The 72,089-nt window shown below is 36.9% G+C and overlaps 4 protein-coding genes across 5 annotated transcripts; 2 read left to right on the top strand and 2 right to left on the bottom strand.

Annotated features, from left to right (window-relative positions):
• The first annotated feature begins 17,715 nt into the window (after nucleotides 1–17,715).
• On the top strand, nucleotides 17,716–23,224 carry LOC105032688 (mediator of RNA polymerase II transcription subunit 30). 2 transcript variants are annotated; one of them, XM_010907196.3, is made up of 3 exons: nucleotides 17,716–18,133; nucleotides 18,667–18,744; nucleotides 22,911–23,224. In XM_010907196.3, exons 1-3 carry the CDS (start codon nucleotides 17,819–17,821, stop codon nucleotides 23,007–23,009), a joined length of 492 nt encoding a protein of 163 aa, XP_010905498.1. In that variant the 5' UTR covers nucleotides 17,716–17,818; the 3' UTR covers nucleotides 23,010–23,224. The 2 variants fall into 2 exon arrangements, with proteins under 2 accessions (XP_010905498.1, XP_019701954.1); XM_019846395.3 differs by having other exon boundaries at nucleotides 22,895–23,224.
• Nucleotides 23,225–29,858: 6,634 nt separating this feature from the next.
• Nucleotides 29,859–34,031, top strand: LOC105032687 (nuclear transport factor 2B). The gene is made up of 2 exons (XM_010907195.3): nucleotides 29,859–30,297; nucleotides 33,761–34,031. Exons 1-2 carry the CDS (start codon nucleotides 30,001–30,003, stop codon nucleotides 33,833–33,835), a joined length of 372 nt encoding a protein of 123 aa, XP_010905497.1. The 5' UTR covers nucleotides 29,859–30,000; the 3' UTR covers nucleotides 33,836–34,031.
• A 2,689-nt stretch (nucleotides 34,032–36,720) lies between these two features.
• Nucleotides 36,721–41,054, bottom strand: LOC105032686 (non-specific phospholipase C6). The gene is made up of 3 exons (XM_010907194.4): nucleotides 39,875–41,054; nucleotides 38,735–38,911; nucleotides 36,721–37,183 (listed from the first exon to the last, which is right to left on the bottom strand). Exons 1-3 carry the CDS (start codon nucleotides 40,962–40,964, stop codon nucleotides 36,888–36,890), a joined length of 1,563 nt encoding a protein of 520 aa, XP_010905496.1. The 5' UTR covers nucleotides 40,965–41,054; the 3' UTR covers nucleotides 36,721–36,887.
• Nucleotides 41,055–60,446: 19,392 nt separating this feature from the next.
• Nucleotides 60,447–62,193, bottom strand: LOC105032685 (uncharacterized). Its single transcript, XM_010907193.3, has 2 exons — nucleotides 61,998–62,193; nucleotides 60,447–61,059 (listed from the first exon to the last, which is right to left on the bottom strand). The coding sequence occupies exons 1-2, from the start codon at nucleotides 62,136–62,138 to the stop codon at nucleotides 60,619–60,621; spliced, it is 582 nt and encodes a 193-aa protein (XP_010905495.1). The 5' UTR covers nucleotides 62,139–62,193; the 3' UTR covers nucleotides 60,447–60,618.
• Between the last annotated feature and the right edge of the window lie 9,896 nt (nucleotides 62,194–72,089).

The raw sequence follows: 72,089 nt of genomic DNA, 5'->3' as shown, positions 1-72,089 counted from the left end.
ATGTGAGCTAGTGCTCCTGAGATGATGGATCAGCATAGAACTTCGAGTGGATCATCTATAGAGATCGGATACTCTGTGCAGCTGTGAGCAACTAACAAGATCATGATTTTTAGATGTGGAGATCTACTACCCATGCTAAGGTATCGAGTTCTGAACTCGTGCTTACTATACAAAGGATGTATCGTGTAGATATGATCTACAGATGCTTGTTTTAATGTGATCATACATGCAGAACTTTGTTTTTCAGATCATATACATGCATCATAACATGTTATAGATCCTAGGGTAGGCTTTAAGATGAGATCTCAAGCATGTAGTATAAATTAAATTATTTAATTTGATTTTTTACTATATAAATTTTTTTTAAAATATATGCTATGCGTCTGTTGATTTTTCAACAGTGGTATCAGAGCCTAGGTTCCATTATAATATGTATATGTATGCATGTAGCATTAAACTTTGATTTTGATTATAGTATGATCTGATTGAGATAAGATCTGACATGATTTAGATTAGATCTAAATTTTTTTATATGTGATATAATTAGATTTGATGCCTAGTAGTCAAGTAATTGGATTGAACATTCATGGCTGTCCAGTCATAGGAGAAAGTAGAATTTTATGATCCTCACCTCTTATTCCATGGGGATCTCTTATGGCATGTTGGGGTGCTGTTTATTCATGAAGATGAAGTGCGAAAGATTTAAAACTTATTTTTCTGTAAAACTCTAATTTTTGAAATCCTAGATTTTGGTTGTATATAATACAAAATATATGAAGAGTGAACCATCTAATATAAAGGATTAAAAATTATTTTAATCAAGAGAATAAAATTTGGAATCATAAAAGATTTGGATATGATCTAAAAACTGATTTATGATTGATTTTGTTTCGATTTGTACAAAATTTTTATTTGCTGAAACTCTAAAAAAATTGTTGGCACGCTAACTTAGTTGGCTCAGTTTTGACTGAGCGATCAAGTTCCCTATTCTAGTCGACTCAGTTATGAAGTGAGTCGACTAAGTTGCCATAGATCGAATAGTAACAGTTATTGTTCACCTACAGTTAGTCGACCAAGTGTCAGACTTGGTCGACCCATTGTTGTTAGCCGACTCAGTCTTGGACTGAGTTGACCTAATTTTTAAAGATAAAAATTTTGCATGTATTCGAATAAAAAATTTACAAAATTAAAATTATTTCAAAATTTAATCTAAATTCATATTAATTTTAAACTTAATTAAGAATTAAGTATTGAACTAATTAGATCTAGAATTATAAATTAAAGATCTAATGACTCTTTCATAAAATATGAGGGTCACATGGGTTAGCTTGATCTGATTCTCTTAATTGGATTAGACCTAACATTAGAATCAAATCGAACATAAATTAATTAGAAAAATTGATTAAATCTAATCAAAAATTAAATTAGATTAAATTAGAATTTCTCTATAACCATTACAATAGTTATAGTTGGTCAATATCCATATCTTTGATTTAATCAAGATGGACCTCGATTATGACTTAGTGGTCGAGCCCGAATCTTTAGGCAAATCAAATTGAATCTGATGAACTAATTGGTGTCTAAGATAAGTTTGACAGTTTTGATCGGTGGTCATTAATTAGGAGCTACTCGCATAGTTTAGGTCTATGATAAGTAAATGGCATATCCCTCCCATCGATCTCACTTACCTAGCTAATATAGTAAATCAGCTTTTGCTTCGGTTGCTCATTGATTCGTGCTAAAATCATGTTGCATAAGTTGATTAGTATGACTAATTTAGATGCCATGACCGGTTTGAATCTAATCTAATCTTCTTTGATCTGACTTGGTGAAGTTAGTGGGAGGATTGTGATTAGCTAGTCAAGTTCAATCTCTTCTCTTTTATATGTCAATCAAATCTTCAAAATTATTAGGTCCATAAAATGAGCTAGTTATGAGGATGAGTAGATCATAGTCTCCCATTAAGTTGGATGATAATGGTTCTATTAGTTGGATCATCATTGGACGGTCTAAAGGCCTGGTGCTTATCTACTATTGAAATTATCATTCATAATATGATAACTCAATCGAGTCTCTCTTATGGATGGTCAGGATGGCCGATCAAAATTGGGCTTGATCATTTGTTAGTTAGATTTTTGAGTATGATCATGTTAATGGTTGGACCTAACCAGACCTTTCAGTGGAGGTCAAAGCCTACTATTAGGAATCTGAGATAAAATTAATTACTAAAAATTATTTAATAAAATAATTGATTAAGAATCTACCCATAGATGCACATGGATGAGCCGACCAAAGTCAGTCTCATGTGCAGTCTATGTGGATTCTAGTATTCGCTAAGAAATTAGGACAATTCTTCGAGTTGGAAGTAGAGACTACTATTTCGTACAAAATAGTGAAAGAACCTTTAGACTAAAGTTCATGTCTTTAGGCTTAATTAACTCATATACTAATTAAATTTTTGATTTTTCTTTTGTATAGTTATGGCCACCAACTTATTGCTCCGATCACTGCTGGACAGTGATAAACTGACAGGGACCAAATTTTGATAGCTGGTATCAAAAACTGAAGATAGTCTTGGAGCACGGACAGATCTTATACGTGCTGACAGATCCGACACCTAAGGAGTCCGCTTCGAATGCTCATAGTGCGGTTCAAAATACTTACCTGAAGTGGCTCAACGATCATACCATCGTGCGTTATATCATGCGAGCAGCCATGAACAATGAGTTCAGCTACAAATTTGAGAAAGCTTAGTCAGAAGACATGCTCAAGGTATTGGATGAGTCTTTTGGCACTCTCAACGATGTAGAACGGCATAAGACCAGTTGTACTGTTTTCAACATTCGGATGAAAGATGAAGCATCGATCACTGAACATGTATTATACATGATTGAACAGATCAAGTGCCTGAGTATGCTCGGCTTTTTCTTGCTCGAGCAACTTGAAAAGGATGCGATTCTGAATTTTTCACCGAAGTCCTATCTACCGTTTCTCAGTCATTATCAAATAATGAAGCCTATAGTGAACTACCATAGTCTATTGGGATTGCTATAGATTTTTGAGAAAGATCACCAGCTCCACAAAGAGATGGTGAATGTAGTGGGAGGATCATCTTTAGATGGATGTCGTCCCTTTAAGAAAGAGAAAAAAAAAGATAAAAAGGTGCCAAGTGCTAGGGGTCAGATCAGAAAGTTCAAGTCCAAGTCCGATCAGAGTCAGACAGAGTGCTTCTACTGTAAGAAGCAGGGTCATTAAAAGAGAAACTATCCTCAATACATAGCTTTCTTTGATCCAAATAGGCCAAAGAAGAAGAAACAATCAGTTGCTGGATAAGATAATTATATGATAATACCTTACAACTTCTCTATTTGTGATATAATGATCTAGATATTAGATACTAGTAGTCCTATTAACATTTGCAATTTGTTACAGAAACTTTAGGTCAGTAAGAGATTTGAAGACGGAGAGAGATTCCTGAACATTGGAAATGAAAAATCAGTTTCAGTTCTAGCTTTAAGAATTATCAAACTTGTATTCAATTCTCATATTATTGTTCTTAGTGATCATCATTTTTATCCTAGTTTCTTATTGAATATAATTTTTGTAGGCCTATTGGCCAAAAAAAATTATGATATTTCAATAAAAAAAATTTTGTGATATCATTTTGAATGGTATTATTATAATGCATGGACAATTCAATAATAGAATTTATGTTGTATCATGGCCTAGTATAATGTACACGTTGAAAAAATATCTTAGGATAAATGATGCCTCAAATGTCTATCTTTGGCATTGTAGGCTAGGTCATATTAACAAGAATAGGATGAATATGTTAAAATGAAAGAAGATCCTCAAAGACAATGATGGTGAATCATTATCAATCTGTGAGTCTTATCTACTTGAAAAGATGACCAAGTCACCTTTTATTGAAAAAAGTGAGTGAGCCAGTAATGTTCTAGGTCTTGTACATACTGACGTATGTGGATCTATGAGCATAAGTGTCAAAAGTGGTATAGTACTTCATTACGTTTACTGACGATCTATCTAGATATGGGTATATCTACTTGATGAAATATAAGTCTGAATCGTTTGAAATATTCAAACGGTTCAGTAGTGAGGTAGAGAAACAAACTGAAAAGAGCATTAAAATTCTTCAATTTGATCGAGAGGTTGAATATCTTTTCGGTGAATTTTTAACATATCTAGAAGAGAATGAAATTCTCTCGCAATGGACCCCTCCCAAAATGCCACAACACAATGACGTCTCAGAAAGGATGAAAAGAACTCTGTTGGGCATGGTTCGATCCATGATGGGCCTTTCTAGTCTACCGATCTCTTTTTGGGGATATGCACTTGAGTCGGCTTGCTATGTACTTAATAATATTTTGAGTAAGTTTATAAATAAAATACTATATAAGATATGGACTGGACATAAATCAATACTCTCACATCTTAGGGTTTGGGAATGTTCGGTTTATGTCAGACGCTTAAAAAAGACAAGCTCGGACCTAGGTCTAACAAGTATATTTTTATAGGATATCTGAAAAAATTAAGAAATATTATTTCTATCTTGCTGGTGAACAGAATGTGTTCGTCAACAATAAGGCATACTTTTGAGAAAAAAATTTCTTAGTGAAGGAATTAGTGTCTCTAAAATTGAGCTTAATGAAGTTCGACAAGTAGAAGAACCGATATAATCTAGTGAACTCACAAAATCAAATTTGATTGGATCAAACTTGAAGCTTGTTGTAGATGCACCATTAAAGAGATTCGATAGAGTATCACGCCAACCAAATAGATACTACGGTTTCTTGGTCCGGGATGAAAATTCTGTAGAACTCGATGAAAATAATGAGGATCCGATCACCTATATGGATGTAATGCAGAGGTCCAACTCTGATAAATGGCTTAAAATCATGAAGTTCGAAATAGAATTTGTGAAGGTCAATAATGTATGGACATTAGTTGATCTGTCTGAAGGGATAAAATCTATAGGGTGTAAGTGGATCTTCAAAAGGAAGAGGGGCACAAATAAAAAAGTAAAGACCTATAAAGTCCGTCTGATTATCAAGAAGTATCGTCAATATTATGATATTGATTATGACGAGACATTCTCTCCTGTAGTAATGCTCAAGTCTATTCGGATCATGCTTGCGATAGCAGCACATCTGGATTATGAAATTTGACAGATGGATGTAAAAACTACTTTTCTGAATGGTGAGCTAGGAGGAAAGATGTATATAATACAATCTGAAGATTTCACATCCACAGACGAGTTTAAAGTGTGCAAGCTTCAGAGATCCATTTATGGATTGAAGCAAACAAACAGGAGTTGGAATATGCATTTTGATAAAGTAATCAGAATGTATGGCTTCGTTAGGAACAGAGAATAACCTTTTATTTATAAATAGATTAACAATTATATGGTGGTATTTTCTATTTTATATGTGGATGACATTCTTTTAATCGAGAATGACGTCCCTGCATTATAGGCAGTAAAAATTTAGCTATCATTTTAATTCTCTATGAAGGACTTAAGAGAAGCATCCTACATCCCGAAGATGAAGATTTATAAAGATAGATCGAAGAGGATGCTGGGATTATCTCAATTCACATACATCGATACCATGCTGAAGCAGTTCAGTGTGAAAAATTTCAAGAAAGACTATATTCCGATAGGCCATGAAATTTCTCTCTCAAAGAGAGATTGTCCGACAACTTCTCAAGAGAGAAAACATATGAGTAGAATTTCATATGCTTCAACAATGGGTTCTATAATATACACCATGATATGTACAAGATCTGACATGACATACTCATTAGGGGTAGTGAGCAAATACCAGTTAGATTCGGAAAAGAATCACTGAAAGGTTGTAAAGATCATCCTTAAGTATTTAAGAAATATTAAAGACTAGTGGCTCATTTATGGAGAATCTGACTTGAAACATATGAGATTTATAAACTCCAACTTTCAGTCAGACCATGATGATAGTAAGAGTATATCAAATTTTGTGTTTATCTTGAATGGTGGAGCAATCTGCTAAAAAAATTTTAAATAGCACACCATGGCCGACTCAATGTGCGAGGCAACGTACATCGTGATATCTGATGCTATGAAAGAAGCTATGTGATTGCAGAAGTTCATAGGCGAGCTCAGAGTGACACTCTCTCTTGATGGTACAATCCTGTTATACTGTGACAGTACTGGCGCCATTGCTCAAGCAACAAAACTGAAGTCCCACCAGCGCACCAAGCACATAATGCGCCGCTATCACCTGGTTCGAGAGATTGTGGATTGAGATGACGTCGATATTTAGAAGATCGATGAAAAAAAAAATCCAGCCAATCCATTTACTAAAGTCCTCAGTGTTAAGGGTTCTAAGACCATAAAATGAAGATGGTATATGATACTGTACTGATTGACTTTAGTCTAAGTGAAAGTTGTTGGAAATTGTATCCCAAAGACAATCGTCAGTTTGTTGACGGTTATGCTCATTTGTACTTATATATAAATTATTAAATAATAAAAATTATTAAACTTTTTTATCATAAATATTTACATCTTTAATATGAACTCCTGGGTTGTGATGAAGTCCTTAAAACTAATTTAAATAGAAGATTTAGTCCTTAAACTTGATCGCGAGTAAATGATACGTTATTACTAGGATAATAATGATATCAAGTGTAGTTCATTGTATGCCATAAGGGTTGATTGTCCTCTTAACCAAAAAGTATAGAAACACTCGTATGGCATGCAGTGGAGCGTAGAAGTTCATTCGCACCGAACATGACCAACTACAGAGTACTCTACTATTAAGATAAGTTCACGAAGGATATAGGTATAAGTATCCCTCCGATCTGAGATCACCATGGTGACTTGCAAGCATCTCACTGTACATTGATATTGGACAATCTGAATTTTTAATTCAGTGATGAAAGATTTTTGAATACAGTCAAGTACTTGTTAAGTCGGTTCGTGAGTCAAGACATGATTGACCCCTCCGAATAAGTAGGAGTTAATGTATTAGTATATTTTAATTTAGTAAAATTTTGATCAAAATAATCTATATAATGGATTTAAAAAGTTGAAATATAATATGGTTGATTTTTCTAGGATTGGCAGTTAAATCCTAGATCATCTTGAGCATTAAGGTCATAGAAATAAATATACGGTAACTATATACCAGTAGGTTCTTGAATGTTGCTTTGCAATTACTCGGCCTATCCGGATGTCGGGTCCTATTGCTAGATGGTTACATCGATTAGTTCAGAAGGTTATTGCTGTGCTATCAGCTTAGATTCAAATCTATGGGATCACACTCATAAGAAGCTACTAACTGATCGCATGGCTGATTAACGATTGAGAATCATTCAAGGGTCTAATCGCTAATTCGATTGGTGGTTGGCCTTATGCAAAAGTTACAATCAATTATAGGAGGATTAACTAGTAATTAAATTATTGATTAGTTCAATTAGATTGAGCAATGTGATTTGGTTCAAAACTAATTGAATTGGATTCAATTTAGTTTGATACGATTGGATCAAATCTTAGAGTCCAAAATAGCTTGGACTTCTACCCTAGCCGACCATCCTTGTGCGCACGCCCTTCCAAATGCCAATTTTAGATTGGCATGATGGAACTTCATGCCCACACTCTCATGTCGCCCACTCTTGATAGGGATCAAGAGTTTGGATCAATTGATTGATCCAATCGAGTTCAAATTTAATTTGAATTCAAGTGCAGATGAGAAATCTATTCTCAACCAAACACCTCCATGCCATATCTATATAAACCCTTGATTTTTATGGGATAATAATCAGATTATTGAGATCATTGAGAGATCTTTGAAGCTAGGATTTTTGGACATGAGGTCTTGGGGTTGGGTGGCCTCTAGTAGGCATGTGATCTAGAGGAGTTTCTTCTCCTTTTGGGTGAGCATCCTAGAAATCTGTTCTAGAATTTTTGGGGTGAGGTAAAATCAAAGAGAAGAGAGTTCTCCTTCCTCTATTTCAAAGTCAAATCCTCCATAAGTTTCTTCTTCAGATTTGAAGAAGTCTTGGATGTCTGAAGATAGAAGATAGATCAGCCATCCAGAGATTGTTACGCGAGCTAGCACTCTCGAGACGACGGATCAGCATAGAACTTTGAGTGGATCACCTGTAGAGGTCGGACACCTTATGCAACTGTAAGCAACTAACAAAATCATGATTTTTCAGATGTAGAGATCTGCTATCCGTGCTAAGATATCGAGTTCTGAACTCGTTCTTACTACACATATGATGTATTATGTAGATATGATCTATAGATGCTTGTTTTGATGTGACTATGCATGCAAAATTTTATTTTTCAAATCATATACATGCATCATAACATGTTATAGATCTTAGGATAGGCGTTAAGATTAGTTCTTAAGCATGCAGTATGGATTTAGTTGTTTAATCTGATTTTTTGCTATATAAAAATTTTTTAAAATACAGACTATGCACCTATCGATTTTTCAATATGCTTGTCTTCTCCATCTTTTATCTCTATCAACACCACTTCTGTCTAGACCGTCTAATACCACTTGTCCATGGTAACCAGACTCTAATATCACTTGTTGAGGTATATCCCTTAATTGCGGAACACGGATCATCCGTCCAAGATCACAACAACATCTGAGAAGCAGATATTGATACCACATAAAAAAAAAATAGAATAAAGAATAACAAACAAACACAATAAAAATACATGGATTGGCCTCAAGCCTACCTTCACAGGACATGCGAGCTTCACTATAAGAGAAATAAAATCAAAGAATACAAGAGAAACTCATCACTCAATCTTTGTACAAGAATCTCTCAGCAAAAAATTCCAAAACCCTCACAAAAACTTTCTAAAATCTCTTAAAAAGTCTCTCTACATGATCAGAAATGGTTAGTCAATAGGAGTTATATAGCCTCCAAAAATTCTAAAACAATGTTTCACTAGGAGATCGAGTCTAAATCAATTCTGATCATCCAATCGTGATCGACTCGAATCAGAGCCATCCGATCGCACAAACTATTTTTAGATCATATCTGAATTCGATCTGGACTGTTCGATCCCCATCGACTATGACATAAGCTGTCGCATCGCGCCTTTGATCCACATGCGGCCCTATGAGCCGTGATATCCCGCACGATCCATGGTGGACCGTGATACCCAAGCAGGCTTGGGTGCTCGTGCGGCCCGCATGCATGCGTTTGCGCCTATCTAGGTAGGCCCAGCACGATGCTGGCCCACACGCCAGCGCACTGCTGGGCCTGACCTGTGCTGCCACCAGCCTGTGTTGGCCTGTGGACTCCTCCAATGACCCATGTGCTATACCAACTACTCTCGACCTTCTCTCGTACATATCTTTTCTGTCTGGACTCTGTTTGGACTGTTCTTAGGCTCGTTGAATTTTTTTCATCATCTTGGACCTTGTCCTAGACTTATTATAAATCAAATCTCGAGATATTTTTCTCAACATGAAGAACTACCGGAGATGTGCTATATTTGTGAGTGGTTGGGATGCACAGCTAAAGAGGGGGAATGTCATGCAATCACATCTACAAATAGTAAACCAGTTTATGCATCCTGAATCCAAGCATCTAGGGTTCTAGTTCTTAACTCTTAATCCTCAATGGGTGGGAGACCCATAATTTCATCACCTTTGGCCAACCAACAGTCTAGTGGATGGATAATCCAAAGAGGGTATCTAAATTGTCTCCACCCAAGGTGCATTCTAGTACAAAGGCTTCATCTCAAAGATGTCGAGGTTAATGTTTGCCCCATTAGAGGAGGACCATACGAAGGAAGGCATGTTCCCATAGAGGAGGACAACATCTCCCTGATAGATGGTCGGGTCAAGAGTGGAGCTAGGGTACTCTTGAAGTTGATCAAAGGCAATCTAAACTTAGTCATCCATTGAAAGTCTTTGATCTACTTCGGGACCTTGAAAAAGAGCAAGCACTTCTCTGCTGACCTTGTCACAAACCTACTTAGTGCAACCACCTATCTTGTGAGGCACTGTACTTCCTTCGAAGTCTTTGATAGTGACATCTCGAAGAGAGCTCAAATTTTTTCTAGATTTACCTTGATCCCACATTGGATAACCATAAAATTGAGGAATTTTTTTTAGACCATGCCAAAGGTGTATGTACTCGGATTGAGCTTCATGTGATACTTTCTTAGGGTCTTGAAGGTTTCCTCAAGATCCACCATATGCTACTCTATCTGATAGCTTTTCACCAGCATGTCATCAACTTAGATTTCCATATTGTGACCCACCTAATCCTTTAAGATCTTATTGATAAGGCACTGGTAGGTGGCTCTTACATTCTTCAGGTTGAAGGGCATAATCTTGTCATTATATAACTCTTGATCTATGATGAAGGATATCTTTTTCTCATCCTCGAATGACATCTAAATTTGGTTATATCTAGAGAAGACATCCATAAAGCTGAGCATTTGGTGTCCCATGATGGCATTGATGAGTTGGTTTATCTCAGACAAAGAAAAACTATCTTTCGGATAAGCTTTATTTAAATTAGTAAAGTCCATGTATACCCATCATTTGTTGGTTGCCTTCTTGATGAGGATCATATTTGCCAACCACTCGGGGCACTCCACCTCATAGATGAAGCCTGCCACTAGGAGCTTATCCATCTCTTGCTTGATGGCTTGCTGGAGCTCAGGGGTGAAGCTTTGCTTCTTTTGTCGCATCGATCGATGCAATGGATTGGTACATAGATGATGCACCATGACCTTTGGATCAACATTGGATATGTCTACGGTGACCATGCAAAGACATCGACATTGGTCTGCAGGAAGTCCAGGAGTCTGATTTAGGAGGCTTCATCATGCTACAATTCGATTTGGACCGTTCTACTCAATTCAAATTCATGCAAGGAAATTGAGATGAACTATTCAATCGACTCCTTGTGCAACTACTTTCACTTATCACAAGTGTCGGAGCTTTTGATAGTCAGGGCTCCTTTGGCTTCTTGCCTTTGAGAGTGGCAATATAGCAGTGTTTGGCTAGAGCTTGATCGCCCCAAATGTTGCCCACTCCTTGGGTGGTAGGCAACCTCATTAACAGATGGTAAGTTGAGACAGTAGCTCGGAGAGTGTTCAAATCGGACCTTCCCAAAATCACATTGTAAATCAAGGCTATCTTCACCACCAAGAAGTCAAGCATGATCATGGCTTGCCTTAGAGCTTGCCCTATGGTCATAGGTAGGGTTATGATACCTTCTATGAGGATGGTATCTCTAGAAAACCAATCAAAGAAAAATTAGTCTTCCAGAGTCGGTCCAAGGTAGATTCATCTTACAAAAGACATCATAAAATAAGATGTCTACAGAGCTTCCATCATCCATCAAATTCTTTTGATATTATAGTTTGCAATAGTCATAGAAATAGCTACAGTATCATCATGGGAGGTCTGGATGCCTTCAACATCGATGTCAAAGAAAGAGATGGTCTCATCTAACCTCTGTCTCTTTGGTATAGGAGCATCCACCTGGGCCGCACGGGCATAAGCCATCCTCGAGGATGAGCTTGCACCTCCAGTTGTGGATCCTCTTGTGATGGTGTGGATGACTCCAATGATGGGTTTATTGTCGATCAAAGGCTTGGGCTAGGCTAGAGCTTATGGTCCGAAGCCTCAATGTTCTTCAGTCGATTGATATAGACCCACAGATAATCTCGTTGGATAAGGGCTTCAATTTTCTTCTTCAAGAAGAAATAATCCTTAGTATCATGCCCATGATCCTAATAGAAGTGGTAGTACTTCTTCAAGTCACGTACGTCGGAGCCACCGACTCATCTTTCTAGACCAACAAACTATATCCTAATTCTTTATTTCCATCAGAATCTGCCTCTAAGAACCATTCAAAGGCACGAAGTTCTTAAAACATTGAGGGCTCCAACATTGATGGGGAGGTCTCCCATCGCCCTTTTGCTTCTTCAACTGAAGAGCATGGGTGGGGAGTAGGGTTATCCTCTCTAGCCCTTTTTGTCTCCACCATCTCCTTCCACTTCTTTGTCATTCCCTCCTCAGTATTGATATACTTATTGGCATGGGTGAGGAGCTCGGTGGAGTCATCAGGGAACCACTTCACCAAAAAGAAGTAAAAATAATTCGCTTTCAACCCTTTCTTAAGGGCTGACATCACAACCAAGTGGTCCAGGTTGTAAACTTACAACATGGCTATTTTGAAGTGACTCATGTAGCTTTGGAGACTCCATCCTCCTACTAGATAGAGAAGATGGTCTTAATATCTCTTCTTGGATTCTTATTACTCTGAAATTGAGCGGCGAATAAGCGACCAAACTTCTCAAAGGAATGGATGGAGTTTGATTGGAGTCGAGTGTACCAGACCCAATCAACACCCTGAAGAGTGGCACGGAAGGGCTTAGACAATAAGGCATCCGAGGCCCCTTGCAGTATTATAAGGACTTTGAAGCTCTCTAGGTGGTTGTAGGAGTCGGTGGTGCCATCATAGACCCCCATCGATGGTGCTTTAAAGCAGTGAGGGATTGATTCCCTTATGATCTACTCCATGAAAGGAGTAGTGAACAAGGGCTCTCCTCCTAGAGCCAATTGATGCTGGTAGAGGACTTCAAGATAGCAGTCCACCTCTTAAAGCTTCTAGTCTAGCTCATCTCACCATCTAGGTCCCCTTCTAGGCTGGCGATGTATAGATCCGCTCATAGAAGAGTTCTAAGAAGAAGAGGAGGGTGAAAGAGAAGGAGTGGGTTTGCGCTCCTTATCTTATTCATTACTCCTCGAGCAAGATCGAGAGCTATGGGTCGTCTTCTTTGAACCGGATGGTTGAGGGTGATGATGAAGGGAAGCTTGCTCTGGGCTCTGATATGTAGATCGAGAAATCCGGTAAGCTTCTTCTAGGCTAGCGGGGTGGGACTGGTTGCTCCGCTTTAAGCTACTCTAAAGAGTAGGGAGATTAGGGCGCATTGGGACTAGGTGATTACTTGATGCTGGAGCTAGCTAACGACCCACCTGCTGCAGAGCTTGCACTACATTATAGGAGCTGTTGAAACTACTTGACTGTGATGGCCGGGATAGTCAGTACCCCTGGGATATTTTGTTCTTGATGATCTTGACCAGAGTCAGCAGATGATAAGTGATATATTTTTATATTTATTATAGATATTTTTGATAATTTATGATGCTAACATCTTCTTAAAAATCTAATTTTATAAATAAATTAAATTTTTTTATAAAATTAAATAATTTTAAAAAAATATAAAATTAGAGCATATTTATGAAAAATAGATGTTAATTTAATTGAGTAATTTAAGTACCAAAATGATGAAAAATTTTTAAAAAATTTAATGCATATTTTTTTTATTTTTCAGATAAAAATCAGAGCAAAAATAGAGCTAAAATATCCTAAAAAATAAAGAAAATAGCCTTCGATGCACAGTGGATCGGTCAGTCGGTCCACAGAGCTAAGGTGCGATCCACAAAAAACTTCACGCGGTCCACAGGCACGATCTACGGGCAGCGAAAGCTATTTTGCACGATGCAATAGCTGAAATTCATCCCGATCCAGATCCGACGGTCAGCATCCATTGTTGGTTTATAAAGAGAAATTTTTGCATGATTGGATGGCCGAAAATGAATCCATCATGAGATCCGACTGCTGAGGATGCTTCTGACTGAGAATAAGAGATTATTAGCACGATCCGACGGTCCAGAATCAATTCCAGGCATGATCGGACGGCTGTGATTCGATCCGACTTTGATGAGGATTAAAATTATGGATTTTGGACAAATCTGGGCGGTTCAAGCTCCATCCAACAATCAGAAAAATTTTTAAGAACTTTTATATGATTTCTAAGGCTTTTAGAACTCCTTTTCCTATCAAAAAATTATGAAAAATTTATCTATAAATAGAAGGTTCAGGAATAATCTTGGAGAGTAAAAAAATTGAGTAGAAAGTGTAGAAAAAAATAAAAAAAAAATTAAATAGCTTTAGAGACCCAAGAAAAAGAAGAAGAGAAGTCAGTTCACTCTACAGAGTATAATGGAAGATGGAAAGATCATTAACCATCTTTCCGATGAGGCTTGGCTGATCAACTTCAGATCCTTGTTACAGTTTTATTTTATTTTATTATTCTTTTTAAATTTTTTATATTAAAATTTTAATTTTAATTAATAAAAAATTTATTTTCTTGCACTTTAAATTTTTGTCTTTTATTTTTCGCAAGTAGATGCTAGGATCTAGTTAGTAGATCTTAGTATCCGATTTATTTTATATTTTTTAAAATTTTTATTATTTATTTTTATTACAAGTAGATGCTAGGATCTAGTTAGTAGATCTTAGTATTTGATTTATTTTTCATACTTTTAATTTTTATTTTCTGACTTAAATTGCTTTCTCCAAAATTTTATTTTCTTTTTGTAAAATCAAAGATTTCAAGTCAAAATCCTGTCTTCTCTGTGGATTCGACCCGACTCACTATTTTTTACATATTTTTAATTTTTATTAAAATCAAAATTTGATTAATAATCACGGTGTCCTAACGACAGCATCTTGACCCTATCAGCAAATTCTATAGAGATCTCTATGAGAGTGACAGGTGGCACTACTGGGATCTTCTTGTTCTTCATACTCAGACAATGAGAGGGGATAAGCTCAAGACTCAAATATGGGGTGAGATACTTCATCTAGTGCAATCTGTTGCCATCAGAAAGTCGAGCTAGCTTAGGCCACTAAGCTAGAGTCGAAAAAGGATGGCAGTCATCGAATAGTCGATTGAGATCTTCGGAATTGAGCGTAGGTATCGGATTCTTGATCCATCCCTCAAGCTAGTCCTACAAAATCACCAAAGATAGGAAAGTCCTCACACTGAGGATTCTCTGATGGTAGATCTTCTAATACCTAAGTCAGTCTCTCATGGAAGCAAATAGGAGCATTGGGTGGAGAGAAGTGATGGTGTCGAGTACGAAGCATAGAAGGTCGGTAATGATGGATGGATAGAGAAAGATGAAAAATGAAGAGTGGAAGGTGGAAAATAGAGAATGAAAGGTGGAGAATGAAGGACTCAGAGGGTGAAACGCTTAGAGCTCTACGGAGGAGCCGGATTCTAGTGTGTGTAGAGTCCTTCTCCGAAAGAGGGCATGTGAGGTAGGTGTTCACTTACCTAAGGGGTTCCGAGAAAAAAGATCTTATAGATGAAGATGGATACCTATCACATTCGAAAACGTGTGTCATCCGCTAGAGAGTAGTGGCTTTGGAGACATATTCTGGCTATCAGAGAATAACAACTCGTATATCCTAAAGTTACTGAGATCACGGATCTTGCTTAATGGAGGAGGGAGTGGAGTGAGTGGCTAAGCCACTTGTCATCTTGTGGATAGAAAGTTCTGAAACTCCTCCAGCATGATTGTAAAAGATCAAGTGGCAGAGACTGGATAATCACTCCATCATCCTCTATTAAGGACACATGTTGGGTTGTTATTGGACTGTCAGCATCATGGTAAATGGTCTACCTTAAAGTGCCTTAGTTACTATACCAATGATTAACCATTGTGGGTAGTTATTATACCCATGATGATAGATTTATTATCCCAAGATTGTGTAAATAAAGGAAACGTTACTAGCCAAGAAAGTTCTAGCAAGACCATTAATACACATGTTGTTGGCATATGTCCAAACTTAAGATAAGTAACAATCAGAGGAAGGCTAAGTATGTGATTCAAGGAGACAGATTGATAAACAATCGAGGTCAAAGAACTTTCATATTGTCGTTAACACTTCCAAATGAACAGGTATCTAATGGTAACAACTTCTCTTTGAAGATCCATTTGGTTGGGGTATGTCAAATTACGAGATAATTTAATGATTCTTGAGAATCATTTATCTAAAAAAATAATTACAAAAAAAAATATTTTTTACTATATTTAGTTGGTGAAAAAAAATTATTTTAAAAAAATAATATTGAAAAAAGATTACTACATTTAGTTAGACATAATTCTATATAGAAATATGACTAAATTTATAAATATGCCTATTAATATAAAATAATTTTTTAATATGAAGATATTATTGTTATCTTCAATTAATTTTTATATAATGACTATAATCACATATTTCTTTGAATAATATCATCTGTATCTTATTTTTTTATAAAAACTCTTTATTAAATAAATTAAAAAATTACTAAAATAAATTTAATGATTATATATATATTCTATTTTTTGAGCATTATCTTTCTTGGTATTTTCATTGTTAATATCTTATTAATAAGAATATTTTTGTTAAATATGGATTACTATCATTTAGAAACTTACTATATAGCAACCCCCCATAGTATTTATTTTATCTTTCAAAAAATAAATATGGGATCCATCATTTTTTTTACCATTTCTCTCTTTTATTTTTCACACCAAACATGATGATTTGATATAGGATTTATTTTTCTATATTAGATTAACCCTAATCAAATAGATCCTAAGGGTCTGTTTGGTTGGAGTGTGTGGGATAATCTGAGAATCATTATATGAAAAATGATTGTAGAAGAAAATAATTTTTACTATGTTTAGTTAGTAGAAAAATTACTTTGCAAGATAATACCATAATATGGTAAGATTTACAAATATACTCTTCAATATAAAATATTTTTTTTAGTACCAGAATAACATTATCATCTCCAACCAGTTTGTGTATAATGACTATAATCATATAGTTATTTTTATAATACCATCAATACCTTAATTTTTTTGTAAAAACTCTTTATTGAATGAACGTTGGAAGGCATTGATCAAAATAAATTTAATGATTACATATACAATTTTTTTGAAAGTATTTTTATAAAATACAGATTATCACCATTCGAGAAGTTATTAAATACCAATTCTCTATAGTATTTATCTTATTTTTTTTAAATAAATATAAAATCTATCAATTTTTTTTTAATTTTTATATCAAATATAAAAATTTGATATAAGATTTATTTTTTATATCAGATTAACTCTAGCCAAATGGGAAGGAATCTGCTTATAAAATATTGGATAAACTTCTTGACGTCCTGATACTCCTTCATGATCTTATAGGTAACATGATTCTCCAAAAAGAGACGGTTTAAAAAGTAGAGCCAACGTAGGGGGAAGGATAGGGCTAGCAAAATATGATTCGATCTGTCAATCCGATCCGTATTCGATCCGTCGTAAATAGATTTGGATTTAGGCTAAATGGATTCGGATCATAAATGAATCGATCCGTTTAATTCATTTAATAATTAGGTTGGATATGAATTTTAGATATCTGATCTATTTAATCCATTTAATACTTAGGTTGGATTGAGTCAGATAACTCATTTAACCAGTTTAATCTGTTTAATCAATTTCTGATCCATTTAATTCAATCTGTTTAACCTATTTCTGACATATTTAATTTGATCTATTTAATCTGTTTAAAACTTATTTAACCTGTTTCTTATCTATTTAACTTGATTCATTTAATCTGTTTAATCCGTTTAATCTAATTTAATTTATTTAATAAATAAATTAAATAGATCGAATCGAATTATCTATTTAATAAATAGATTAAATTTAAATTTAAATTTTTAATTTATTTAATGAACAGATTAACGATCAGATCCGTTTACGACCTACCCGATCCATTTGCCACCCGCGAGGCATATTAACGGCTCTTCCCGCTTTACTTGGAATTAGTGTTTCCTGGGAGAAAATTAGGGATTTGAGATGGAAACAGGGTGCTGAGAGAGAGAGGAGGGGGGAGAAGGACTAGGGTTTGGGAGATTGGAGCTCTCTCGAGCCTAATGGCGGCGAAGAGTAGGCAGGAGCTTGGAATTGAAGGCCAGAGGCACCTGGAGGAGACCATCAACGCGGCGTTCCAGATCCTCTCCTCCATGAACGATGAGCTTTGCAACCCCGCCCTCTGGTCCACATCCCCCGCCGCCACCCACCCGCCGGCCAGCGGCGACGGCTCCTCCGACTCCTCCCACCCCTCGGAGGCGTCCGCCGGCGGAGCAGGTGGAGGTGGCGGGGGAGCGCTTGATGAGGCCCGCCTCCGCTACAAGTCCGCCATCGCGAACCTGCGTGCTGTCATTGCCGCCGTTCCAAGCTCCCCCCAGGTATATATTGGTTCAAATGTCCTGTTTTGAATCTTTGATGGTAAAAATTAGATGTTGGAACGGATCACTTATTATAAAAAAGAGATTTTTGATTAATTTAATTTAAAGTTGTCTTTGTGTTGTGGATGGTTGCTGTTTGGGTAATTGAGAACTTATAATGTTACAATCTTTCGATGTTGTGAACCATAATTTTGTGGAAATCAAAGAAAAGAGTGAATTTTCTTTTTGATTGATTAAAAGAGTGAATTTTTTTTTTTGATAGAAGAAAAGAGTGAATTTAGGAAAGATATTTGAGAAACATAATATCCTTATTGAATCAGATGACCAATTTTTCTTTGACATGATATTACGTCCGTTGAGCAGATCAGTTGACTACAGGGCTACAGGAAAGCCTTTGTTTTCTTATTTTAGATTTTGTAACTACTGAGCTTGATGTATCTTATCCTTGTAAGCTACAAGTTCAATGCTGCCAGAAACTTTTATGCATGTTCGCAATTGAGGATTAACTATAATTTAACTCTGTAAAATAACAGGAGACAGGTGCATTGGATGCCAAAGCAGATCCAGCTGAAATAGAAAGATTAGAAGAGCGTGTTTCTGCTCTAAGAAAGGTAATTTCTGGTAATTTTCCATCAAGTTTCCTAATCCATTACTGTTATTCAGCAAAAGGTCTGGAGACGCCCATTAAATGTGCTATATCGGTTTCTGTATAAGGTTTTGAATTTTTACCATGATGGTTATGTGGGCTTGGAGTAGTCCTTCACTCTTCACTTTGCAACATTTAGATTCTGTGCTGTCAGTTTTTTTTTTCACTTCATTTCGTTCCTCTCATTCATTAGGCACTCATCTAACGTTGTGGGGCACCTTGACATGATCGTGTCAAATACATAGTAGTCCTCTGTCATAGCCTTGCATGCATACGAACCAATGAGTATAAAGCCCCATACTAGAAAAACTCAAGTTTCCTGGATTTCAGAATTCACATTTTTTTTTTCACCTTAAGGCAATTGACCTTATCCAAACCCGAGAATTGTGTTGGTTGAGGCTAATTTATTGCTTCTTTGTGTACATTAGATGACATGATGTCGCTGTAAGTTTACGGTTGACTGCTCTGGTTCTTATGGTAATTTTGTATTTGACACTAATGAAACTATTAATGAGAATGTTTAATGATAATTTAGTTTTCCATAATTATGTTGAGTATGATTCTAATGGTATTTTACCGACACATGTTTGGCTTGCCTAAACAACATTCAATGAGGTTCAATATGCCTTTCTTTCCTCTTGTTTTTACACCACATAAACTTTAGCGACTTTTGAACTGGGGCCTCTTGCTCGTGTCTTTCACAATTCTAGAGGATGGTGGATGTACAGGTAATTAGCATAACAATTCCTTGGATATGTTCCAAATATATTCTGGGGGAATGCTGGCATCAAAAAATTGGTAAGCTTTAAGTTCCCTTCGTAGCTAGCAAAACTAGGGGATTTGATTGGTATCATGCCACTTGAAGAGTAGTTAGGCATTCTTAGGGTCAAATTGTAAACTTTTTCGCATTTAGAGATTAATCCTAGGGAGTAGTTGTCTTATCCATACATCTTTTGTATATCTCATGAGAATTCAAGATTCATGTCTCAAAGTTTGCTAGTTTAATATGCTTCCAGAGTCATTTGTTTATTAGGGGTGTTATAGATTCATGGGGTAGAAAAGGTTTGCACCTTGTGAAGTAAGGAGGGTAGCGTTAAGAAAGAAGGATTGTCTCGGGCTGCATTTTGAAGTGAAGTAGGAGGAAGTGAAATTTACGTAACCCAGTTGTTCCATCCTTTTTCAACCAAATGCTCAATGGCTTTTTTCAAAGGGCAAGTTGGATATTTCTAAAAAGTTGGTACATGACTTTTTTATCTTCCAAAACCCATGTACCCCATGTGGCCCCATTTGAAATTGCGGTAGGAGAGCCAAAAAGCATTTCTTGGAGGGTAAATACCTTTTTTGGATGATTTTGAGATGTTTGGTAAAATTTTGGAACAGATTTCCACCACTCCAAAAGTTGAAAAAAGTATACTAGTGGGAAGCTCCAATTTGGAACTTTCGGGTAGATGAGAACACACGAGAAGCTGTTTCAATTTTAGTGAAAATTCTGTAGAGACAATAATGCCCATGCTAATTCTTTATAGTATAATGTAATGTAATATAGTATGTAATATTATATATAATAAAATAATATATTATTACTATATGATATTGTTATAATATAGCATAAAAACATTATACTGTAGTACCATGTAATATTATTATATCATATCATAGCATTATCATATTATTATTGTATAATAGTATTATAATACTATATTATCATAATAATATAATATTATTAAATTATAATAATATTATTATAGTAAAATAATATTATAAAAATTTTATTATATTTAATAAATACAAAAATTATTATTTATTGTATTATTTTGATTAGCAGATTTTGGTAGCACAAATTGGTAGGCAATTGAAAGCACTCTGTCCTTTATTGTCATCTGCTGATGCTATAAATAGTTTCTCAACCTGGTTACCAAATAGATATTAAAGTTCCACAGGACTTGGAAAATGTAATTACCAAACAGCAACCATCTTTTTATTAAAAGCTCTATTGCTTAATGCTCTATAGATAAAAGCTTTACCACCTACAACCATACAAACCGAGCCTTAATCCAAGAATAAAGTGATCCACCCTATAGGGTGGAGTAATTTATTTCAGAATAAGGAAGAGTAGGAGTAAGTTAACCCATTTACTCTGGGTTAACTTATTCTGCTTCCAAATGCAGCTGTGTTCAGGAAAATTTATGATATCATGTCGCGTACAGGAGGCGAGTGATGTGTAGGCTAGGGAATAAGGAAAATAATCTGTGTAGTTAGGAGTTAGAGTTGAGCAATAGGTGTTACCAAAAATGAGTTGGAATAGCAGTTCTAGGGTCATTTGCAACACTTCTGCTTTGTGGAGACATTTTGTAAGGTGTTGCAAACCTGTTAAGAGGAATGAGTCAAATTATGGAGGAATATTCAGTTGCACTTCTGTTAGTTGTATTTTGTTTTTGAATGTAACATATAACATGATTGCTAAGGATGGGAGGAAGGGTTGAACTTCCCTTGTTTTGGAGGATTCTGTTCAATCTCGTTTGATTGCTCTGAAGAAGGTTATGGTCAGGCACAATCATAATGATGAAGAATTCTGAGCTAAAACTGCATAATCATTATGAAGTAGATCATATTGTGGTCTAACTAATGATCTGAGACTTGTTGCACTTTATTTAAGTAGTGCATAACCTTGTGGTGCCTTGTAAAACAGATTTTCAAGTTAACCACTCCATGATATGTCACTGCAATCAATAATCTTCTGTTGAAGTGCATGAATATTTAAAGTGTTCTCCCTGTAATGGTTGATATTCCCTCATACTCATGCTAGCGTGATTGCACTCAGATTTACCGGTTTGTTAGCTTTCCACAACTAATATTGCTTCACACTGATGTTACATAACTCTCACGGTAATCAATCACTGTATCTACCCTTCCCTTAATATGGAGAAGCAGAAGGTACAGAGGATGCTTTGGCATCTTGATAGGAATTTGAAAATAAAATAACTGTAGAATATCTAAAAAGACTAATGGTTCTTTGGTTAGTCCAATGAACCTTATGCCTGCAGTTCCTACTAACATTAACTATGTAGTTTTCTGGTTCTGTATCTCAGCGTATTCTCTTAGAATTTATCATCTAGGCTATCTATTTTCCATAATTAATCGGCATTACTTGCTTAGCCAATTATATGGTGTCCCTCTTTGCTGGTGTTGCTGCTAAGGAAATTAATTCCATTGTTGTAGCCACCTTTTCAGAAAAGAGAAGATGATTATTTGTTCTCAATTGTTGGGTTTACAGTGGCATGTTATGGGAGACTGCTCCTTCAGTGGATGGTCATAGTATAAATCTTTTTTGTGCATGGTAGTATAAATCTTTTTTTGTGCATTATAGTTTAAGTTCTCAGCAGAAGGAAATACCATCTATGGCTGGTGGCTTTTCCTACTCTTAAGTGATTAAAGTGGAGAATACCCTCTTACATAAATTTTATGGAGGCCTTCTACATGAAGACATGGATGGTATTAGCTACCAATGCATTTTCTCTATTTGGTCTTAATTTGGAAACTTGAATTTGTATACATACATGTAAACAGGTAAATAGGTAATTCACTTTGCATGATCCAATACATTCTCCATCTGCTGGGGGCATGTTTGAATTCTAGGCTTTAGGTAAATAAACATAAAAGTAATGGGAGTAAGTATTTGTTTCCTTAGGAACACTAAGATGTCTAATAACATGCAAATAAAAGTTAACCTAAAACTGCTAGTTGGTAGTAGTTACCATGAAATGGTATAAACTGGAAAGTAATTCCTGTTCGGTGCATGTAATTTTGATGTAATATTGGAGTTAGGGCCATTGCCCAAGGATCTCATGGGTAAATGAGTTATAGGTCAACATGTTCTTTTGGTTATTATTTCTTCAAGATCCACTATCACTTTGCTTGTTTAAGAGGAAGATAATTGTTCAGTTATACTTTTGCAGAAGCTGAGTGGTATGTAACTTGAGTATGCAGTTGTGGTATAAAGTATGCTGCATATTTATGTTTATGTATGCATACATGTGTGAAATGCTATGCCTATGAATTTGACCTAACTTACATATTAAAACACAATGTAGAACTTACTGATGGAGTAAACCCAGCATTACTTGATTGCAGGAGCTTGAAAACAAGAACAAGCACCTTAAGCATCTTATTGATCAACTTCGAAATCTGATTACTGACATATCAATGTGGCAAAGTCCCTGTTCAGCATGAATCTCGAGCTAGATGATTCGCAGTTTCCTTCAAGTCTCTTTTTTTCCCCACTTATTTTGTATACAATTTTTAGAAATTCAGCTGTTGTAATTTTTTTATGTCGGAACTATGTGAATTTTATACTTTGCATCTATCTACAATTGGACAAGGAAGAAAAGAGAAGAAACAATATTTCTTAGGTATTGCATCTATTAAGTATCTTTGGTTTGATGTTATATATGCTCAACTCAACTAAGTCTGAGTCCCAAGCTAGTTGGGCTTAGCTATCTAAATCATTTTGCTCCATTCTGTTCAAAACCACTTCTTTTGAAAGATGTAGCGATATGAGGTCTTTCATTATTTTTACATCTCATTGCGATATTTGGTCAACTTCTTTTTTTTTTTTTCTTTTTTTTTTTTGTATGAATCAAATCACTCTGTTGTAATGGTGCACCCTTGGTCTATATGTTTTGATGTTGTATGTAAGAAAACAAATTCATGTGCCAATAAATTGGTAACAACATATTAAAATTGTTGGCAGTAGCCTTTTATAGTACGAATATGTCATTTTCCCTGTTATGCCCAACAATGGTAATTCAATAAATTGAGTCTGCGAAGTTTTAAGGTTACCTGTCATTGCATTGATGGAATTGAAAGACTGGGGAAGTGAACTTAAATATTTCTCTTGACTTTTATATGCATTTAGTACTTTTGTTGCAATCTTGGTGTTGTTAAAGATAATTGGTGGAAATTTACAAAAGGGTTGTTGGAAAAAGTTCTAATGTGAAATTTTATTTAGAATTACAACATGAGTTGTAAAGGCTATCTGTGCAGTTCCGTTTGATTAGTAATGGAATACTGATAATAATCAAAATGGATCAAATCTCTTAAGTTAGAAATTCAATTAAAATTTTTTAAATGTTGGAGATTAAAATAATTTTAGTCCCAAATCTTTGAGATTATTTTAGTAATTAAGTCATAAAAAATTGTTATTTTTTTTGAACATATGAGAATTTTTTTTTTTTTTTTTTTTTGGAGAGACCATCGAATAGGAGCAATTGAAAGAGCAATTATAAGAAGAGACCAAATATGCTAGATGCCTTGTCTTTTAACAAGTTCTGAAATGTTGAAGCCTGTTCACAATCCTGCAAAGCACGATATTTGTACCATCAGATCAAACTTTACTTCGCGTAAGATTGTAATAAACAAAAAAAATGCAACATCCAAATACTAGTATTCAAAGAGGTACTATAGAAAGGCAATCCATTATGAAATCAAAAAATATCCAATATATATATATATATATATATATATATATATATATATATATATATATATATATATTTAAAGATTGATTGAAAGGGAAATTAAAACCACCAATCTTTAATTGATTTAAGCCCAAAAAAGCAGAGTTTAAAACTATGAAAACAAGGAAGAGGCTGACAAAATTCAGTTTGAAGCAATATGCTTCAAGAATTTAATAGCAAGCTCCTCTTCGCGGTTGGTCTATTAAAAGCAATGGAGGATCGGCATCCGTTGTGCTTTGTATGGCGGATGATTGATAGACCAACCCAGTACTTACAATCAAGATGCATGAAGATTCATAATACTTGTAAATAAACAGAGAGAAAATATCATTATTATTCTATTATTTTGCAAACTCCATAAGTTATATTCTTCAGATCCATGAGCTGCTCAGAAAACGTCAACAACTATCATTGTTCTCCCAAAAAAATGCCTTTCTAAAGATCCTCTAGGGATGCAATCAACCTGCATGGAAATTGAAGTTTCGAACTAAAAAAGAAATACAAGCAGGTAAATAATTGGTCTAATTGAGATGAACCTCGGTTTTGAGCCTAAAATAACTTTTGATGAGTGCAAACACATCTCTAAACGTGCACTATTAGTTATATCTAACTTATAGTATCCAGCTGATTATAGTTTGGACTTTGTGGAATGCATTCCTTTAGATTAGGCTAAATTCTAGGTTTTAATAATAGTGCTATTTTGTTAGGCAACAAAACTCCATCAAAATCATTATTGACCATTATAATGATTATAATATACTATTATTCATCTCAAATGTAATATTTTGTTATTTTGCTATTAGAATAATGGTTGTTATAGATGTTACACAATTTGGACAAATTGATGAAAATTGAAAAAAAAAATAAAAATGGTATAAATAAAAAATATATTTTTTTCATTTTTCAACCTATTTATATCTCTTAAAATCTTATACATATTTGTATATTGAGCCAAATAATTATGTTATATTCCTGATAACACAATTTATTAAGTTTCCATCCTACTAATTAACCATGATTCATGATTAAAGTAACTAGAGGTGAAAAATGAATTTTTTTTGTCCTATGGTTATCTTGCTCTTGGAGAGAGGAGGTAGGAAAAAATGGAGGGTAGCCAAGCAAGATGGCAGTGATGTGGTGGTGGCTTAATAATAGTGAGGTGTCACTGACTTATAATGAGAGTAGATGCAGAAGGCATGAAGGAGAGTAGAGAAGGGTAAGGTGGTGATGGTACGGGATAATTCACACAATAATGGAGTATTATCTGCTAGTTGCAAAGGTAAACAAAGAGGACGAGGAGGGGTGTAAGGAGGACATGGCATGTAAAGATCCAAGACCTCATCAAAAGGGTTGATCAAAAGTTGCCATTTGGGTTTACTGGCTCCTCCAATTTAAGTTTTGGTTAAATATATAGCTACATGAATGCTCACACACTCCTCCAATTTAAGCTTTGGCATCTTTGTCAGGTAACGAATTAAATCCAATTACAAACACCATGATTGGATGGCAAGTGCCCCAAAAGAACCTATGGTGCTATATCCTTTAGTCCATACATACCACAGCCTATAATAGCATTTGTAATAATATCCAATCTCAATAAAAAAAACTAGCTAGACGTTATTATTTAGATTCCTTGATTTTGTGTAAATATCCAAGATCTTTGCGGCACACAATCAATATAAAATACATGCCTGCATGGATCTTCATACATATATGAGAACCTATACTAATATATGTTTATTCTCACATTGGTTATGCACTTAAATCTTAAGTAAATATATAGGACCAATAAATTCAAATAATGTCTCTTAATTAGTCTTTTTAAGTGATGCACTAAGTTGTTAAAAGTGGTATAGAGTTGACCTAGCCATGGCCTATGTGTGATTAGATGATATTGCAGCACAAGCTCTTTTCGGATAGCTTACGGATTTATCATGATGTTTGTAATTAAATTTGATTGAATTTGAATTCTTAGCTCGAAGACAACACTATAGCTTAGTACAGGGCATGTGAGGATCCATGATAACATGTGTTTAAACCCACTTCGATTATATATTTGATAGATCTTTATTTATTTATATATATATATATATATATATATATATATATATATATATATATATATATATATATAAAAGATTAAAGAATCTAAATAATTCTTTTTAACTAATCTTTTAGCTAAAGTTTGAATCTAAGTAATTTCTTCTAGCTAGTCTTTTGAATTTTTAGTTGTTATAGGACAGCATACAATAATGATGGTCAGGTGCTCCTATGAAAATGAGACATCATCGTCTCATTATGGCAGTGGATCGAGAAGGAAAAAGAAGAGGACTAAAAATAGGAGAGTGAGGAGGATGGACTGCGGTGATGGTGTGGGCTTGGGGGTTGGGGGGCATAATAGAGGCTATCATTTGATGGCATCGGCGTAGTGGAGGAAGAATAGGAGGGGTAGCAGGAGGGTGGGGAAAAGAGGCCAGCAATCATGGCAAGGCAACCTTATTATTTTATGGTGTTATAAACTTGGAGGCAGAAGACGAAAAGAGGAAGACGGTAGGGGTTGGCAGGTCTCCACGGCATCGTCAGCTCATCAGTAGAGGAGGAAGGATGAATGGATTTGCTTAAAGGAATCCATCCAATGCTTATACTAGTGGACATTCACTGGATTCATTTGCAAATATGCATAATAAATTTATGATATGATAAAGACACAAAGTAGGATGTCTTTTATAATGATATAAATAATTATTCTAATGACAATAACAAATTGTAACAGCCATTATCGCTTCCCAATATAACCATTATAATGTCATTATTATTAATTATAAACGTTTGGCAAAATCTCTCTGCTCTTGTTTCTGTCCATCATGTTTGCACTATTATCTCTTTTTTAGTATAATCATTTATTATTGTTGAATATTATATTGATAGAATTTGATGGTTAGAACATTCAACTTAAATATTTTTTAATCTTGATAACTATTAAAGAGTGGTTAGAAGATGTTTAATGAATAATATCGCATGCAAATTTTGGTTTGTCAAGGCACCGATAAATCTTCATCTTGCTTTGTGTTTTTATTCATTCCTTCTAATTAAATTATCGGTTAAATTTTGCTTGTTTAATTAGATATGTGTTTTGTTCGCATGGACCCCATCAATCAAAGGTAGGTGACTAAACATGATAAACACATAGAATGAATGACTATCACTATTATATTCATAAAATATTACCGATTAGTGGATGCATAATGGTGCTCGACTTAATTTTATTGATAAACCAAATTGAACCAAACACATTTAAGGAAAGATGTTAGTAATGCATGAATTTCTTTCATCTGACTAGTTAGTAATATATAAATTTTTTTTTTAGCAAAATAAATATATAAATTAATTTTATATAAGAATATAGCACTATTAGATTGGGGAAAAGTATCATGCAGCAAGGAGACAAATATAGTTTTACAATATATATATATATATATGTGTATATTTCTTTTGGCGATCAATAATATATAAATTTTACAAGATAATATAGTGCTATTAATATTTGATTCGGAGGAAGTACCACTTAAAGGTACTGCATGTTTTGGTTTAACAAACAAACTTTAAGATTCTATATAAAAATTTTATAAAAAAATTATTTGAGATCAAAATCATAAATGACAATGATGGCATATAACTCGAATTATTATCCATCCCTTTTTATATTAAGCTAATGCTAACCTGCAAAATAATTAATACCTTTTAGGGTTGCGAGTTGTAAAAATTGTAATATAAAAAAGTTGTATGTTTGTTATATGATTTGAAGCGATTTTTGTGAATCACTCCAGTAAAACTTACATAACATTTTCTTTTTGTGATGGATGACCATTCATTTATTTTGTGATAATTAAAATCATCTCTTGGCTTGCACAATAGCAAATTTCCTCCAACATCTTGATCTAGCACTGAAATTTTTAAAGAATTTCATACGTGCAGACATTTAAGAATGATACAACAAATTTACTATTTCTCAGTTCATAGAGCCAGCCGGTGACATTAATTTTGGTGCTATAAAAATGATATTTTTGACATTAAATATAGTTGAGTTTTGAAGTTATGATTTGAAATTATAGCTACAGTTAGGATGATCATTCATCTAAAAATAGTGGCAGTTGCATGATTCATGCAGAAATGATGGGTAGAAACTGCATTAATGTTGATGCTGAAATGTTGATCTACAAATTCAACAGCTTCAGGCACTAAAAGAAGATGGTGATATATGGTTTGTATAAATTTAAAGAGAGAAACATGGCCGTCTATTTTATGGATGGAACCCATTATACATGTCTGCCTCGTTCTATGACATTGACATGGACCTAAAGAACGTGCCCATGTTAGCTCATTGTTCGCTGGAAATCATAAATTTCGGCATTCCATGGATAGAAACCTACAATAGTAAATGGACTTAGACTAAGGAATGTGCCAGCTAGCATTACATTAAGTCCCTTGCCCATTTTCTTCAAAGTTGAGCAGGTTTTTGAGTATTAGAGGATATCATGTATTGGGATTCTGAATAATTTGGTGAGGTTTGAAAATTATGAATTTAAAATATATGATAAATTTAGAAAAGATTCGGAAAACTTTAGAAGAGTTGAAAAATAATTTTTTAAGACATGTAGATGCATAGTTATATTCCACTGAAACTAATGGTCTCCTAAAGCCTCCAAGGTGACAAAAATCTCGACCAAAGGTGATTCAGCAACTACTATTCATTAGATTAACCATATTATGAACCCTGAAATCATACACAATCCTCTCCTTAAGAGCATTTGGGAAATGAAAGCTTCTCACGTTTTGTGAATAGGAGAATTGGGGGAAAAATGAAGACTTTGCAAATCGTTGTAGCCTAACACGTTTTTCTTGTTGGTGCTAACGTTGTAGACTGTACTTTGTATATGTTCGAGATTTCATTCCTCTTACATTATCAAAGAGAAAAAAAAGAAAAAATCCATAAAATGATGTGTAAATTGAGTTAATTTATGGTATTATGAACATCTCATACAAAAATATGAAAAATATAGAAGAATTATGCATTTGACCAATATATCTTTTCAACAAGATTTATTAATAACAATGCGTCAGTTTGGATTAGATGGTCAGCCTAGGCATAATGGTAAGGCAATTCCATTGTGATTCAAAGGTTAGAAATCCAACTAAGAATTGAGCCTGGTTCAAACATGAAAAAAATATTGTATGTATGATATGATCATGCATACGATCAATCATAAATTTTAATTTTAATAAATTTTATTTATCAAGCATGCATCTCAATGCATCGTTATAGAAATTAGCATTCGTGATTAATTGCATGCACCGCTATGCTGGTGCATGCGGTATATGTAATTCTTTCTATTAAAAATAAGGATGGAGAGGTTCCCTTGGGCTGATGGCTTCTAATTAGCCGGCCGGTTCCTGCACCCGAGCCGGTAAACCAGCTAGTCCGGCCGGTCTGTCCGGTTTAGGCCGGTCCGTGTCCTCACCGCCGCCATCGTACTATATAAACCCCATTCCTATCTCCCTTCCACCCCATTCGCGTTCTATCGTTATCTCTACGCTATCTTTCTCGCGTGTACGTCTCCCTCTCTCTCCTTCCCAGAGAAGCGGCGATCATCGTCGGGCCGGAGGCGGCAGCGGCGGCAGAGGAGGAGTTCAGGGTGCGGGCGGAGATGGATCCGGACGCGCTGGCGAAGGCATTCGTGGAGCATTACTACCGGACGTTCGACACGAACCGGGCGGGGCTGGGGAGCCTCTACCAGGAGGGCTCGATGCTGACCTTCGAGGGGGCGAAGACGCAGGGGGCGCAGGCCATCGTCGCCAAGCTCATCAGCCTCCCCTTCCAGCAGTGCCAGCACCAGATCTCCACCGTCGACTGCCAGCCCTCCGGTCCCGCCGGCGGCATGCTCGTCTTCGTCAGTGGCTCCCTCCAGCTCGCCGGCGAGCAGCACTCCCTCAAGTTCAGCCAGGTATGCTGATCAACATCGCATCATCTCGTCTTTCTTATCTCGATTTCATTGCCGGTTTGATCTGTTCTCTCCCTTTGGGTTTGGATGATAGATCTAGGGTTTGTTTCGTTTGCGATCTGATGACTTGGTGGTTAGGAACTAGGTTTTACATGACCTGACCTAAGGTTTTATGTACTTGTGATTTTAATGAGTAAAATTATGCTGTCACCACTAGCGGTTGTCGACATGCGATCTAATTTTTTTTTTTAAAGAAATTGATTGCTGCTTTTATTTGTAGAATCAGTTTGGGTATGAGGAGGGAAATCATGTGGTTGTAACGAAATGGATAATATGTCTTTTAACTTTTGCGATCTGTTGTTACTTATGTTTTTCCAACTAATAAGAGTGATATATTCTCCAAAGTAGATGGTTAGTGAATGGTGCTCTGTTATAAAGTACAAATGCTTAGATATGTGTTTGAACTGCTGTGGTCAATTAAAAATTCGTTCACTGTAAGTGAAGATATGAACTTGTAAGATAGATTGTCTAATTTTAGGATTGGAATACTTTTGATGATGCATGTTGGAATGCTTGAGTATAAATTATTCTACTTGCTCAGATAATTGTGCTATTACCTAATAAATGGGCCCGTTCTGCAAGTTACTTTGAGGACAAACAAAAATATATGGAAGGATTAGTGAGCTGAATCAGTTAAGTAGATAACAACAAAATGCAAGTGTGATGATGCTTCGTTACACTGCTGTGGTATACGAAATGGCTTAAATGGGGAATGCATTGTTTTCGACCTTGCTTGTTGACATTGTTAGAATGCTGCTAAATATTTGGTTTTTATCCACCTTAACTGAATTAAGGAGGCAGCGACTGCATTCATAGAAAATGCTTTAGTTTTCGAATGCTGGTTGTTTACACTTACAATTCTGTAATTTTTTGCACATAATTTATGGTGTGTTATATAAGAAGGTAATCTAATATGATGATGTGAGATCAAAGTTTCTATTCATATCTATCTGATATGTATTTTATTAGATTGGATGCTGCCACATAATGATCTTCCTTATGATTGTCCGTGGCATTGTAAATGTTAGGAAAACTCTACTGGCATTCCAAGGGATGTGGATTTTGGCAAGTTATGGAATTCTGTGTTATTGATATGTTTTCAATCTAATGGGCCTGGAGCATTGGACATATAACAATTAATGAAAGGGCTATTCGTGATTTGGGCCCTTAGGTTAATACTCATGTATAGCACTACTTAAGAGAGTGGAAAGAATGCTTCAGATGAGCTGGCTTGCTGGCTTGAGATGTGCATCAGCAAACTTTTGGGATGATATGAAAAAGTCTTTGGGTCTTCTAGGGATCAAGGATGGAAGTAGCTAAAAGTTTAAGGTGCAGTGGTGTTTCATTTATGCAGAACAAGGTATATCAGGTGCTTGATTTAATAGGAAAGATGTCAAGGTGAGGAAAAAATGGGGTTGAAAGAAATTCCATGGTGCTGGATCCAAGAGGGTAAGATAGTGTAGGATCTTGTCTAGGAGGTAATGAGATGGAGCCAACTAGTTCTGTCGGCTGTTTATGCAGAAATTAGGATTTATATGAAGTTATATCTGGTATTGGAGTACCAAAGTGTGAAAAGAAACAAGGAAAGAGAAATAGGAAAGTGAAGGGAGAGAATGACAATATCGATGGTGGGGTGGAATAACAAGAAAAGGATCACATGAGACAAAGTCTATCTATAACAGTTATGGCATTTGTTTATTATGAAAATTCCAACTGAATTCCTTAAGAAGCGAAAAAATGGCAAAAGATTTGCCATGAACTGCAGTCATACCATCCCTCGTCAGATCTTATCTTAAATAGTATAAATTAATGAGAGAGAAAGCAGCTGGCATGTGTGATTGCTCTTAACCCTCCATTTTGCTGTCACTACATCAAAGAAGACAGGAAAGAAGGAGAAGGCTGTCTGGTGGCTTGTAGATTGAAGTAGAAGAAAGAAATGGGTGGAGGCGGTTCTTATATGAAAGAAGAAAGAAAGGGAAAAGGATTAGAGAAAGTGGCTAAGGGAGGACTGGAGATGATTGTCATTTTGAAGATGAAGGAAAAGAAAGTCAATGGCAAAGGTTTATTTATGTTGTTTGTTGTTTGATACTCCATTTTTAGCTTAAAAATGCCGGACACCTCTTTGTTACATTTTATTATTCTTGAACTGTTCAATTGTCCTATTTTTTGACCTTTTCCTATGTTTTCCCAACAAGTTTCATTAAATGTTGTAAGATGAAAGTTGTGTTATTCCATGTGCATTACAAGGATAAAATATACAGCTAAAAATAAAAAATAAAAATAAAGGGAAGGGAGTGATGATCGAACAAGTTTCACTTGCCAATAGAATTCTATGGTTAGTTTTAGAGAGTTCTGATACAAGATCCCTGTTTTTATCATTTCTGAACAGTTTAATGTTTTGAAGGCTAAATTAAATTGTGGATAATCAGAATTGTAAAAGCTCAACTACAGTCAGATGAGAGATTACAATAGATGAATGACAATTTGATCAGTATAAGTGACTAAGTGAAATATTGCCAAGCTAAAATTGGTTTCTTTTTTTTTTCCTTTCCTTTTTACCTATACATATTGATATAATATGTACATATGTATATATTAAAGTTTCTTGTTATTGCCCCTCCTTGGCACCTTGAGAAGGATCTTCACTCTGGAACTGATAGGAAGCAAATCAGGTGATCCCCAAGAAAAAAAATTAGGCCAGTGGATATTGACATGGTAAATCCTCCTAGAACACAAACAACATGCTTTACTAAGGTCTATAATGGCCTTCCATTTTCCTAAACTATTTTTCGCTAGTTACATTTTCTTGTTTCTGCTCTTGCTTTTTTGGAACATGGTGATTATATTTGATTTGATATTAAAGTGATTGAGACATGTCATCCTTCTTTCTCAGCCCAATCCTAGAACTGTACCCTTTTGTTATAGCATACATTTGGAACCTCTCTTTCAGTGAATGGGACCAAATAATCCCTTCCATCCAACCGATAAATTGCTTGTTTCTTTTGAACGCTAGATGGCAGGTTAGTACAAGCCTGTTCAACCATCAGTTTTGGGAGTCTCTAGAACAGGTTATGTGAGACCAAATTAGTCCCATTTCTTTGTTTTGATTAAAAATCTCAAATATAAATGATGGATCCGGAACTTAATTGGATGTATGTTGATTGTGCTAGTTGATACCAAATGGATGCAATGATGCTATTCATTGTCTGCTTTGCTTTATGCATGTTGCTTTCTGTCATTTCATGAGACATGGTTCTGTTTTTTGTGCATATCTTTATGATCATGACATCTAATCAAAAGCCATGCTGGCTTTGTTTCTTTCATGAGACATGGTTCTGTTTTTTGTGCATATCTTTATGATCATGACATCTAATCAAAAGCCATGCTGGCTTTGTTTCTCCCGTAGATGTTTCATTTGATGCCGACCCCTCAAGGCAGCTTCTATGTGCTGAATGACATATTCCGGTTGAACTATGCTTGAGGAGCCACAAAGCAGCTGGTTGTGACAGGAAGTCTAGGAGATAGACTGTTTTGTGTTATGGGTTTTTTTCTATGGAATGAGGATCGTTGTTTTCTTATTTAGCTGTTTATTTCCCTTTTCTGTTGAATGGATAATTTGGAAAAAGGAATGTTAAAACCTGTCATAGTATAAAAATGAAACTATGATCATTTCTATATATCATTTACTCCTGTCTGAGGGGAGGCACATGCTGTTTTCTTCAGAAGTTAATTATGAAATGACTAGTTTTGAGGGCAGATATCCAAATCACACAAAAAAAAGTCTGATGCCAACACTATGGTGAAGGTTTTTGCAATTGTGGCTTGTCTTTTCTCTCTTTGGGGATGATCTTATTTGGAAGATCTGGAATATCCATTGGAAACTGGTACGTTGGCGCTACAGAAGAATTTGCCATGATGTATATAAATCTATTCATGATGCGATTAGGGATCCGACGGAGTGCTGTGTTTTATAGGCTTACCATGAATATTTTGGTTTTCCATGCATGATTGTGCGTTACCTTTGGAGGTTGGAGGAAAGAGACTATGATTTTGGTAATGCAAGTAGAGCTCAGAGAGAGTTTAAACTGACTTGATATTTAGTTTAAACTGACTTGATATTTTTCAGACCCTTTTGAAGAATCCTTGTAATCTTGTGAGTTTGTGCTTGTCCCACGGTTAAATAATCAATGGTCTGCGGAAACTTTGTTAATGGTTTTGGTCACCAAAATTGAATTGCTGGTTTGTCAATCAATTGAAGCTGAGGCTTGAACTTTAAAGCACAAGGTGAGGTGCTCATCTGCTGCATGTGAACGTTCTTTTCTGTACCTGGGGGAACCGCATCTTCAGTTGTAAATTGTAATATTTGTCTGTAAGACCTCATGTCTTTTTAATGATAATTTGTTTTAGTGATTGAGTATGTGAAATTTATAAGATCCAAACAGTGGACACTTTCGCAGCTACACAACACAATAAGATGGAGACAAATAAGCACTGGCTGTTTCACTTTGTTTTCTTATCTGGTATCTGTACTATCATGGGTGTAGAATGATAAAATTGAAATTTTAAATTAAAAAGCAGAGAACTACTGGATATGATTTTTAACAAAAAAATATATAGAATAATTGTAAGGTCTATAGTGTTGTATGCCTCAAACTATTAGGCAATAAAGCAAATAAAAACAAATAAGTATAACAGAGATGAAAATGTTAAGATGGATGTGTCGCAAAACTAGAAAGAATAGATTAAGGAATGAATACGGATGAATTACAGAAATTGCACAAATTAAGAATAAAGTAATGAAAAATTGATCAAGATGGTATGGACATGTATAACGAAAATCTGAGGAGGTTATTATTAAGGAGAGGTACTTTAATTTGCATTGAAGATCAACAAAAGACGTAGACCTAAATTAACATGGATAAAGATTATGAGCAAGGATATTGTACTTGGCACCAGAGATGACCTTAGGAATATACTAGCAAATCAAAATCCATAAAATTGACCCCAAATTCTTGGGAAAAGCCAGATGATTATGATCATATAGAATGACGAAGGGAGGAGAAAAAAGAGAAAATGAAAGATCTGGAAACTAGATGATACTGGTTCTCTGACATGTGTTACAACTAAAAGATCACCTGAATGGGAAACCATTCCGAGTTTTAGAACATGAATTAGTAAACTGTTCTATGCTGTTGATGCTCCATGCTGCTAAATGGAGTGAAACAGAGTTTCAGTCTGTTGGACATGGTCATATAATAATTTTCAAAATCTTCCCTTACATACCAAGTTTGTCATAGAAATCATGAGAATGACTAATAGTAAGTGCCCATTTAGTCAGATGAGAGACATGGATAACTAATTCAGGTTCTAACTTGCCTGACAACTTGAATAAACATTACTAGATTGTCGTTGGATGAATCCAGCTAAAACTATAGTCTCTCCAAGCTAATGTAAAGGGTATAATAACCCATTTAGCCACTGGTTACATGCTAAACCTTTTTCTGATACGAAAGAGCCCTAGTTAGGCATTGATTAAGCATCATGTCTCTGACTTGTCATCATTAGAATGTCATAGCTAGAATACATCAACAATTCTCACAAGCTGATTGCCTTCCATTTTGAGACCTAAGGTATTTACTGTTGATCTCTAAGCACTGTACGCTATGCGTGATAATAATTCTCTTTGTGAATTCATGACATTGTAACCCGCTCAAGGTCTCACAGTATTATTCTTTAAACAAATTTACATACGGAATTATAATGAAATGATCAAATGACAACACAGGCCACTTTTTTAAAGCAAAACAATCTATCTATTTTCATTCAAATTGCATCTGTTAATTTTGATACACATTTCAGTACCAACACAAAAAGGGAGAGTAATGCCAACATAAATGAAAGGGCCATGCAAAACTTCATGCTTTTCTAGTTTTCCACTTTTCTAATCGTAGTTCTTCTGTGCTACGATAGACCCAGAAAATATTTATTATTGAAGAATGCACTCACAGTTATTAAACGGCTAAGGAAAATTTTGACTAAACATGCTTTTCTTTCCATAATAGTAAAGACTAAAGAGCACTTCTGAATACGACTGATATGACCCATATGAAACTAGAACCATCTGAGAAAGATGCACCATGAAAAGGAGGACAAGTTCAAGAAAGAAATGGTAGGTTATTAGAGGGTGGCAATGTGGATGCATGAAAATCCAAAAGAATCCTTGTAGGGTCATAGGATTAGGGCCCTTATTTTTAACTTACACGCCAGAAGTACGCAAATTTATATCACAATTCACAACATACTGATGTTAAGTTACCATTATATCACAATTCATAACATACCGATATTTATGAGGCTGTTGTGGTGGTCATATAAGCTACAATATACTATACCATGCTGGCTATTAATCTACAAGGTTCTCAAAGTTGTCTTTTCCCTTGAGTGGAGTTAGAGGACAATCTTGAGGAGCTGATGGTAATCATTTTAGTGTAGATGCATGAGAAAGAGACAATGATCAGATTGGATTGTACTGATCATGGGGTTGTAGTGGTGGATGTCAGAGATGACCTCATATTTACAATGGCTGATTCATCTGCACCCAACCTGATGGCTTGTTTGCTTGCTTGCAGGAATCTTGAAACAGCTTGGTTTACATATGCACTTGCCTCCTTGACGGTCATCTTCCTGCTCATTTCACGGCCGAAGCTGCTTAAGAAATAGTCACCATTTAGAACAGCAGCCAACTCAACCAACTCGCCCTGAAACTCTGAAAGCCAGTTATCTTCCTTCGCTTTGGCTTGTCTTAAAGGAGTTACATCTGGCAGAACTTCTGAAAAAGAGAAATAACTATGTCAAATATATGTGTCAATGCCAAGACCAAGCTAAAAACAAGTAGACTGGTGAGAAAAAACTTAAAAGTATTGTTTATACATCATTTGATGCATCATGAAGATTAGCATCACAGACCAAAACTCACAACCCTATTTTCTATATCCTTTAATCACATAACCCCAAATAAGGATTTAGCATGCATTCACAAATTATCAGTGTCACAATCTATATCCTTTAATCACATAACCCCAAATGAGGATTTAGCATGCATTCTCAAATTATCAATGTCATAGCCCAAGACCTCACACAAGGCTAGTCAGAAGAAATTATTTGGGTTCTTTAGTCCTATATAAATATCCAAGATCTTCTTCGTGAATAATTGATGTGTAACTAAATATACACTATATAAATCGTTACATACTCTCCCTGTTTAATTCCTGGCGTCCTCACCAAACTAAGAATCCAAATCAAATGCATTCATTCATAAACACCACGATTGGCCCGTGGTCAACCCGAATAGACCTGTGCTGCAGTATCTCCTAGTCCACATTAGGTTAGGCCGGATCTCTTTGATACCATTTGTAACAATTCAAAATCTCATTCGAAAAGACTAGCTGGAAGATATTATTTGGATTCCTTGACCCTATATAAATACCTAAGATTGTCCTAACAAATAACTGAAGTGAGACTAAATATACACTTCACGGGTCCTCACAATCAGGCTTGAGGTACTATATCCTCAATTAGAAAGCTAATCTTTTCCCTTCTTTTCACTTCGTAATGGATGTATCATGATTGTGGTTGGTAAAAGTTTTGTTCTTGAAGAGAATTACAAAAGTGTGCTAACATATCAATGAATTGAATTGTAAATTCATATTGTAAATCATAAGATTTGTTAAAACTGCATAAAATGGTAGCAATAACCATGAATTCATGTTCCAACAAGTTAGGGCAGGCAAATTGAACAAAATATGTAAAAGAATATACAAATGTCTTAACTTTGTGAACATAAAGGTTGAATCAGATTGTTTAATATTTATGTCTTCCGCAATTTCACATGTTATTAAAACTGTAGTCCCCAAACTGAAATCATGAAAGAGGAATATAAACAGTGATGTCAAGATGAAAGAGGTAATACCAACCACCATTTAGCACTACATGCTGCGTGCCTGTGTAACTTCATGTTAAACCAATTATACACCATTTGTTTAAAATCACTAAATATCTTTAGATGTTTTTTCTTTTAATCATATGCATTAAATAAAACTCAATCAAGACATACATTGTTTTTTAAATTATGATTGTATAATTTAAATGATACTCATAGAGAATCTCAGAAACTTTTACCTGCCTCAATAGTGGTCTTTCCACTATGAAAAAGAACTTGATAACAAATATAGGTTAGTGGAATTAATGAAATCATAAGAATCCATACCATCCATTGATGCATGGAATGTGCCATGCACTCTCTTAGATGCTTCTAAAAGTTATTGCCACTTAGATTGCTAGATAAAAGACTGCACATGAAGGAAAGGATGGGGAAGCATACCTGGGCAATCTGTCCTTGGTGATGATAATTCACCTACAATGTGCCCAAACGTCCCTGCCCATGCATCTCTCCTTGTCAAGAAATCTGATGTGAGGTTGAACATTTTTTTTATGGTTGCAGGTATCGAAGAGTGCTCATATTCTGAGCTTGCACTTGGTCCATTTGCTCTGTTTACCACTGCATTGGATCAGAAAATGATCAGACATACAAATCAAACCTCTATTAGAATTATACAAGATCAGAAAAAAGATGCTCTCCTCATGCATCGGTTTGTGAAGAAGCTTGAGTGTTTGATTGTTAACCTAAAAATTGTGATTATTTACCTGAATGGCAACAGACATCTCCATTCATTAAATAAACCTTTCATGGCAATCAAAGGTAATACATAACAGAATGAGGACTACAACAAACAGCCATATCAAAGGAAATTCATAATTATACATCATACATTTCATGAAGAAAATAAAAGCTAACTGAAATTTGTACTGATAAATGTTTTAAAATATATTGTTTGAAAAAGAACAATGCGTTATGGCTTGAAAACAAGTCTTCAGATTATTCCCCCAGAAAGCCATCAGGAATATTCTATATGCCATATCACAGCAACCATATCATCAAAAAATACCTAACAATTTTCTTCGGAATCTCCCAATACTTTCTGAGATTTCAATTAGATGATGAAAAATCAACAACTATTGAACAAATATTTCAATATAAGAATATAAACATATGACTATAGTTGATCAAGATATCATTCCAACAACTTCACCATCTAATCATGATATTCTGATTGAAACAAATAAATGTACCTAACCATTTGAATGTTAACTTACGTTATTCACTCTATATGAATCATTATAGTAGGTACCCATGATTCAAGAATTTCCACTACAAAATTTAAATATCAATATAGTTTAACTCCCCCCAAGATGTTACTTTGTAGATAAAAACCTAAGAAACATTCATCACTATGGGCTAACATGCAACTTATATGCTACTAATTACTAAAGTACCATAAGATACCAAAACGAAAAAAGAAAAGAAAAAGGAAAATCTAATCATAAAAAACGGATGATCTACTAATTGTAATGGATACTCTCTGAACTAAACAAATAAATAGACAATATCTTGCATTTTAACCTGTTCCTTTCTTGATCCAGGGTGAGACCATGATCGTCGGAATCCGAACTCCCAGCCGATCAAACCCGAAGAAGAATGGCTCAGGCCCCATCATTCCATCAGGATTCGGAACACCTCTGTAAGGAGTGGTGGCATGATCATAGAACCCACCATGCTCATCATAAGATATGATCAAGAGGCTCTCATTCCACTGCGGGCTGGACCTCAATGCCTCATAGACCTCCTTAACCAGTTTCTGCCCGTTAGCAACATCATGCGAAGGATGATCATCGTCGGCTGGTAGCTCCACCAGATCGAAGTACCTCGGCTCGATCACACTCAAATTACTCAATTTCCCCTTCCTTGCATGATCCTTGAAGGCTTTGAAAAGATGAAATTTTGAAACATACTTGACTCTCCTCAAATTCCTGTAGAACAGAGTAGTGGGAATGTTCTGAAAGTAGACATTAAAATCCAATCCATCCTCCTGAAGCGAATCAAAGATGGTCTTTTGGGGATACCCTCGGATCAGATTCCACTTATCATGCCTCACCGCGCCATGGGATGTAGCAGAGTAGACGAACAGCCTGTTGGGCTGCGTCGGACCGGGAATCGACGAGAACCACCGGTCGAACACCGCGAATTCTTGGACCAAGGAGGCGAAGACCGGCACGCTCTCCGGCTTGAACCCTTTCATGACGGTGTCGGATAGGTTGGTGGAGATGGTGAGGGCCTGCTGGACGAATCCCGACATGGAGGGGGTGGTGCCGGAGCCGAAGACCTGCTCCATTACGTCCTCGAAGGAGTGGCCGGGATCGGGATCGACGAACTGCGCATCGTCGGAGACGCAGACGCGCCCCGAATTGGGGGATGCGGTGGAATGCGGGTTGCATTCGTTGCCGGTGAGGCCGTCGATGGCCGGGTTGATGGATTGCTTCATCCAGCCGAGCATGTGGTCGAAGGAGCGGTTCTCCAAGATGAGAACTACGATGGATTTGATGGGCTGCTGTTGGGCTGCATTGAGGCAATGTGGGTGGTGGAGAAGAGAGGTGATGAGGAGGGGAAGAACGAGGGGAAGGGAGAGTTGGGTTGTGGTCTTGGATTTTGGCATGGATTGCAGATAGGTGCAAACTGGGAAAAAATGGATCTTTTTGGTTACACTCTTGGAGCACTTCTAGAGCTTAAGGAGACCTTAGTGAAGTTGGCTAAGGCTGAGAACTGGTATGAAGAAGAGGGGAGCATGTGATAAGAGGTTAAGGTAAAGTTGATGTGGGCAGTGGGTTGGATGACGCTGGTGAAGAAAAGGTGGAAGCAGTGAAGGGGGAACAGTGAAGATATTTTTCATCATCCAGATGCTGTTGTAGAATGCTTGTGATTGCTTGCTGCCTTTTTTTTTTGTACCTTTGTTCCCTTTCTTTTGTTTATTCAAGTGTTTTGGGTTCTTCTATGCACCGGCCACCTCTAAAAGAAGGGGTCGTAGGGGGGTGGTTCACAGGAGGCCCAAATTTGATTAGTTTGCTGTGGCGTGTGGGCCGGTAACATTTACAAGAAAATTTTTTTACAGAAATATCGAAAAATATTCATTCAGTATTTATATATTTAATATTAAAAATATTTAATCAAAATAATGTTCTTCGACATGTGTTAGGATATATTCGACGGGGAGAGATGAAAAGCATTCGAAATTTTTGAAACTTGATTATTTTTTCTAAAAAATATATATTTAAGAAAAGAAGACCATTTTTGCATGATCCTCTCTTTCCTTGAGCTGGATGACAAGAGCTAATTGAACCCCTAGCCAAAGCTTTGGATGTCGTCATGGTACATTGGTGGAGAATATGATCCAAAATCTTTGATTTCCAGTTGAGGATTTGATTTTGCCATCTTACCTTCCTTCAAAAAAAAAAAAAAAAAAAAGGGATTCTGCCATCTTTCCTTGACATAGGATAGCATTGACTTATTGATTCCATGACCATTGTGACAGAATAGAATCATTGACTATGGAGGTACATTGATCATCAAATATTAGTTTGACTTGTCCAACCCCTCACCCACATAAAGCAAAGGATAGAGATTCGATTTTTCCCTTTGAACTTTCATTTATTAGTAGTTAGTACCCAGTTTTGCAAATACACTTGAATTCTGGAGACATTAGGCTCGATCTGCCTAGAGATTTAGTAAAGAAAGAGTATAAGCACAGGATTAGAACCTCTCATCATTCTTAAAACAAGAAACAAAAAAAAAATTAATAGATGGAATCCGTGATCATCAAAGGTGTGACACATCTAAGAGACAGGTTTTACAGACCAATCTAATTCACAGATGATTAAGCTATGGTCCTTTTCTTGAACCCTAGGTCCGTAGTCTAATAGCCCATAGAATGAGATGTGAATGATTTGTGGGTAAACTCCAAATTGTGCCGCCCCACATGAGAAAAGGCCAAGTGGTAGGTGGTGTGATCTCCATGCGTTGGAATTGATGACTTTGTACGCCGAACCTCAAAGGGGCCCACCGAGTTACTACATGCACAACATGGTGTAGTAGACTCACGTTGGTTCAACTTTCCTTTGTCCACGCAGCAACAAAGACGTAACAGCTGTATCTGATGAAGTCGGCGTGCAAATTATTACTCACATTGCCGTATGTTAGTGTTTTATTTTTTTTTTTTTGATAAGAAGCCGTATGTTAGTGTTAAGTCCACAAATCAGTGTTGGACTTATGTATGTGGAATGATATTTATATTAATCCCAAGCTGTCTTCCTCCCACACGGTAATAATAATTCAGGGTGATACCTAGTGATATAGATTAAGAAGTATGTTGCGGAAGTTATCCGCCACTCGACCTGATATCCTTTCCTCGAACTACAACCAGGTGCTTGCTGACAGGGCAACCCCGAGGACGGAAGAAATCAAGGCAATCTGGCTCTATGTCACCGACTTTTATGCAACCACATGATCGAACAATTGTCGACCCTAAAATCTGGATCCTATCGATAAGGATAAGCATAGCCTAATAAACTGTCCAGGCACCGGTCCAAAGTAGAGCCTCAACTCAGTATCAATATTGAGACATTGGATTATCTACTCACATGGAAGATCCTTGAAATCTCCCAGTGGAATGTGCTCACGATCCATCTTTGACACCCACAACTAACAACCTTAACTACGGACTAGTGGAAAGATCCATCTATCCTAACGGCCTACCCGATGTGGCTCGACAATCTAGGAGGCTGAGCCGAATGGCCTACCAAGTTTCCACATAACAATACTCAACTCTACCTCTACATAAAAGGATAACGAAGGAGACCCCAAGATAAGGTTTACTCCAAAAAATGTCGAGTGTGTTCTTATATTCTCTCTTTCCTCTATTATTCTCAAGTTTCTACTAACTTAAATATCGGAGGATCCCCCATCGGAGTAACTCTGACGAGAGTGGACCTCTTGTGTAGGTTTTCTCTTTGGCATCTTGATGCGGGACAATCCTAAAAAAGAAAATCAATCCTAATAATCAAGCTCTCTTCTGTTCATCAACAACAAATCACGTCCGGCCAGGGGCTCATTATTCCCAGGACAGACAGTATAGTTGCCTATACTCTGCTCAGGAGGCGTGATTGATTGATACGAGACTAAAGCGAGATCAATCTAAATGATACAGACGAATGCCATTCGAGAGATCAGTAAACAATTAGTAATAGAAAATTTCATAAACAGATAGCAGAAATTAAACATGCTCACGAGTAGATGCAAAAAAATAAATAAGAATGGAACGAGAGAAAATAAAACATTAAACCCGTGAGAAAATCCAAAAAGATGATAAGAATCCGGATCGTGGTAGTTAAGAAACTACTCTGATTAGGGCTCTTAATCTTTTAACCAAACAGATCCATCGATAAAGAACTAGGTCTTTACCAACATCGGATTAAAAAAAAAAAAAAATAATCAAAGATCAACTGTTAAGGAACGAAGGTCCTTGACAGCATATGATCTGTAGAATAAGAAATCACTCCTTCTCTCAGCATGACAGATGAAAATTCTGGAGGAGACAGATCTTCTCTTGACGGAATAGGCTTGCGTGGGTAGATGGTGGAGTCGATCAGAGTCGCAGGAACACTGAATCTTAAGTAGAAGGAATAGGATAGAAAGTGGGCCTCACACCCTCCCCTTGTGGGGCGATTTTGGGTCTCACACCCTCTCCCTCTCGGAGCGATTAACACAAGTATTTGTGGAGTTTGTAAAATCATTCATTGTTTTTCTTTCATGAAAGATACAAGGATTTATATAGGACTCTAAGGGTCCTATTTGTTTAGGAATCTCTTATTTTTACAAGAAAGAAATCAATCCTCCACAAAAAAGTAAAGCATTATAATCTACCATAGGAAAGAAATCAGCCTTCAACAAAATAAGTAAGTAGCCAAGAACTCTTAAGAAATTCTAAGGAAGAAATGGAATTTCATGTGGGTGCTTGATGCTTGACACAACTTGGCATGAGCACGGCATATGCTGGCATGCATATTCTTCTCTTGGCATGTGGAGAGTGGTGGCTCCAAAGGTGACGTGGACAAATCCAAGTATGGCCCTATGGACCCAAAGCCAAATGCATTAAAATTTATTGACTGAAAATAAATAACTGAAGTAGAATCAATTTAATGAGGCTTCTTCGATCCAAATCGAACTTAAATTATGTTGCCGATTTTTGATGGCTCTGGTGTCCGCACCACATCTTGATCCTCAGACGACGTTTAACCTCAACCATGTCGGTATTTAACCTCAATCATGTCGGCATTCAACCAGTGCCTTGTACTAATATATTGACGCTAGAAGAAGGGCCACCAATCCAATCGAAGAGGAAGGAAAGTATGACGAGGATAAGAGCACATAACTCTACCATCTCTCACCGACAGTCCTCTCACCACAAGCAAAGGGTGCCGTATAAGAATCCACCATAGTGCAACCCCCTATCACAACCACCCCACAACACCTGGAGGTCTTGGTCCAACAAATTCAAACATTGACATGTGCAGTGCAGTAGCTCTAACAAACAGCGAAACAACCTCAGTTCCCAGAGGTGCCACCCTAAATTGCTCCTTCCTAGCATAGTCGTCGGTTGTGCCCTAAGAGCTCGGGGTTGGCACCCTGATGCGCCCTCCACTCTGCCCTCACCTCCACTCCTCACAAATCACCTTCCCACCACAGCATGAGAGGGGACGGCTAGCGGCAATGATCCTCCTCCAAATGAGATTCTACCTCAGGCTCACTGGGAGAAAGATCTCGAGTGAAAGGTTCAGGATATCGAGCACCATCTCGGTGAAGTTCAGAATAGGAGTTGTTGCAACGATGATAGTCTTAGCTGCAGTTCTCGAACCTCCTTTTCTCATGCTATCTTGAGGGAGCTGATCCCGAGTCGGTTTAAGATGCACCAAGTGGAGTCGTATGATAGCTCTTCCCACCCCCTTAACCATTTAAAGGGCTATAAGGCCCCCATGCTGCTCTAAGGTGCCTCGAATGCCCTTCTCTACCTCATCTTCTTGGTCACCCTTAAAAGGTCGGTGCAGGCATGGTACTCGGGGCTCCAACCTAAGTGTATTCACTCGTTCAAATAGCTCGAAAGGCTATTCCTCACCTAATTCAGTATCAATCGGGCCCAGCTGAAGAATACCGACAGCCTCTTTTTGATCCAAAAAGAAGAGGATAAGTTATTGTGCGAATACATAGCATACTTTAAGGTCGCCATGCTTAAAGGGTATAACCTCGATGAGTCAATGGCAATATCGGCACTCAAGCAAAAATTACGAAATGAGCACCCTATCTTCTCTCTTGACAAGATGTTATCGAGAGACTATGATGACTTGCTAGCCCGAGCTCGAAAATATGTGCAAGTAAAGGAAGCTCGGGTCACATGGAAGCAGGATGAGGGGAAGAGGATCCCCAGTAAGAAGCTAGATCAGAAAGAACCTCGCACTGATCAAGTAGGTGAAGATTCCTCTCGACTGTCGAAGAGCTCCAAGCCGAGGAGTCCCCCTCGGTGTTTCAACAGCTATACTTTCCTGTCTATCCCTCGGGCCCAAATCCTAATGGCAATTGAGGGCCCAGGGTACCTCCGCCGACCCCAATCGATGAAAGCTATGTTGATGAGGAGCAAGAAGCAATACTGCCTCTTTTACTATGACTATAGCCACGACATCGAGAAATGCCTCCAGCTCAAGAATGAAACCGAAGTCTTGATCCAAAGAGGTTGCCTCAGATAGTATGTCTAAGGATAATAGATTTGAACAACCAGAGATCCTCCTCAACCCCAACCAGATGAGAAGAACAGCAACAATCAACCCATAGTTGGTGTCATCAATGCGATCTTCGGTGTTATAGGCAACAGGGGGGCAGAAGCTTGACGAGAAAGGGGGGCAGAGGGATGACATGTAGGAAACTCCGTTTCTCCCTCCAATGAAAGTGTATCATCAGTAAGTCCAGCACCCTTAGGTGGCATTAATAAAATATTTTTCTTTAAATCTTGCCGCAGGTTTCTTGTTAAAGTAATTATACTTGATTGATATTAACTATTCAGATCAATGATGGATGAGACCTCATCGAGATCTCTTCGAGCACCCAACCAAGTATTGAGTTGAGATGACGATGGTAACTTGACAAACTTACCACAAAAATTAACTTTAGATTGACTATAGATGAAATCTTGTCAGAATCTCCCTAAATACCCCACCAGGGATTAGGTCGAAATGATGATAGCAACTAGACAAAATTATCATAAATCAACTTCGGATCAACTACGGATGAGATCTCATCGGGATCTTCTTGAGCACCCCACCATGGATCAAATCGAGAGGATGATGGCGACTTGATAAAATTATCAAAAATTGACTTTAGATCGACCTTGGACGAGACCTCATCGGGATCTCCCTGAGCATCCCATGAGGGATCGAGTTGAGATGATGATGATGACTTGACATAATTATCACAAACTAACTTTGGGTTGACTATGGATGAGAACTCGTCAAGATCTCCCCAAGCATCCGACCAAGGATTGGGTGATGATGATGGCGACTTGATAAAATTATCACAAATTGACTTTGGATCGACTACGAACGAGATCTCATCAGGATCTCCCTGAGCACTCCATCAGAGATCGAGTCGAGATGATGATGGCAACTTAGTAAAATTGTTACAAATCAACTTCAGATCGACTATGGATGAGATCTCATCAGGATCTCTTTGAGCACTCCATCAGGGATCGAATCAAGATAACGATGGCGACTTAACAAAATTATCACTAATCAACATTGGATCGACTACAGATGAGATCTCATTGGGATCTCGTCAAGCACTCCATCAGGAATCGAGTCGAGATGATGATGATGATTTGACAAAATTATTATAAATCGACTATGGATGAGAGCTCATCGAGATCTCCCCGAGCATCTCACCAGAGATTGAGTTGAGATGATGATGGCAATTTGGCAAAATTATGACAAGTCAACTTCGGATCAACTAGAGATGAGACTTCAATGGGATCTCTCTAAGCACCCCATCATGGATCGGATAAAGATGATGATGGCAACTTAAAAAAATGGTCACTAATTGACTTCAGATTGACTATGGATGAGACCTCATCAAGATCTCCCCGAGCATCCTACTAGGGATCGGACTGAGATGATGATGACGACTTGACAAAATTATCGTAAATTGACTTCAGATCGACTATAGATGAGTCCTCATCAAGATCTCCCTGAGCACCCCACTAGGGATCAGATCAAGATGATGATGATAACTTGGCAAAATTACCACAAACTAATTTCAGATCAATTATCCATGGCACAACCCTGACACCAAGGCCTTAAATTGAGGTTTGGGTTGGGAATCCTCACTTAACGGATAGAGCCGACCAGACAATCAACCAACTAAAGGCATTTGAGACATGCATCAAAAGGGAATGGAAAATTTTATTTTTTTTTATAAAGTTCATTACAAGAAGCTTGCTATCATGAAATAGAGAAAAGGCAAAATAATATAAATAAGCCTAGTCAAGGCCCTCAGGTATGGGCTCTACGATACGATCGATGGTCTCCTAAGTAGGGGCCCTGGTGGCACCCTCAATGGCAAGGTCATAAGCTGGGTCCTCAGCCAAAGCTGGCTCTTTCTCGGCCAGAGCAAGCTCATCTTTGCCTGACGAGAACACTCCAACCTCGTCATCACTGTTCTCAGGATGAAAGTAGCTCAAGTCTAATTTGGGAACCATTCACCCTAAGCGCACCTTGCAGAACTCCAAGCCATACATATAGGCCACTGAGGAGCCATCGGCAAAATTATCCTCAAACTCCACTAAAGCTTTGAACTCTTCGATGCCCTTCAGTTTGGCCTCGATGACGGCCATCCCCTTCTTCTCTTGGGCTCTAGCCTTGTTGAGCTCTACCTTGCCCTCAACGACCCTGACTATTACTTTCGCAATCTCCAAGGCCTCTTCGAGTTCAACCATCTTTTGACAAAGGACCTCTATAGTGCCACACTAGATGGCCATTAGGCCCTGCAGGGCCCCAATTTTCTCTCGAATAGACTGGAGCTCGAACTTGGCTCGATAAGCCTCTTCCTTAGTTGCTTTCTTCGCCTCTTCGATAGCCCCCCTTGCCACCTCAATAGTTTATCTTAGCTCCTCCACAATTTTCACATGAGCCTCCAATATTTTAAGTTTCTCCTATAATAAAAGCTTTGCTTAGTTGAAGCCGACCAAGTCCTCGCTAAGGATGGTGACATTGTGCACCAACTGCACAGAACAAAAATCAGCAATCACTGCTAAAAGTCGAAAACATGTATGAAAGAGAAAAACTGATCCTAAGGAGATCGGCATAGAAAGCACCGATGACCTCATCCAAGCGATGGACCTTCATCTGCAACCAATCGGCCGATGGCAGCATCATCTTCACTAGCTTCTAGACAAACTGATGGTTTTGAAGGGCAAAATCATCTATCCACATCCTTCTCACCACAGTAACAAACCTCCCTTCACTCCTGACCAAGGAGAGGCCCACCTCAGACCTCGCTGACAAGTTTGGTACCTTGGGAGAAGGTGGCTACAGGGTGAGGTGAGGCGGAGATAGCATCCACCCATCTATCCACAGATGAGGTGAAGTCTGATCGATGGAAAGAGATGGAGTTTGAGTTGACTCAGAGGCCACTGGCTCAATAGATCATGACAATACGACCACCACTAGTTTGTCCTCAATCTTCATAGGGTCAGCACTCAATGTTCCCATAGATGGAGCAGTGGTCGAGACAAGAACAAAAATCCTTGTTGGGTGCTCCTTGATTTCTTTGATGATGATTCTCCATCGGAAGAGCCCATCTTCCTCTTCAGGGCTGACTTTTGATGGATGAAAGGGTCGGCCTCATTGCTATAAAATCAAAGAAAAGTAGCTAGTTCTAACTCTAACAGTGGTCGGGAGAAAGAATCCTCTAAATCAAAAATGATGCCAATCGTATCCCAAGGTAACATCGGGCTAATGTCGACAGCGTAGAGATTCTACTCGATCAGCTGCTCTTTTAGCTCAAGCACCTCAATGTCGAGCAAACTTCGATAGCCTTTCTTGTCCCCAGAAAAGATGGACTTGTCCTTATTAGGGGATAGGTGGGGGTCATCTCAAACCAAGCTGAACCCTCAAGGTTGGTCTGAAGACACAAAGAAATAATGGCTTTTCTAACCATGGATCGAGGAAGGAAGACTGGTGATGAACTTGCATTCTAATTGAGAAGAAAAATACCACCATCCCGTCTCATGAGAGTGCTTCTTCAAAGTGAATCACACTCTGAAGGGGGAGCACCTTGAGGTAATACCAAACCAACTATGAAGGATAATAAAGATAACGACCACTCGAGTAGAGTTTAGAATGATCTAGATCAGGAGAATCTTATAGAAATTGAAGATATTGCCGATAAAGGGATGAAAGGAAAGTCGAAGGCCAACCCAAAGGGATTCCTTGCATAAAGCAATCCGGTCCTCTAGGGCATCGGTCATGTGGCCATCCCAACCTAAAACTTTGAACCAGAAAGTCAAGATGAAAAATTGAGAATAGAATCTTTCTACATTGTCCTCAGAATGATATGACTTTTCATTATTCGAACCCCAAAAATCTCCAAACCCATGCACAGGGCTGCTTGTGCATGGATGTCTGAGAGATCAGCATCCAATCGAGCAGCTAGCCTCGATGGTCATCCAAGAGATACTCTCAAGCTTGGTCTAAGGAGGTGACGATCGAGAATCTCGACCGCCATGATGGCTTTCATTGTTGACCTTGCCGCCATCGGAAGACATGGAGAGGAAGGAGCAATTGGACACAAAAGATTAAGGAAGCAAAGAAAAAAAGAGTGGAATTGAACTAAGGAAAATGGGAAGATGCAAATGGGAGCTAGTAAGGAGGCAAGAAAAACTAAATGGAAGGAAAAAACCAACTGGAGATTACTAAGAGGAAGTCACCAACGTTGAGGAAGACGACAACTACAAGATGGTCCTCCCTCGGTCGACTGCGATGATGGAAAGAGAGCAGTTAGAATAGGAGGTAGGAATATGATGGCTGAAGCAAAATAGAAGAAAGATGATGGAAAAAAGATCTATCTATACCATTTACCGACGGTCGAGATTTTAGCCCTACACCGTCGGATTTTGACACATGGAATGCATCCAAGCCACCGAATTATGCATCTCTTCATCGCACCACCCCCAGGATGAGCTACATAGACTAACCCATAGGGTATGACGTAGGACCTACCAACATATGATAGCTAGCGGGCCCTAACAAGCTATCACGCCCCAAATTCGGGACATAATACAGTCATGCAACCGAGAGATGGAGCCCATGATAATATGAAGTCAATCCATCATAATCATCTAAAATCCATCAAATAAAAAGATTCAATTCCATTATTCATCAAATAATTAAACCAATATTGGTTCAGAGCATCTAAATTCAAAATCAAATATAAATTCATATCTCAAAATTCATAATTATTTACTATAAGTTCGTGATCATCATATATCTAAACTTCATCTACAAAATTTTCAAACTTGTATCGCAGATCACCAAATCTGAATTCTTTTTGCTGGTCTTAATCTTATTCTTCTATTCAAACAAAAAGAATATGAGCTACACTAGCCCAGTAAGTAGAACCTACACTTCTTTATCAGATCCAGCATAAGTTTTTTATGATAATATTATATTTAAAAAATAATAGATAATATAAAATAAAATATTTCATAGAGCATATAATAAAATAAGTGATAAACCAATCATGCATACATAAATCATAAATATTTCATAAACATATTTTAAAAATTATTCTTGTCATATGTCCATGTCATGTTTTCAAATTTTGCTCACAGATATTCGTGCTATGGTCACTTTATATCCGTGACAGGGTCAGTATTCTTAATCGACAAATTCATATTTTATATGCCAACTTTATACCCGCTGGCAGGGCCTGTGTTCTTATGGATGCTAGCTCCGGATGTCAATTTTTCCAAAGAGATTCGTTCATAGCTATCTGAGAGTCTTTGAAATTATTATATCTTTTTCTTAAAACATACATATATATAGGTGGTAAAACCATAAAATTCATACTTCATAACCATACTATTTTCATAAGACATATTCATGAAATCAATACTCATAATAAAACATACTTTTTCATATTACATATGCTGATCCTTATTTTATGAAAAATATAATTTCATCAATAAAAAATTATATACATGAAAACCATGAAGATTTAAAAATAAATAAAGAGCGTAAGATCCACTTACCTCAATCATTCTAGATCTTTACTCTTCCTTAAATAAATCAGATAATCTTATTTAAAATATTAAATCAGGATCAATTTTCATTCCATATATTCAATAAAATTTAATAATAATAAAAAATGATTGATTGGGTGATCAGTCCGATAGACCATTGGGGTACTGAATCGATTCAAGGTCATAAATCCCTAAAAAGAAAAAGATGGCATGATACGAGATCTATAGATCTTTCTTAGAGAGAGAAAGGAGGAGAAAAAAATATAGAGAGAGAATTCTATAGAGAAAAAGTAGAGAGATAAAGTGGAGAGAGAAGAGAGGGAAAGAGGGACAAAGAGGAGAGAGAGGAGAGAGAAAATCCTCTCTCTTTTTTTTCTTTTCTTTTCTCTTTTCCTTTTTTTTTCTTTTTCTTTCTTCTTTCCGTGGCCCTCTTTGGGTGAAACAGGGGACCGAATGGTCCCCTCCCTTTGATCGGCTGTCCAAGGCCGCAGCCGGCACGACGGTGGCCGGCGGCAGGAGGTGTCGATGGAGCGGCCCAGAGGAACCCAAAGCCGGTGGTTGCCGGTGACCACCGATGCCGAAAAATCAAGAAAAAAGGGATGGAACAGGGGCTGTCTTTCTAGGCAAAATCCGGCGACTCCGATCACTGGCGATCGTGCACATCGGTAAGAGAAGGAAGGGAGAGAAGAGAGGAAGAGAGATTGCAACTTACCTCGAACTCTGATGACCTTTCCAGTGAGGAATTGCGGCAAGCACGGTGACGACTTTCGCGAGCGATTTTCAACGATCCTCGCCGTTTCGCTTTGAGACTTCTCGATGGGACGAAGGGGAAAGAGTCCCCCCCTTATATAGAGTCAGAGGGGAGGAGTTTGACTCCTCTTCGATGGGCTTTTTCGACTCCAATTAGGAGTCGTCGACGGTGGAAGAAGACTCCCTGCAGGAGTCTTCTTCAAATTTTTATTTTATTATTATTATTATTATTTTGGGCTTTTGAGTTTAAGGCCCAATAGGTCAGGTGTTACATTCTTTCCCCCTAAAAATAAATTTCATCTTCGAAATTTGGTATATCCTCACTCTTTTACCAATAAAGATCTTAATCTTTATACTATCTTTACTATACTCTTAAATCAAGTTCTATCAATCTTAATTTTTTTTTATTTAAAATGAGATAATTTAATTTTGATTTTTTTTTCGAAAGATGTAAAGGAATGAGAAAATTCATAATCAAATAGCATATGAGCATCTATGGGGTAACTAGAATGGTACCTGAAACTACTTGATTGCTTGTACTGATATCTTGTTGGGTCAAAGCGGACATCCGTACATTTTCTTGTTGTTTCTGATCTGCTAGCTTGAAAGTCTTTATACTATCCTTTTTCTTAATAGGACAATCTCGCACCATATGTCCTATTCTGCCGCATGAAAAATATGCTCCCAGCTTTTTGAGACATGGTCCATAATGATTTTTACCACAGTATTCACAGATCATAGCTTTTTTATTATTCTCTATAATAATAGAAGAATTTTTTTGTTGATCATTTAAATTTTTTATTGGTCTTGATCTCTCTTTGTTACTCCTCTCCTGTTCTGATCCTTTTATCTCGGATTTCACTTTCAAGGCTTGTTCTAACACATCTTTATAATCATTAAAAATATGAGAAGACAATCGAGATCGAAATTCATATCTTAATCCTTGCTCAAATCTATTAGCTTTGCTCCTTTCGGACTCCATAAGCTAGGGGCAGAAGCGACCTAGCTCATTAAATTTGTTGGCATATTTCAATACTGTCATATCATCTTTTTGCTTTAAGGTCAGAAACTCATTCTCTTTTACCAATCTCATTATCTCAGAGAAGTACTGATCATAAAATATCTCTTTGAACTCCTCCCAAATCAGTTGGTCATTATTATTCTCATAGACAGCTTTTATTGCGGTCCACCAAAACTCAGCATTCTCTTTTAACAAAGGCATGGCTAATCTGCTCTTTATGTTCTCAGGATACTACAGGGCATCAAACGTCTTCTCCATCTCTCGAATCCATATCCCTACAGCCATAGGATCAGGTCTGTTGGTGCAAAAATCTGCTTGCGCCGGAGAAGCTGGAGTCGGGGAAGCCGCGGTCGCTGCCGGGACCTGCAAGGGAAGTCTAAACCGGAGGTGGGGTTACTCTGGCAAGACCCTCCGACGCTCAAGTCAGTTCTCTGCCTCAACAAGAATGGAGTGCTCGAACGAAGAATTTAGCAGAGTTTTGAGATAAGAAAAATGAGCTTAAAGAATAACGTATCTGGGTCCCCCTTTTATAGGCGGAGGAGGCAACGGATTGATGGCGACGTTTGTAACCGTCTGGTAGTGGGCCACCCATGGTCAGGAGAATTGATTGCAAAGGATAGTGGAGTAGACGCGTGGCCATCACCGTGGCTCGCCACGTGGAATCTGTTACGAGAGGTGGAGCAGCGTCCGTTGTCGTGACTCGCCAGTGGATGGGAGAATCGCATGGAATCCGTCGCAGGAGGTGGAGCAGGTTCGTGGCCATTATTGTGGCCTGCCAGGGGGTAGTGGAGCTGTGCGGAATCTGCCACAGAAAGTGGAGCAGGGTGGCGATGGTTACAGCGGCCTGTCAGGGAATGATGGAACTGCGCGGAGTCCGCCACAGGAAGTGGAGCAGGGTCGCGGCCGTTTTGGTGGCCTGTCAGGGGGCGCGGATCTGTTGATTGAAGCTCGGCAGCAGTCGGAGCTCGATTTCTGTAGAGGTCCGGGAGAGGTCCTCCTTGGGGTCGTGGGTGGAGCCCGACTTCCGGGGGAGTTCGGGCGGAACCCCCTCGGAGCTGAAGTTGCGGGCGGAGCCCGGCTCCCGTAGGAGTCCGGGCGGAGTCCTCAGCAGCCGTTGTTGAGGATGGAGCCCGGCTCCCATAGGAGTCCGGGCGGAGTCTGCTTGCGGCTGCAGTCGTCGGCGTCGAGGATGAAGCCCGGATCCCTTAAGAGTACGGGCGAAGTCCTCCTGCAATTAAAATTAAAGGCGAAGTCCGGCTCTCGTAGGAGTCCGGACGGGGCTTACCAGCGGTTGGTGCTGAGGACGAAGCCCGGCTCCCGTCGGAGCCCGATCGGAGCTGTGCCGTGGTTGGTGTCGGTGGTGGAGCCCAGCTCCCGTGGGAGTCCAGGCGGAGCTGTGCTGCTGTCGGCGGTGGAGCCCGGCTCCCATAGGAGTCCGGGCGGAGCTGTTCTGCTGTCGATGGCGGAGCCCGGCTATCGTAGGAGTCCGGGCGGAGCTGTTCTGCAATCAAAGTTAAGGGTGAAGTCCGGCTCTCATAGGAGTCCGAATGGAGCTTACCAGCAGTTGATACTGAGAGCGGAGCCCGGCTCCCGTAGGAGTCCAGGCGGAGCTGTGCAGCAGTTGATGTCGGAGGCGGAGCCCGGCTCCCGTAGGAGTCCGGGCGGAGCTGTTCTGCAGTCGATGTCGGAGGCGGAGCCCGGCTCCCGTAGGAGTCCGGGCGGAGCTGTTCTGCAGTCGATGCCGAAGGCGGAGCCCGGCTCCCGTAGGAGTCCGGGCGGAGCTGTTCTGCAATCGATGCCGGAGGCGGAGCCCGGCTCCCGTAGGAGTCCGGGCGGAGCTGTTCTGCAGTTGATGTCGAAGGCGGAGCCCGGCTCCCGTAGGAGTCCGGGCGGAGCTGTTCAGCAGTTGATGTCGGAGGCGGAGCCCGGCTCCCGTAGGAGTCCGGGCGGAGCTGTGCAGCAGTTGAAGTCGGAGGCGGAGCCCGGCTCCCGTAGGAGTCCGGGCGGAGCTGTGCAGCAGTTGATGTCGGAGGCGGAGCCCAGCTCCCGTAGGAGTCCGGGCGGAGCTGTGCAGCAGTTGAAGTCGGAAGCGGAGCCCGGCTCCCGTAGGAGTCCGGGCGGAGCTGTGCAGCAGTTGATGTCGGAGGCGGAGCCCGGCTCCCGTAGGAGTCCGGGCGGAGCTGTGCAGCAGTTGATGTCGGAGGCGGAGCCCGGCTCCCGTAGGAGTCCGGGCGGAGCTGTGCAGCAGTTGAAGTCGGAGGCGGAGCCCGGCTCCAGTAGGAGTCCGGGCGGAGTTGTTCTGCTGTCGATCCCACCGAGGGTTTCGGCTGTGGGTATTTTATACCCAACAAGGTCCATCCTCAAATAGTGGTGGATTAAGCCTTTTAAACCTCTCATAATATGACTCTAAAGATGGTGCAGGTTGAGGAGCAGCTTGTGTCTGCTGCTGTTGCTGAATAAGCTGAGCCACCACTTAACATACTCCAGCAATATCAACCTGAGTGGCTGGTGCATTAGGAGCATGCTCAGTCGACTGGTTAGCATCTCTCCTCATAGTTCTTCTTGCTCCTCTCTTTTTATTGACAGAATTTGTCGAGACTTCATTCCCTCTATTGCTCATCGCCACCTAAAAATACTAGCATTAATTAACTTCCTTAAATGAGCAACGAAATCTTAAAAAAAAAATTATCTATTCTTATTCAATTAAATATGATCTAACTAAACGAGATCTATCTACCCATTTTTAAACTTTTAAATCTACCCATGAACAAACCTATTGCTCTGATACCATTAAATGTCACACCTCAAATTCGGGACATAACATGGTCATGCTATCGAGGGATAGAGCCTACGATAATACGAAGCCAATCCATCATAATCATCTAAAATCTATCAAATAAAAAGATTCAATTCCATTATCATCAAATAATTAAATCAATATTGGTTCAGAGCATCTAAATTCAAAATCAAATACAAATCCATATCTCAAAATCCATAATTATTTACTATAAGTTCGTGATCATCATATATCTAAACTTCATCTATAAAATTTTCAAACTTGCATCGTAGATCTCTAAATCTGAATTTCTTTTGTCAGTCCTAACCTTATTCCTCTGTTCAAACAAAAAGAAAACAAAAAGAATATGAGCTATACTAGTCGAGTAAGTAGAACCTACACTTTCTTATCGGATCTAGCATAAATTTTTTATGATAATATTATATTTAAAAAATAATAGATAATACAAAATAAAGTATTTCATAAAGCATATAATAAAATAAGTGATAAACCAATCATGCATGCATAAGTTATGAACATTTCATAAATATGTTTTGAAAATCATTCTTGTCATGTGTCCACGTTATGTTTTCAAATCTTACTCACAGATATTCGTGTTATGGTCACTTTAAACTCGTGACAGGATCAGTGTTCTTAATCGATAAATTCATATTTCATTTGCTAACTTTATATCCACTGGCAGGGCCTGTGTTCTTATGGATGCTAGCTCCGGATGTCGACTTTTTCGAAGAAATTCGTTCATAGCTATCTGAGAGCCTTTGAAATCATTATATCTTTTTCTTAAAACATACATATATAGGTGGCAAAATCATAAAATTCATACTTCATAACCATGCTATTTTCATAAGACATATTCATGAAATCAACACTCATAATAAAATATACTTTTTCATATCACATATGCTGAACTTTATTTTATGAAAAATATGATTTCATCAATAAAAGATCATATGCATGAAAATCATGAAAATTTAAAAATAAATAAGAAGCGTAAGATCCACTTACCTCAATCATCTTAGATCTTTAGTCTTCTTTAAATGAATCAGATAACCCTATTTAAAATATTAAATCAGAATCAATTTTTATTTTATATATTTAATAAAATTTAATAATAATAGAAAGTGGTTGATTGGGTGACCAGTCCGATAGACCACTTGGGCACTGAATCGATTCGGGGTCATAAGTCTCTAGAAAAAGAAAAGATGGCATGATACGAGATCTATAAGTCTTTCTTAGAGAGAGAAAGGAGGAGAGAGAAAAAAATTTAGAGAAAAAAAATTTTAGAGAGAGAAAGTAGAGAGATAAAGTGGAGAGAGAAGAGAGAGAAAGGGGGACAAAGAGGGCAGAGAGGAAAGAGAAAATTCTCTCTTTTCTTTCTTTTCTTTTTTCTTTTTTTTTCTTTTTTTCTTTTTTTTCTTTTTCTTTTCCTTTCTTCTTCCCGTGGCCCTCTTTGGCTAAAACAGGGACCGAATGGTCTCCTCCCTTTGATCGGCCGTCCAGGGCCGCAGCCGGCACGGCGGTGGCCGGCGGTAGGAGGTGTCGACGAAGTGGCCTAGAGGAACCCAAAGCCGACGGTCGGCAGTGACCATCGGTGTTGGAAAATCAAGAAAAAAGGGATGGAACAGGGGCTGTCTTCTTAGGCAAAATCTAGCGACTCCGATCGCCGGCGACCGTGCACACCGATAAGGGAAGGAAGAAAGAGAAGAGAGGAAAAGAGATTGTGGCTTACCTCGAACTCCGATGAGAAATTACGGCGAGCACGATGACGGCTTCCGTGAGCGATTTCCGACGATCCTCGTCGTTTCGCTTCGAGACTTCTCGATGGTAGGAAGGGAGAAGGATCCCCCCTTATATAGAGTCGGAGGGGAGGAGTTTGATTCCTCTCCGACGGGCTTTTCTGACTCCGATTAGGAGTCATCGACGGTGGAAGAAGACTCCCTGGGGGAGTCTTCTTCAAATTTTTATTTTATTATTATTATTATTATTATTATTGGGCTTTTGGGTTTAAGGCTCAACAGGTCGGGTGTTACACGAGCCCTAAGGAGATTTCTAGATCTCCCACTTCAAATCATTATGGTGCAATGCTTCGAGCCATCATCCCTCATAAATGCGGTGAGATCCGTGAAGCGGCACATTGATGATGCTCTGAGATTTTCTCTACTAAATGATGGCAATTAAATATTCGAGAGAGAAGGTCAGGTTCACTATTAGAGATTACTAATTGGCTACTCCTTTTATCTGAAGCAGCAAAAAAATCACTTTGAATTTGAGAGTTGGGGGTGGGGGGGGGAGTGTTGTATAAACTATCCATCATCTGATATGACACCTCTTCCTTAGTTTGCAATCAGGTGCTCACCGACAGGGCAACCCTAGAGATTGAAGAAACCACGGCAATCCGGCTCTACATCACCACTTTTTATGCAACCACCTAATCGAACGATTGCCGATCCCAAGACCAAGATCCTACCGACAAGGATAAGCACAACCCGGCAACGTTCCTAGGCACCGATCCAAAGCAAAACCTCAACTAGGCACCAACCTCAAAACATCGAACTATCTGCTCATGTGGAAGGACTTTAAAATCTTCCAGTGGAATGTGGGCACGATCTACCTCTGACACCCATGATTAACAACCCTAGCTATAGATTAGTAGGCAGACCCTTTTGTCCTAACGGCCTGCCAGGTAGTGGTCTAGCAACCTAAGGGGCTAGGGGCCAAATGGCCTACCAAGTTTTAGTGTAACAATACTCAGCTCCACCTCTACATAAAGGGATAACGAAAGGGACTCCAAGGTAAGCTCTACTCTAAAAAACATCGAGTGTGCTCTTACATTCTCCCTCTCACTCTTTTTTCTCCACTATTCTCAAGCTCCAACTGATTTAAACATTGGAGGATCCCCATCGGAGTAACTCCAGCAAGAGTAGGCTTCTTATGCAAGTTTCCTTTTTGATGTCCCGATCCTCGGACGGCCTTCAACTTTAGCGATGTCAGCGTCCAACTGGAGCTTTGCAGCAACAAAGTAGGTAAAGGCTAAGTTAAATTGAGGATAAATTCAGCCTTGAAGAAAGAATGTTGCAATAAGGAATAATAAATAATAACTCAAAACCACTAAGGCATTTGACCAGCAGGACAAGTTCAGATACATAAAGGAGTTCCCTTTCATAGGAGGAAAAAATATTATACCTCATGATCACAACACTGGATTATGGAATAACTAGTAGTACTCTTACAAGAGTACAGTTTAACTGCAAACTGTGAACAAGCACGTCTAGTTAGATATAATTCAACAGATAAAGGTGATCTTTGCTGAAACTTGGGTGGTGAGAGCTAAATTTGATGGCTTATGCCAAGGATCCATTCTAGCAGGAACCTGTATAATGCAATGAGCAATTAGGTATCACCAGAAGAATCCAACACTGGATTATGAATTAAGTAGTAGAAATCTAAAGAGTGCGGTTCAGTCGCAAACTCTGAACAAGCACATCTAGTTCGATATAACTTAGCAGACAGGATGATCATTGCCGAAACTCGGGTGGTGACAGCTAAATTTGATGGATTACACCAAAGATGCATTCCAGAACGAACTAGTATAACGCAATGAGCAATTAGGTGTTAGAAGAAGCAACCTGCCGGGAAGACTAGAAGCAGAAGAAAATAAATTTTTTGCAAGTTGTGTTTCTGTTATAAATCTGCTTTCATCCTTGACTTGATCCTGACAAGAGATGCCAGCCAGAGAAATGACACAAATTAACCACAAAAAAACCAGATATATGTGTTAGGGGAGGAAAACAACCTGCAGACCAACCTTCAAGGAATGCCATAGTGATAACATAAAAATCCTGTACACAGATGACTTCTAGAGGGTCCTTTTAAACTGTATTAGGATAAAATTGGTGCATAATATCAGGGGCAAGCACATAATTGAGCTATGTGATTATTGTAGGCAATGATGTAAGAAGTACAGTGAAAAATTTTGCATGCAAGTAGAATAATTTGTAAGTAAAATTGTGTAGCATGTAATAAGTCGTAGACATCAGTCTGGAGACGACATATTTGTCCAAATGATTGCTATCAGTAGATGCTTCTTCTCTGTCAAAACTTCTTAGTACTGAATGCCACCTCTTTTACAGGTGGTAAGTACTAAATTAATCCAACCCTGTGCAGATTGAGATGACATTACTATCTGTTTGAACACATCAGATTACAGCATAAATTAATTAGTATGTTTCCAAGAATATGAATCAACCAAAGACTTCATACTTTTTCCATTTAGAAGCACTTCTTGAAAGTAGTTTGCAGATGAAATACAAAGGATCACATATATGCTATGTCCAAATGAAATTCCCATTGATCTCCAATAACATGAGAAGCACACTTACAGGAAAACATTGGATGTGGCATCTCAAAATTCATTCCTTACGGTTGTTTAAAGCAGAGAGAGCATTGTTGTTTAAAGTTATGGATGGTAGATCACCATGGGGGATCTCTGGAACACCGATTGGAGGGAGGTGTGCTTCGATATGTGGCTTCTTGCCTTTGCCCTTGAAAGAGCCTTTGATCATATCCCCAACAGCCCTTAATGGATGGCTAAATTTGTCCTTCACAGTGAGCAAGAGGGAGACCTCATTGAACTGCCAATAGGCAGTGATAATAATCATGACAAAAAGCAGGCAATGAGTAATCAAATTTTGCCTCTTTACCCTCCTTAGCTCCCTCACTACCTCATCCATCCCCACATTATTGATATCACAATCTTTGTTCTTCGATGATGAGGACGATGCCGGCTCTTCCTTATTCGGTGAATCTGCGGGCAGTTGGGTATTGTTGGCATCCTTCTGCAGGGATTCCAACTGGGCACAATCACAAGTTCACAACATTCTAAATAGATAATTCCTTGAGCTCTGGAATAGCATGACATTAGATACCACATAATGGACAATAGCTTAATAATTTCTTAAAAACACACTTGCTCAAAAAATGACTGGATCTCATTCTTGCTCTTAAAGATGTAAGAACTTTTAGACTGGAATTCTGATTGGGTTCTTCATTTGTTTGATGTAAGGAAATGAAGCTTTGATTCAACTGACAGACACCCTCTAAAATAACTAAAGCAGGCAATTGTTCATCTGTTTTAGATTGAACTACGGAACAGAGGGACTTCCATACTAGAATTCCTAGTTGGTAATCAATGTATTTCTTGTAAGAAAAATACAAGGTCTTTTTAAGCTGATCGATACTATCTAAGATGAGTGCATGCACTTGATCCAAGACTATCAAAAGGTGGATTCAATTGATCGATATTCTTGCAAATAACAAAATTATAGAACCGTTTGTTTGTTATCTTTGAATCATCAAAAGATGGAGTACAGGAGTTCTCAGACAAGAATCCCAAGCATGTAATTCAGGGGTTTTAAGACTAGAATTCCTCAAAGATATATCATGCATTTATTGTGAGAAAATCAAAATGCTGTCTTGATTCCAAAAATTTCACAAGAATTTAACTCCAATTGGAATACTCATGCATTTGGTGTAATTGAAGCACGGAACTTTTTTCTTGTATTGCCAAAAGATTGAAGACATCATTTCTCTTTAGAAATCCAACAAATTTATTCATCTAATTGATGTAACGAAATAGAACCGCTGAATGCCCTGTCAAAATGCGTTTTATTAAAAAAGAATGTGTTTTATTAATTAAGCAGAGCAATAATTCAGAAGTGGGAGTCCTTAAATATATGCTTCAAACTTACAAGGAAATATTTTTCTACGCTTACATATATAGAGGAACTACCTGGGAGAGCAATCTGGAGAGGAAGAGGTCTTCCTCTTCCTCTTTTTTGTCCTTTATTGTGCTCTTCCTCTCCTCCAAGAGCTGGTGGAGAGCCATATGCACCAACTTCAATCTCTCATCCTTTTCTTTAGCCAGCTCCATGGTGAACAAACAAAAGAATTCTAAGCAAGCAATCCAATTGACAACCCACTGCTTGTTTGTTTGCTGTTTTTAAATATTTTTAGCTGTCAGTATAAGAATCCACAAGATGACACACAAGAACTCAACTTCATGCAGTTGTCCCACGCAAGCAGCCCAGTCTCCACCATCATGTGGCTACCAAACGCCCATGGGGGTCCCTTTCTTTATCCCCTCAGAATATATTTTTTAAACACTTCACTTGTGTTAACAAACTTCTTCACAAAACTACTTCACATAACCTACTACGGATTAGCTGTTCACGTAAATAATGAACCATTTTTCAATATGCCAGTCTGTGACATGGATTGATGGATTTCAAACATTTGAAACATTGAAGTGTTTTTTTTTTTCCTCCACCATACAAATGTCAACGGTCAGGTATCTCAAAGGAATATCAAGGGAACATGTTGTTTTCTGATGGAAATTTGCCAACCTATGTGTTGTCACAATATTTTAATTCATACCATGAAAAGTTTGGATATGGATGAAGGTAGAATTCTAGAACTTTCATATGTTGCCAAAAATTATATGAGGGTCATGTGGGCGGTATGCAGTGTTTCTTTTGTTGTTTCTATGGCGGGTTGGGTGTCATGTTTAGCTGTTCATTTCATGGGATCCCGTGATCTTTTAAAATTAACAACCCTAAAGGATTCCTCAAGCTAACCTCCCTCAAGTGTGCTGAAATAATTTTGGAGGGGGGCACTGCAGTGGAGGCTCTAAATTCTTAAAATTTGAACCATCCGTGCATTCAAAAATTACTATCCATCTTGGTCTATTTGATAGGAATCACAACTAGGATTAAGATGAACAGAATTTAACCATAGCATCGTTGGGCACTCGTGTGACAGCCCCATGATGATCTCATGATAAATTTGGTTCGCGATCGAAATCAAAATTGAAATCAGAAGGGAGTCAAAATGGCAACATTCTATAATGTGTTTGGTTCATGATCGAAAATAGAATGGGATTTGAATATTAGGAAAGAATCAAGATTGGATTTTGAGGAATTGAGTCATTCTTATCCCTCCAACCAAACAATCAAAATAAAAGTTGCTCATTCCTCTTTCCATTCTAAAGTCTAACTCCTCCCCAACTCTTAACACAACCTTAAGTCTCCTGTTAGTATATGAGATGCCCATGATGTGTACTGGACTCTCATGATGTAGCAGTTTTTGGATGGTTGTGGTAACCATCCAATCCCATTTAAAAAAAAAAACAAAAACTGCATGGGAAGGTGGGTGATACGTTCTAAAAATAAAACAGAACAAATAGATAATTCTCCGAATCCTTTTTAAGATTCAAGAGTCCTTCTTCCTTACTCCACTATAGGCTCTTAGATCGTGAAAAGTTAGTGCCTTCATGTTGATCATACTACGGACTAGCTGGTAAAGCAGCCAAAGATCTATTGGGACCGAAAATCTGTAAGATTAAATTTGACTTAGAATTTAATTTCATTCTTCATTGGTATTAAAGCAGTTTATGCTATTTTCTGGCATGATTTAGTATGTTAATAATTGATTCATGAACAATTTTTGTGATTAATCAGTTATTTGCATATAATTTTATATTGTAAATTAAAAAAATTTGTATCTTACTATATACTATGAATTTTGAAATGAATTTTTGTATGCAAATAGTCTATGATGCGTAGTTTATGTCTACAAAGTTTCTGTCACGCTCCCGACCTGAGATTGTGAATCGAGGGTCATGACAACCGCCGCATACTCATAGAAAACTTTTCCCATAAGCATGCAAGGCATCTTATCATGTTATCTTAAAATAACAGCGGAATAATTAGTCAATAATTTAAATCCAAAATATAACGACCTAAATTTATTTTCTTTAATGTCTCAATAAATTCAACAATGATTCATAGGCCTTACATCAAATTCAATAAGACTTTCAACCTAAAATAAAAGTATAGGAATTCTGCTTCTGATCACTCTTCCATTCATATCTTGTATCATCTTAATTCCTCAACATTTGTAAAAATAATAAAAATATGAGGTAATGAGCTAAACAGCCCAGTAAGCAATGATCACTTTTCAACAGATTTCATCAGGTATTTAAGTAAATCATCATTTATAGAAAATAAGCATATACAGTTCATCAATTCAAAATCAATTTCAATTATGCAACATAATTCATGTCAAATTCATTTCTTTTTCGAAAATTCAAGTTTCTTTTCAAATTTCAATTTCTTTCGTTCTTAAATTTTTTTCGTCAACCATGAGCTATGACCACATTTTTTCTATGGCAGGGTCATAATACCGCGTATCTGCTTGCGGTAGGCTGCAAATCATCTGGCAGCCATGTCCTTTGGAACCGTTGGTCTCGCTGGCGGTTTGTCGCTAGTCTCTCTGGCGACATGTCACTGGTCTCGCTGGCGACATAAATCCTCAGGACAATCAATTGTCAACGTATATGCCCCTATTGGCGGGGTCCTTTACATAGTCAGGTTGTCAATTCATAATGTTTCTTATATCATAATTCTTCATAAATCATATTTTATATTCTAATTTTAATAATAAAATATATAATCATGTAGTATCGAAATCAATTAATATAATGCATCACGAAATCAATATGTTCAATCATTCTTCATCATAACATTTCAAATAAGATATTTTCATAACAAAATACCATTCATCCAATTTATGCATCGTTTCACAAATCATGTCAGAAAAATACATTATAATTTACCGATAAATCTAGAAAAAATGAAACATTACTTACCTCAAACGCATTTCCAATAAATCTACATAATTCTATAAATTTTCTTCCAAAAATTCTGTTCGTAGATCATATCGCAATAACCCATGATCAAACATCCACAATCCTATACAGAATCAATTTCAATAATTAGAAAGAATACGAATACCATATTTTAACGGTTTAGATTGGGTCCGATCATCTAATTTCATCTAATCAAAATCTAATTAGGACCTAAATGATCCAAAGTTTGACTATCAGATCAAATCGGATAAGAAGTGATAGGACCGAGGTTTCTTCATTGATTTCATAAAATCAAGTGGAGAGAGAATTCATGAGGTACAATTCGAATTGATCAGGTGACACAATCCAACATTACGATTGGTCCAATATCTCGATTGGTAAAATCAACATGATCAAATCAAGTCATAGCTAGATCGAAATCATGGACAATCAAATCTAAAGATTCATGGTCTGATTAAAGTGGGTGCCAGTACGCTGTCTGACAATCATGGATCAGGATTCTTCATTAGAATCAGATCAGAACTATTAAAAGAAATTTTTTCATTCACTAACTTTTTTAGAGAGAGAATCAATCAAGAGAGAGAATATTTTAGAGAGAGAAAATTTTAGAAAGAAAATTTTAGAGAGAGAAAGCTCATCTTAAATTTTTCAGATAATATGATTCAACAAATTCTGATCGATCAGATCAAATCATGCCGAAATTACCATGTGGACAATTCAATAAAATCATGAGAAATAAAATCTAAAAATACCTGATTGGATCAAAGTGGATGTCGGTGTACCGTCCGACGATCATGGCTCAAAAATCCATCATGAGGATCATTTAAATTCATCATCATTCTTCTCAAAATTTTAGAAAATCTTAAGAGAAAGAAATAATCTAGAGAGAGAATTCTAGAGAGAGAAAATAGAGAGAGAAAGTCTAATTTTAGAGAGAGAAAATACTAGTTCAAGATGAAGGGAGAGAGGGAAGAGAGAGAAACTCTCTTTCTCATATTTTATTATTTATAAATTAATTTATTTTATTTTTTTCTTTTTTCTTTTCTTTCTCTCTTTTTTTTTTCTTTTTTTCCTTCACGGAAGAGAGAGGAGAGAAAATCCTATTTATTATTATTATTTTATTATTATTATTTTATTTTTCTTCTTCCCTTTTTTTTTCTTTTCTTTTTCTTTTCTTTTTTCTTCTTTTTCTTTTCTTTTCCTTCTTTTTCTTTTCTTTTTCTTTTCTTTTTCTTTTCTTTTCCTTCTTCTTCTTTTCTTCTTCTTTTTCCGTGGGTTTCTTTTCGGTGATTGCCGCCGACTGGACTTAGAATCCTCGGTGGAAGGAAGAGAGGAGGGATCTCCTCCTTAAATAGAGCTGGAGGGAGCTCATCTCCGACTCCAATTGGGAGCCGGCGAGAGGAGGAAGAAGACTCCTCTCCCCTATTTTCCTTTTTTTTTTTTTTGGACTTTGTTATATGGGCTGGGATTCTCACTCGGGTTGGGCCATCACATTCTTCCCCTCTAAAAGAAATTTCGTCCTCAAAATTTTTTTGCTTGAGTCTTCAAAGTTTCTTACTTGAATCTCATCCATAAATATTTTAATATTCTAATTCTTGATATAAATTCATTCTTAAATCATTTCATAAGGAAAAGTCAATACATCAAATATTGATCTGAAATGGAACCATTTATTTTTTTATTTATCAAAACCAACATCTCAAAGATTTTTAATATTTTAAGATTTTGAAATTATGATCTCATTTTCTATAAAAATTAATATTCAATATCTCATGACTCAAATTAAAATCAAATCTACCTCTTGTGAATAGAAGAAGGTCAATGTCTCTATTCTTGCATAAGAACTTCATTCATCATCATTCATTTATTTATTTATTTATTTTAAAATATTATCCACTCTTAATTTTAACCCATCATAAGATAAGAAAGATATACTTTCATAAATTATACTATAACATCCTAATCAATCAAAATTCAAAAATATTTTCTCTTATTCGTACTTTCAAAGGTTGAAGATTTATCATTTCAATCTCATTCTTGAACTTTTGATATTTTATTTCTCGATGCAACTTCATCATTAAGTCATTTCATAAAGATCAATATCACCATTGTTGATTGAATCAATATCACTATTTCTAGTCATTGAATTTTTCTTACTCAAATTCTCAAATATTCTAATTCTTGAAGCAAATTTTATCATTAAGTCATTCCATAATAAAAATCAATAACTCAAAAATTGATCTAAATCAAAACTATATTTTTCTTATAATCAAAATCAATATCTCTATTCTAAGTAAATATATCAATTTTCTTTATCTAAACATTAACAACTCTTAATTAATCGATTCATTATCAAACTAAATAACTCTAATCCATCTTTTGTAGAACAATCGTCCATATCAATAGATAACCTCAATCTTTTTCATTTGGTCAGAGAAATAATAATAATCAAAAGAGTCCAAACTTCAAATTTTATTATACCTTGGAGATAAATATTTGAGTATAATAATCTAAGATCAAAATCATTATTCGATAAACAATCTCAAATTCTTCCTAATAAATAGAGAATTATAAAATTTAATTCTAGGATAGAGAAAATTTATCTCTAAATATTCTAAATCAAAAATCAAGGGTTCACTCATCCTAGAATTAGGATGCTAAATATTTTTGTAGCATAGTAGGTGGAAGCACTACTTTTTAAAAATCACATTAGGATATCTAAAATGATTCAAAATTTTAAAATATTATTTTTTCTAATACCAATAAATTTTTTGTATCAAACCATATCATCTATCATAATTCTTTGACTCAAAGAATCAACATTCCTGACTTACTCAAAGTAATCCAGATTACCATGCTTCCGCTGCGCACTCTGATCTAACAATCAAAATTTTTTAGGTTCACCAAAAAAAGTTTGATCAAATTATTTCTTTATCTTATCAATAGAAAAGATCTAAAATTTTAAATTTTAATTGAAGTCAAAGATTAACTTTCGATTCTCATTTATACTTTTACTGGTGTACAATAATCTTGATTAACCCTTGAGTCTAATATCATATTTAAAACCATCATATAGATTTACTATAATCAATATGAATCAAATCTTAATTCTCATATCCATTCAATTTGATTATTTTCAAACCAAAAATTCTTATAAATCAAATCAACAAAAAAAATCTTTCGATGCTCCACCAAATTTGGACATAATCAGAATATATAAAAATTTTAAATCATTAATTTTTTTTTCTAAAATTTCTATCATCAGGATCTTCAATATCTATTAAATATCCTTTCATAACAATCATACAAGCTTCAAAAAAAATTAAATATCCATTTAACAGTAGATTCAATTAGGGACCTCGTTAACAAAAGCAAAGGAAACTCCATATCAATTTTTAAATCTAAAATTTTTAAATTGTAAATTCACATGGGTCCCTTAATCTGAAATAAATATAAATCAGATCTTTTATCTTAATCTGAAGATATCAATTTTTCATTAACAACCTCAACAATAATATCAGAAAATCTCTTGATCAACTTAGATACGAAATTTTTAAATTGAAATTTCATACAAATCATGTAGTCTCCAAGAGACATAATAAGATCCATTATTTAGATCTAAGGATGATGATTAAAGATTCTAGTACGATGAATATTCTACAACCTCATAATCAATTTCATTAATAAGAAATAGGTTTCTTTGCAATATCCTCAAATATGCATTCATCCTAATATGCCACTTTATATATAATCCACATACCAAATTCAATTTCGATAAATATTCCAATCAAGCATCATAAAAAAATTTTCTTAGTCCATCCTGAAACAATATTTTATCGTCAAATCTTTATCTTGTCAATAATAGTCAACTTCTCAACTAAAAGTAATATCATATTATTATTCTCACATCGAATTTGAACTTACGATTTACTTGAATGACCAATGATCAATTAATAACCACAATGCACAATAAAATTTTAGGTCAATCCTTTTGTGATTACTTTCGATCAAAATCTAACTAATCATATCATGATCTATAGATTATCTATCATATTTCAAACTCCATATGTTATAATCTCTTGCGATCCTTTTATACATAATCTCAATGTTTAATCAAAATTTTTTAAATATTTCTCCCACTACAATCATCAAAGATCTACACTATAATGTCCCTGGTGTCTATCTGCTTACACCCATTCTATATCTAATTCTATGTTTCATAATTCATCCACTTATGCTCTGATACCATATTAACTGTCACGCCCCCGACCCGAGATTGTGAATCGAGGGTCATGACAACCGCCGCATACTCATAGAAACTCTTTCCATAAGCATGCAAGGCATCTTATCATGTTATCTTAAGATAACAGCAGAATAATTAGTCAATAATTTAAATCCAAAACATAACGACCTAAATTTATTTTCTTTAATATCTCAATAAATTCAACAATGATTCATAGGCCTTACATCAAATTCAATAAGACTTTCAACCTAAAATAAAAGTATAGGGATTCTGCTTCTGATCACTCTTCCATTCATATCTTGTATCATCTTAATTCCTCAACATCTGTAAAAATAATAAAAATAGAAGGTAATAAGCTAAACAGCCCAGTAAGCAATGATCACTTTTCAACAGATTTTATCAGGCATTTAAGTAAATCATCATTTATAGAAAATAAGCATATAGAGTTCATCAATTCGAAATCAATTTCAATTATGCAACATAATTCATGCCAAATTCATTTCTTTTTCAAAAATTTAAGTTTCTTTCCAAATTTTAATTTCTTTCGTTCTTAAATTCTTTTCGTCAACCATGAGCTATGACCATATTTTTCCTATGGCAGGGTCATAATACCGCGTATCTGCTTGCGGTAGGCTGCGAATCATCTGACAGTCATGTCCTTTGGAACCGTTGGTCTCGCTGGCGGTTTGTCGCTGGTCTCTCTGGTGACATGTCGCTGGTCTCGCTGGCGACATAAATTCTCAGGACAATCAATTGCCAACGTATATGCCCCCATTGGCGGGGTCCTTTACATAGTCAGGTTGTCAATTCATAATATTTCTTATATCATAATTCTTCATAAATCATATTTCAGATTCTAATTTCGATAATAAAATATATAATCATGTAGTATGGAAATTAATTAATATAATACATCATGAAATCAATATGTTCAATCATGCTTCATCATAACATTTCAAATAAGATATTTTCATAACAAAATACCATTCATCCAATTCATGCATCGTTTCACAAATCATGTCAGAAAAATATATTATAATTTACCGATAAATCTAGAAAAAATGAAACATTACTTACCTCAAATGTATTTCCAATAAATCCATATAATTCTATAAATTTTCTTCCAAAAGTTCTGTTCGTAGATCATATCGTAATATCCCATGATCAAACATTCACAATCCTATACAGAATCAATTTCAATAATTAGAAAGAATACAAATACCATATTTCAACGATTTAGATTGGGTCCGATCATCTAATTTCATCTAATCAAAATCTAATTAGGACCTAAACGATCCAAAGTTTGACTATCAGATCAAATCGGATAAGAAGTGATAGGACCGAGGTTTCTTCATTGATTTCATAAAATCAAGTGGAGAGAGAATTCATGAGGTACAATTTGAATTGATCAGGTGACACAATCCAACATTACGATTGGTCCAATATCTCGATTGGTGAAATCAACATGATCAAATCAAGTCATGGCTAGATCGAAATCATGGATAATCAAATCTAAAGATTCATGGTCTGATTAAAGTGGGTGCCAGTACGCTGTCTGACAATCATGGATCATGATTCTTTATTAGAATCAGATCAAGACTATTAAAAAAAATTTCTTCATTCACTAACTTTTTTAGAGAGAGAATCAATCAAGAGAGAGAATATTTTAGAGAGAGAAAATTCTAGAGAGAGAAAGCTCATCTTAAATTCTTCAGACAATATGATTCAACAAATTCTGATCGATCAGATCAAATCATGCTGAAATTATCATGTGGATAATTCAATAAAATCATGAGAAATAAAATCTAAAAATATCTGATTTGATCAAAGTGGATGTCGGTGTACCGTCCGACGATCATGGCTCAAAAATCCATCACGAGGATCATTTAAATTCATCATCATTCTTCTTAAAATTCTAAAAAATCTTAAGAGAGAGAAATAATCTAGAGAGAAGATTCTAGAGAGAGAAAATATAGAGAGAAAGTCCAATTCTAGAGAGAGAAAATATTAGTTCAGGCTGAAGGGAGAGAGGGAAGGGAGAGAAACTCTCTTTCTCATATTTTATTATTTATAAATTAATTTATTTTATTTTTTTCTTTCTTCTTTTCTTTCTCTCTTTTTTTTCTTTTTTTTTCCTTCAGGAAGAGAGAGGAGAGAAAATCCTATTTATTATTATTATTATATTATTATTATTTTATTTTTCTTCTTCTCTTTTTTTTTCTTTTCTTTTTCTTTTTTTTCTTCTTTTTCTTTTCTTTTCCTTCTTTTTCTTTTCTTTTTCTTTTCTTTTCCTTCTTCTTCTTTTCTTCTTCTTTTTCTATGGGTTTCTTTTCGGTGATTGCCGCTGACTGGACTTAGAATCCTCGGTGGAAGGAAGAGAGGAGGGATCTCCTCCTTAAATAGAGCCGGAGGGAGCTCGTCTCCGACTCCGATTGGGAGCCGACGAGAGGAGGAAGAAGACTCCTCTCCCCTATTTTCTTTTTTTTTTTTTTTGGGCTTTGTTACATGGGCTGGGATTCTCACTCGGGTTGGGCCATCATAGTTTCATAGTAATCTGATGAGTCATTAAGAGAAATTAAATTTAAATGGAGCATAATTAAAAGTTCGTTCAGTTTTAGATTTCAAAATTTATATGGTTGGATAAAGCATGTCAAGAGCTTTAAATCAACATATAATTCAAAATTTTTGGACATTAGTAGAGAGAGATATTAAAGATTAAAAATTAGGGACTAAAATAAATAAAATATGAAAAATGGCTGTAGAAGATGGCGCTGTAATTATGGGCCTGATGGGCATTGCTTTCTTCGCATTTTCCCGATAGGGTGATGGTGGGCACCTCATGTGATTTGAACCCATGCCCTACTAATCTAGTATCTTAATCTAACGTCACAGACCAATTCAATTATCTCAATTTTTTTTTTGTTTAAAAGAAC

The sequence above is a fragment of the Elaeis guineensis genome, chromosome 9, assembly GCF_000442705.2.
Source record: "Elaeis guineensis isolate ETL-2024a chromosome 9, EG11, whole genome shotgun sequence".
Classification (NCBI taxonomy): domain Eukaryota; kingdom Viridiplantae; phylum Streptophyta; class Magnoliopsida; order Arecales; family Arecaceae; genus Elaeis; species Elaeis guineensis.
This window is presented reverse-complemented; position numbering and strand designations above follow the sequence as displayed.

What these genes read in the sequence shown, in the direction of transcription:
- LOC105032688 (XM_010907196.3), top strand. Translation starts at nt 17,819, where the DNA reads ATGGCGGCGAAGAGTAGGCAGGAGCTTGGAATTGAAGGCCAGAGGCAC. An exon ending in CCGTTCCAAGCTCCCCCCAG is followed by an intron (nt 18,134 to 18,666) that starts GTATATATTGGT and finishes GTAAAATAACAG; the next exon opens with GAGACAGGTGCATTGGATGC. An exon ending in GTGTTTCTGCTCTAAGAAAG is followed by an intron (nt 18,745 to 22,910) that starts GTAATTTCTGGT and finishes ACTTGATTGCAG; the next exon opens with GAGCTTGAAAACAAGAACAA.
- LOC105032686 (XM_010907194.4), bottom strand. Translation starts at nt 40,964, where the DNA reads ATGCCAAAATCCAAGACCACAACCCAACTCTCCCTTCCCCTCGTTCTT. An exon ending in CTGGATCAAGAAAGGAACAG is followed by an intron (nt 38,912 to 39,874) that starts GTTAAAATGCAA and finishes GATCCAATGCAG; the next exon opens with TGGTAAACAGAGCAAATGGA. An exon ending in ACCAAGGACAGATTGCCCAG is followed by an intron (nt 37,184 to 38,734) that starts GTATGCTTCCCC and finishes TCTCTTTTTCAG; the next exon opens with AAGTTCTGCCAGATGTAACT.
- LOC105032687 (XM_010907195.3), top strand. Translation starts at nt 30,001, where the DNA reads ATGGATCCGGACGCGCTGGCGAAGGCATTCGTGGAGCATTACTACCGG. An exon ending in ACTCCCTCAAGTTCAGCCAG is followed by an intron (nt 30,298 to 33,760) that starts GTATGCTGATCA and finishes TTTCTCCCGTAG; the next exon opens with ATGTTTCATTTGATGCCGAC.
- LOC105032685 (XM_010907193.3), bottom strand. Translation starts at nt 62,138, where the DNA reads ATGGAGCTGGCTAAAGAAAAGGATGAGAGATTGAAGTTGGTGCATATG. An exon ending in TCTCCAGATTGCTCTCCCAG is followed by an intron (nt 61,060 to 61,997) that starts GTAGTTCCTCTA and finishes GATTGTGCCCAG; the next exon opens with TTGGAATCCCTGCAGAAGGA.